The 72,089-nt window shown below is 40.2% G+C and overlaps 1 protein-coding gene across 3 annotated transcripts; it reads right to left on the reverse strand.

Moving 5' to 3' along the window:
• Positions 1–2,352: 2,352 nt before the first annotated feature.
• Positions 2,353–58,682, reverse strand: LOC119776440 (phosphatase and actin regulator 4A-like). Of its 3 annotated transcripts, XM_038274832.1 has the most exons (15): positions 58,368–58,682; positions 43,382–43,418; positions 30,232–30,399; positions 30,067–30,147; positions 28,602–29,969; positions 19,870–20,337; positions 14,785–14,907; positions 13,804–14,359; positions 11,934–12,161; positions 11,647–11,796; positions 11,391–11,446; positions 4,763–4,824; positions 4,535–4,672; positions 4,313–4,389; positions 2,353–3,240 (listed from the first exon to the last, which is right to left on the reverse strand). In XM_038274832.1, exons 2-15 carry the CDS (start codon positions 43,392–43,394, stop codon positions 3,225–3,227), a joined length of 3,504 nt encoding a protein of 1,167 aa, XP_038130760.1. In that variant the 5' UTR covers positions 43,395–43,418; positions 58,368–58,682; the 3' UTR covers positions 2,353–3,224. The 3 variants fall into 3 exon arrangements, with proteins under 3 accessions (XP_038130760.1, XP_038130759.1, XP_038130761.1); XM_038274831.1 differs by lacking the exons at positions 43,382–43,418; positions 58,368–58,682 and adding an exon at positions 36,987–37,265 and having other exon boundaries at positions 11,647–11,794; positions 11,935–12,161; XM_038274833.1 differs by lacking the exons at positions 14,785–14,907; positions 43,382–43,418; positions 58,368–58,682 and adding an exon at positions 36,987–37,264.
• Between the last annotated feature and the right edge of the window lie 13,407 nt (positions 58,683–72,089).

Here is a 72,089-nt window from a genome sequence, read left to right on the forward strand (position 1 = left end):
AGAATTTCTAAAAGTAGAATGGGAGGCAGATCTTTTAGTCATCAGGCTCCTCTCCTGTGGAACCAACTACCAGTTTTAGTCCCTGAGGCAGACACCCCGTCTACTTTTAAGGCTAGGCTTAAAACTTTCCTTTTTGATAAAGCTTCTAATTAGAGTGGCTCAGGTTATCCTGAGCTATCTCTATAGTTATGCTGCTATAGGCTTAGACTTTTGGAGGACATGGGGACCCCCATTTCATCATTCTGCTCCATTCTCTCTCTGTTCTCCTATTCTGCAGAATCTGTTCAATCTCTAACCTTCTGCTCTCTCTGCTTTTCCTCAGAGTAGCTTGGCCTCGTCTGTTCCTGTTTGGCTGTGACGTCATCCTGGAAAGAAACATCAGCTGTGCTGCTTCCATCAACACCCTTGTTTATAGATGTTGGAGATCGGCCTGTTTTCCAGTGTAGTCCTGTTTCTCTGACCGTGACTGAGTAGATGTGCTCTCTTCGTCCTCTGGAATGGGAGCTGGCTCGGAGCTCGTCTGCCTGGCTGTGTGTTTCCTGGACGGGGCCGCCTTTTACAGCTGCTTTTTGTGTCTCTGCTTCCGTCTCCTTGAACCCCAGTCGGCCTCGGCAGATAGCCGCTCACACTGAGCCTGGTTCTGCTGGAGGTTTCTTCCTGTTAAAAGGGAGTTTTTCCTCTCCACTGTCGCTACAAGCATGCTTAGTGTGAGGGATTGTATTTGAGTCAATGCAATCAACTGGTTTTCCTTAGACAGAAAACTTTGTATCAATTTGGCTGTATGATCTGGTTGAACTGTAAAGTGCCTTGAGATGACATGTGTTGTGAATTTGGCGCTATATAAATAAACTGAATAGAATTGAATGGTCAAGACAATCTCCTGCAGTTCAAACCGAGCATCAGTATGGGGAAGAAAGGTGATTTGAGTGACTTTGAACGTGGCATGATTGTTGGTGCCAGGAGGGCTGGTCTGAGTATTTCAGAAACTGCTGATCTAACAGGATTTTCACGCACAACCATCTCTAGGGTTTACAGAGAATGGACCGAAAAAGAAAAAACATCCAGTGAGCGGCAGTTCTGTGGGCGGAAATGCCTTGTTGATGCCAGAGGTCAGAGGAGAATGGCCAGACTGGTTCGAGCTGATAGAGCGTTCTGACCAGCTGTCTCTCTCTGTGGTGTGGAGGCTGCAGAGCTTCTGACTGGAAGAATGTGAGGAGGGTGGTGAGGACAGCGGAAGGAATCATTGGGGCTCCTCTTCCCTCCATTAAGGACATTTCATCACAGCGCTGTGTGTCCCGAGCCCGTAATATCATCAAAGACCCCTCACACCCCCACCATGGACTGTTCTCCCTGCTGCCCTCTGGAAAGAGGTTCCGCAGCATCCGCTGCAGATCCACCAGGTTGTGCAACAGCTTCTTCCCCACTGCCATCAGACTGTTGAACCTTTGATCCACAATCCGAACTCTGCACCTATTGCACATTATCGGGCATCAAATGCTGCTGAACTTTTAACTTTTAGCCCTTTAAATTGTTCATCTCATTGTATTTTTCAATAACGCATTTTTTGCACAAATGCCATTTTGCACTGAACCACTGCAACTTGCACACTGTCTCTTATCCTCTGCACTGTTCACACTTTGACCACTGCTGCACTTTTTGTATTTTTCTATAACTCGTGCCATTTGAAATATCAATGCAACGTTCATAAGCTGTATGTAACGCAATTTCGTTCTGTATGCACCCTGTGCATACAAAATGACAAATAAAGAAGTCTAAGTCTAAGTCTAAGTCTAAGTCTAGAAGGGCAACAGTGACTCAAATAACCACCGGTTACAACCAAGGTGGGCAGAAGAGCATCTCTGAACGCACAGTACGTCGAACTTTGAGGCAGATGGGCTACAGCAGCAGTAGACCACACCGGGTGCCACTCCTTTCACTTAAGAACAGGAAACTGAGGCTGCAATTTGCACAAGCTCATCGAAATTGCACAATAGAAGATTGGAAAAACATTGCCTGGTCTGATGAGTCTCGATTTCTGCTGCAACATTCGGATGGTAGGGTCAGAATTTGGCATCTACAACATGAAAGCATATGAAACATGAAATTCTTCCTTTTGGTACCTCTTTTTGACTATTAGACCCGATGTAACGGGTACATTTTTCTGCACTGTGAGATCAATAAAGTCAATTAATGAGGGTTTCGTCTGACAGAGAGAGATTTTGGTTGATAATCATCATAGACAACACCCCCCTTATCCGGTGGCTTTGATCCTCTGGATTTTCAAAATAAATAAAAGTGCAAAAGAGAATTTACTGATTAACTATAGGAAAAAAAGACAACCAGGAAGCAATCAGAAGTCATTACTTTTTTTTATTTTTTCATTAGGTTGTTCAGTTATTCAGTGTGTTTGCAAAAAGGACACAGCTTACAGGTTCTGTATCAAAAAAGAAAAAAGGATCTGAACCGTTTGTGCTCGGAAGTTACATCAGAAAAATATTTAATTAAAACGTCAGAATTTCAAGTCAGTAGTTTACAATATAAAGTCCAACAAATCTACATTATTATTCTATACAACTGCATCCAGCTATGGACCAGCATTATATAAAGTACCTTAAAACGGGCAGGAAAATAAAAATATGTACATTCTCCTGCTTTCAAAATCTCAATATAAACACAGGATTAAAGGCTGTAATTATTTCATGAACCCCATTCAAAAACACAAGGTGCCTCATCAAAAATAATCTAGTAATATGGGTTTAAGGAGAGTAATCAGAGGGATTAACAAAAACAGTAAAACGCACACCTTTGCCGTTGGAATCAGCCTGCAGTCTGATTGTATTAGGTCTATTTCACATTTTGCCTGAGCCTGACATCAGTGGGTAAGTTTGAGGAGTAAGGCAGAACAGCATCATGGTACCATCAGAAGCTTGAACATCAGCTGCAGTTTTCTTTCAGTGATCAGGGGTCTGAACACATGAAGGTCCCTCTGGTCCAGCTGAACCCCAGCAGCGTGTGGGGGGGGGGTCATTTATGTGTTTAGTGTTTGCATTGGGGGGTTCCAATACTGACTGGAGCGACTGTCTGCTGCTGGGAGCACTGGCTGAGCCCCACGCCTGCGTCCCAATCATCGGTGCCGTCGTCCAGCTGAGGCCGGTTAAAGGAAGAAGACAACGGAGCTGCTGCTTCCCAGTTTATTGAAGTGCTTTCCGTGGTGACGTGAGCAGTTAGGGTCGATGGTATCTGGGGGGGAGAAAAGATGTCAGGAACTCCTAAATTTTTTGACATACAGTAAAAGCTTCCAAACAATATTCTGGTATTGCATTCCAGAACTGCAAAAAAAATCAGTGTATTTAAGTGGAGTTTTTTTTTTAAACCCAAGGAGCAAACATGACCTAAAAGAGTAGCAGCTGAATTGAAGTGCATCAGATTTTGATCTGTTTTCATTTTATCGTATTAAATCAAAACGTTAAAGGTGCAGCTATCAATTATCTTAACATCTGATTAATCTAAAAAGAGGTGGTTTATTAATTCTTCCTTCCAATAAAGTTAAAAAAGAATCCACTGGAGGTGGTTCCAAGTTTGAAGAAATTTTGCCTCCCATCAAGGAAGCTTTTTCAATTCAAAATGTCAGAAAAAAACGTTGAGTTCGAGGCTTTATACAAAGCTAAACCTCCCCCATTCCAAAGGGGTGGACCCATTTGTCTGTTCCATTTTCTTTTTTAGGCTACTGTATAAAGCCTCGAACTCAACAATATTTCTGACATTTTGAATTGAAAAAGCTTCCTGGATGGGAAGCGAAACGTCTTCCAAGTCCAGTGGAATGACTATGACCTGGATGACTGAGAATCTTCACCAGTACCTTGTTAATTAACATATCTTGGTGAACAAAAATTTTAACTAAAAGCATTGTGTTTTGCTCATTATAAATATATTTTAAGTTGTAAAAACAACAACAAAAGAAAAGAAATGAGTTCAAATGTCAGAAATGCCAATTGAGGACTTTTTGATACAATATGTTAATTTCCAGAGCAAAAAGTCTATTTAATGTAAATTCTCTGGGTGGGATTGAAGGTGTACATGTGATGTTTAAGCAACGAGAAAAAGGCAAAGTTTATATACTAGTTGATAAATTTAGTTGATAATTATTTCAATAATTGATTGCCCTAAAATAAAAGAAGTTTGCATTTCTAATGTGACAAAACATGGAAGTTCAAGGAAGCATTAATATTGTTGTAAGGCCCTGATACTACAGTGAAAGAGAACCAAAGCAGAGCAACAGTGATTTAAACATGGAGGACGTTAGCCTCCTCACCGGGTGTAAATCCTGCTGTCTTCATGAACCTCCATCTCTGTGCTCTTAAATTCGTTGAGCTCTTTGCGGATGGCAGCCTGGAAGTGAAGAAAAAATAAATAATTAAATCAGGCAAATAGGATCAAAAGGAAACATGTATTATGAAATTGGAAGTGCAGCATGTTCGCCATACTGTAAAGAAAACCCAGCAGGGACTCTGGGTGCTCTGAGGATGTGTCTCACCTTGTCAGCAGGAGTGAGCTTGGTCCACGGTTTGTCTGCGCGCCTGTCGTAGTCTTCAGCATGGGTGGATTCTACGTACTCATGGAACCGCAGGATCTTCCTGGCCTGCAGCTCAGCCACGGTGGGTCTCTGAGAAAGCTGAAGTGGAGAGAAGAGGGAGGGTCATTACCTGCCATCAGCTAAACTACTCTTAAATGTACAAACCATATTGCACTACTGCTTCCACACCTTTCTTGTGAGTCTTCGTTTGATCTCAGATCTTTCTAGCCGTCGATCCGCTTCGTTCTTGGCTGTAGAAAGAGAGAGATTTTTAATCCCAAAGCTAAAAGTAGAGCAGCGAATCAGGTACGTTTCACCTGAGCTGCCATCTGCATGCTGCCATAATGGGACTCTTTAATAATTGTCAAGATCTGCACAAGGAGCCATGTTGTCCTGATTACAGCTATGCAGGCAGATGAGATCCAGCAGAGAGGTTTAAAACCTGGATCAGAACTGAAAAATACCTTTTTTTATTGATCCAGCACACTGATCACTACACACAGCCCGCGCTGTTTTACACCAAATCATAGACACTAAAGTCTGCTTGTTTTTTTGTTTGTTTTTTTAGCAAACATGTGGCAAGAGAAAGCAGATCTCCATTGCAGGGCTTCCTAAAAAAGTTTTTGTTTTGTTTTTTGTGTTTTTTTTTTGTTTTTCTTTTTTTATGAGGCCATCAGAAAAAGTTACAAAGGCTGTTTTATGTGTTTGGGTCGGTGTCAAGAAAAGAATCCAGCTGTAAACATGGCACAGGTCTGCTGGAGGGAAAGCGTCACAGTTGAAAGGGGTTCTCCTTAATGCTGCATTCACAATTAACGTGCTTTGAGCAGCCAGCTTACATGCAAAATCTATGGTTGACACGCATTAAGGCACGTCTAAATGACCCCGTTGGTGGTTGAAAATGTCCATCAGAGCATTTCCTGCAGCTGGAGCACCATGAAACGAGCAATGAAGCATTCAAGGCAGTTAACAACCAGCTGACTCTTGGGTTGGAGAATCTGAACTTGCTCTACACGCCACAACAACTAATCAGAGGCTCCGGTAGGTGTTGGTGTCTTGGTGTGATATGAAGGCACTGATGCAGCTCAGGAGGACATCAAACTGGGCTTGGATGAGAGGAAAATAGCAGGAATTGTCAGCGTGCAGCTCTGGGAGTGGGTGGTAAAACTCTCTTCTCTGGCCTCCGATGACAGCGTTCTCTAGCTTTATTTAGTAAATACAGCCAAGCCACTCTTTCAATGTCATCTGCTATTAAAGAATAGCCCAGCAAAGAGAGCTTCTTTGGTGCTAAAAGTTTGAAGGCAAAATCTGGTCGGCTAAATAACCTTATTTATCTGGACTAAAATGCTGCTTTCAGGGTATTTCCGTTGTTAAAACACTCACTTCAAAATCATTTTCCTCTGAAGCAAAAAGGTGCAACCAGGGGCACTTGACCTGTAACTTCCAGTTATAGCACCCCGACAAGCAACTGGCGGCTTTCAACTGTCGTAAAATCACACTTGCCATTTCTCAATGTGTGTACTTGTGCGTTCTCATGTGCTCGTGAAACATGATCAGCATCAGGCCTAGTCCTGTTCCAATTCACAAGAACCAGAAGACAGAGAACAGACAAACTCTCCGGATGTTGTTCTCGCCCCTCCCTATTTACCCAGCATGCATCAGAGCAGATTTGTCCATTCTTGATATTGACAGCTGTCCCAGCATGCACTGCGGCACCAGCTGCTTCCAGGTTAGCGCTCACAAAGCACAGATTACTAAGTTAAAAGCTCACTTTTCTGTTGCTGTTGTTCTATAAAACTACATTTTAAAGATCATTTGAGGCAAGAATTATATTTTTAAGCATCGATATGTCGACATTTACTGATTTAGTGCATAATTTCAAAAAAACGTTCTGATGTTGAGAGGACCATCTCAACCAGCGGACCTCCGAGGCTGCCGCTAGGGCGAATTTAAGCCCGTCTGCAGCAGCCTTCTCTCTGCATAGCTGTGTGTGAAGTACAGCTGGCTCTGACAGAGAGTTTTTTGTTTTATTTGGCAAAATGCTCATTTGATTTGTGTTTATCTGACTGTGTTAATTATCAGTCCCCCACTGACACAATTCACGAGAATTTCTCCATTCTTGTGACCTGAAAAACGGCTACAGTCTCCTTCTGTGTTTTGGAATCTAATAGCAGAGCACTATGGATCATAATCATGGAGCTCCTTGTAAAGACCAGGAAACATTTACCACTCTGGATCAAATCCTACATCAGAGAACCAAAAATATGTCTGATCAGTGAAGTCTCATGTTTTGTTGCCTAATGACAACTGCCATAAAGCTAAATGACTCAGTCGGCAACAGATCCGACCCTCTCAAGTTACACAGACAAGTTTGCAAGCAAAGCAGCCAGCATTGATACGCACCAAGTGTTGCACTGATCTGAGAAAAAAAAATATTGAATAGATTTCAAATGAAGCTAGTACTTGGATCAACTTCACATCGTGATGCTTTAAACAAGTTCACTTTAAGAACCGTTATGTTGAAAACGTCTTCCTGGATCCCTGCTAAGCAATATATAGATTCATCAGTCATTCTTAAAATCTATGTTTGTCCTCTATTTATTTAGTGTTTGATCTGATTAGATTGCTTTATTTCTTCAAAAATAATCACAAAAGAACCCATTGATCACACCATATATGGTCTGGGCCAGACTAACTGGTTCTCCTCACTCACTCCTGTGCGACTAAATGATGCCAATCGGTTCAATAATTCATAAAGGGTGCAGCTTAGATCAAAGTTTTAATAATCTAAAAAACTAAATCAGGTTGAAATATATATATATATATATATATATATATATATATATATATATATATATATATATATATATATATATATATATATATATTTTAGGGATGGGATGATTTATGAAAACCGTCCGAACCGTTCGGTTCGACTGTCTCGGTTCGGTTCGCGTGTGTTTCGTTTGGTTCATGCGCTGCTCCTTTTTCTCATAGGCAAAGCGTTTACACTCCAGAACAGAAGGTGACGGTACTGCGACCAGAGCCAACCACCAGTAGTAAACAAGAAGAAGAAGCGAAGCAGCTAAGCCGGGTGTAGCAGGGAAAAAAATCAGTTGTTGTGGAGAATTGTGTTGGAATGGCGAGTGGGAAAGAACAGGAGTTGGAAGACGCGCCAGCAGCACTTTATAGGTCTGCTGTATGGGAGCGCTTTGCATTTAGAGTGACCTACGATGACGGCGGAAAGAAAGTTGTGGATAAAATTGCAACAGTGTGCAAGCATTGTGCAACACGTTTTGTTTATGCTAACAGCAACATGACCAACATGTCATGCTAACCCCGAAATCCCTCATACTCTGTCAGCAAGCCCCGCTGCGCTCCAGATCGGCTGCTCAAAGCAAAGCCTACAGCCTCCTCTGTGGCTCCCTCCGTCCGCTCCCCTCTGAGTTCCTTGGAGATCGTAGAGAGGATGCGCGAGATGATTAAATTCAAAGCAGCAAAACATACGGAAATGATCCAGGGTTTCGGCGGATCATTTAAAATAATTACAATCCATTATTTTTTGGGGAATTTTTTCATTAATTTCATAAATTTTTATGGGATTTCGGTGTAACAATTAACATATTAACATATATATATATATATATATATATATATATATATATATATATATATATATATATATATATATATATATATTTCAACCTGATCACTGATTTTACTGATTTTACAGGGAAGTTGTCCTTTAAACATTCTCATAAAGATGAACAGAGTCAAGCTTTTCAAACACTGTTGGTTCGACACCCGCTTCATTTTAGCGTGATTTTTATAGAGCCTGTCTGCGCCTGTATACATTCCTGCCACTTCCCAAATATCTAAAGGTTGAGTAGCTAAAACTGATCTACTGTTGCAAACAGATTTTCAACTTACATGTGGATTCCTGATCCACAGATTGGATCACAGCAATGAGAAATTTTATAAATCGTATATCTTGTGGAAATTTTATTATGAAGCATTATGAAACTGCAGAAATAACACAGACCACAGAACCGAAGTATGAAGTCTGACAAACATTTCTGCTTTAGGGTTTTTATCGCGGTATACAGGAATGGAGATGAAGAGTTTCCTTCAGACTGACTTTGGTAACTCACAGATTAAAAATTGATCATAGCCTGAAGCTGACTCTACTAGCGTAAATAGGCGAGGCCGGCTCTAATGTTCTCATGGAGTTATGGTCTTGCATTTGTTCTTAGAAGCCATAATGAAACACACAGCAACAAACTAATATTGCTCAAAAATCAGCCAACTGCACAGATTGTTATTATTATGCACCGATCTCCTAAGGGGGAGTGTGGCCTAGTGGTCAGGACATTACTCTTGGAGTTCTGATAAAATAAAAAGAGAGATCATATCTCTCCTATCCTGGCTTCTCTTCATTCCTTCCTGTTAAATCCAGAATAGAATTTAAAATCCTCCTTCTCACATATAAAGCCTTAAATGGCCAAGCTCCATCTGATATCAGAGATCTGATTGTTCCTTATGTTCCTAATAGAGCACTTCGCTCTCAATCTGCAGGTTTACTAGTGGTTCCTAGAATCTCTAAAAGTAGAATGGGAGGCAGATCTTTTAGTTATCAGGCTCCTCTCCTGTGGAACCAACTACCAGTTTTAGTCTGTGAGGCAGACACCCTGTCTACTTTTAAGGCTAGGCTTAAAACTTTCCTTTTTGATAAAGCTTCTAGTTAGAGTGGCTCAGTTTATCCTGAGCCATCACAATACAGGAATAAGGAACTTTAATGTTTTTTAATGCTCTTAGAAATAACAAATCAACAAGGACCCATGACTCTCATTCATATATATCATGAAAAGAAACATCCTGGAAAGAAACATCAGCTGTGCTGCTTCTATCAACACCCTTGTTTATAGATGTTGGAGATCGGCCTGTTTTCCAGTGTGGTCCTGTTACTCTGACCGTGACTGAGTGGATGTGCTCTCTTCGTCCTCTGGCATGGGAGCTGCCTTGGAGCTCGTCTGCCTGGCTGTGTGTTTCCTGGACGGGGCCGCCTTTTACAGTTGCTTTTTGTATCTCTGCTTCTGTCTCCTTGAACCCCAGTCGGCCTCGGCAGATGGCCGCTCACACTGAGCCTGGTTCTGCTGGAGGTTTCTTCCTGTTAAAAGGAAGTTTTTCCTCTCCACTGTCGCTACAAGCATGCTTAGTGTGGGGGATTGTATTTGAGTCAATGAGTCAATGCAATCAACTGGTTTTCCTTAGATAGAAAACTTTGTATCAATTTGACTGTATGATCTGGTTGAACTGTAAAGTGCCTTGAGATGACATGTGTTGTGAATTTGGCGCTATATAAATAAACTGAATTGAAATTGAATTGAATATATATAAAAACAAGGGTTTTTATAAACTTTTTTTTTTATTAAAGCATTTTAAATGCCACAATAATCAAATTTAATGCATTTTAATGCCAATTAAGGATTTTTATTTAAAAAAAAATAATAATTTAATAATTTATTGAATAATAATTTAATGACTTTTAATTATTTCAAATGACCCATGGAAATCTTGTCTGTAGTTGTGCTGCTATAGGCTTAGACTGCTGGAGGACATGGGGACCCTTTTTCATCATTCTGCTTCATTCTATCTCTATTCTCCCACTATGCAGAATCTGTTAGTTCAATCTCTAACGTTCTGCTCTCTCTGATTTTTCCTCATAGTAGCTTCATCTGGTCTCTTCCTGTTTGGCTGTGACTCCACCCTGAAGAGAAATATCAGCTCTGTTGCTGCCATCAACACCTTTGTTTATAGATGTCCAAGATCGGCCCGTTTTTCAGTGTAGTTCTGTTTCTCTGACTGTGGCTGGCTAGATGTGCTCTCTCCATCCTCTGAAACAGGAGCTGACTCGGAGCTCGTCTGCCTGGCTGTGTTTCCTGGACCCTTGCTCCCCAAGGGGATGGGTTAAATGCATTGCTCTGTACATGTGACAGTGTAATGACAAAAAAAAGAAGTCCAAACCTTCTGACTTCTGGTCTTTTCTTAGGGTACAGAACCTGACACCTTCAGCAGGTCGATTAGCTTGTTTTTACTTGCTGTCCAACCATGCACTACGCCAACCTTACACTATAACTGAATGTACCAACCAATGGGGAAAAAAACTAATCAGATCATAGCTAGAAACAGACCATCTTCCTTAGAGGTGGTGTTCAGGTGTAGTTTCCTGTGTGCCAAACTTAACGGGAATGTTTTCCTTTGGTGTTCAGATTTGTTCCAGCTTGCATCTAGCCTCTGAGGCATAACAATTCCTGAGCACAGCTTAAATTATATCAGCCCAGAGATCCGTCCCAGTCAGACCTCAATGATCCCCAGGTCAATAATGATAGTTTGCCATTAACCCAGCAGCCCTCAGAGACTGGAAACCTGTTTACTGCACTGCCTGTAGCTGACTGACTGGAACAACTGTGCAGTGTCCCTAGTTTCACATTACTTCCACATTCAGAGGTGCTGCAGCAGCGCTCTGCACACAGGGCCTTCAGCCAAGCATGATGAAGTGAGGCTGATATACTAAAACAGGCCTCAGCCACCAAGACTGGGCACTCCACAACAAAAAGTATTCATTAATGAACATATGTTGCTTTATTTATTTAATGTAAGAAAATCCATGGAATTAAGACATTTAAAAACAGATTAAATTGGGGGTGAACCTATAGTCAGTCAGCTGAGGACCAATTAAATAAATGTTTCCTTTGACCTTTTTATGCAGATGACTGGTAGATTAAAATGAACTGTGAAGGAGGAACAAAGCAAGGCTCACCTTGAAGAATGTTTCTCTGCTCCAGCTCTTCAGCTGTTGGTCTTTGACTCAGCCGCCTAAAAATAAGCAACGAATTGACATGTTAGTTCTGAAAGAAGTTTATGTTTGAGATATCAGGTTTCATATAAAGCAGATCCTATCTTTGCTGGATCTCTGAGTTGGATGAACTACAGCATAAGAACACTTGAAATCAAAGAAGAAGCTAAACATTTCCACTGTTCTGTGCAGTGGGCTGTGGATGATGTGTGGGGATTACCGTGTGAGCGTAGAACCGATCTTCTTCCTCACAGCCTCCCACTGTTCCCTGTTGCTCCAACTAACTGAGTCTTCAATCTCCTGCTTCTGTTTTTCAAGCTTCCGGGCCAATGTGTCCTTTCTTTCCACACATCTCCCCAGCCTACCTGCTGAACATTTATACACGGCACCATGTTAACCCAGCAGACTAATGACATACCTTTAGTGGCTTTTGTGTGTCCAAGTACATTTTGAAGAAAGCTTCAAAGTGATGTTGAACGACTCTAGCTGCAACAAAAGTACGGCGTACCTCCTTCTTCATCGCTCTCTTCGTCTCTGTATGGGATGGGGCCCTCAGAGTCAGAGTCCGAGTCCTCCCGCCTGTCCCCGTGGTCGTTACTTTCAGGTATCATGGTGACTCTAGGGTCTCCAATCAAGGCCCTCCTGCTGCGGGGCTCCAGCCCCGGCTGCTTGGGGGCCTGCTGAGCCTTAATCTTCTGCAATTCTTCTTCCATGTCGAAGTCGTCATCCTCTGGCCTGGAAAGAAATCAAGATATCAGGTGCTGAATTTCAATCCATGATAAGTTATACATACAACGCTGGACAACTGTTTTTTTGTTGTTGTTTTTTTTATGTAGAACTTCTATTTTAAAACTCAGCCTATTCTGCATTAAATACTAAATCCAGCCTTTCTATGGTGAAGAAGTCCACACAGTTCAGGCCCATTTTACAAAGCAGGTTCAACAAACTCGGACTTAAATCCTACACTCTGAATTGATCTGGCCTAATGTTGGAAACTGAGTTTTTCGGTTTTAAAACAGCTGCTGTGAGTTAGTTTAATCAAGTCTGAATAGGTTCACTTGGAGCCGGGCAACAACTACGAAAACCATGATCCCAAGTCCACGAGTCACCATGACAACAGGCAAGAGGAGGTGCCTATTTCACTCAACTAGAACTCCTGATTTTAATGAAGAAATTAAGAAACAAATGTTGGAGAAAATTTTTAAAACAAAGAGCTACAAAAGAAAGAGATGGTATAGGAGAAGTGTTTTGCTGGAGTTGATGCGTAAGTATATATGTAGTCCTGTATGGCAAGCCGTAGTGACGTTTATTAAAGGCACACTCCTCTCTGATGTTTCATTTGTAGATCACCTACATAAGATTCTTCCTGGTCACAATCCCATTCCCAGTCCAAACTGTAATAACAGATTTTCTAAATTACATTTTTTTTGCATCAGAAATTGAATTTCAGAATGTAAAAAAATAAAATTAGATTTTTAAGAATTAACTCTCATATACCTACAAATGATTGCACATTTTGATTGGCCGTCTTGACATTTATAAGCTTAATACATATATTCATGAATATATATATTAATATATATATTCATGAGTAACAGAACAAATGTTTTGTAACCATGACAACATTAAAAAACTTTATCAATCAATTTATTTAGATTAAATCACCTGTAAGCCATTAAAGACAAAGTATAAAAATGTTAAAATAGAGCAAATCTGATTAAGTCAAATTTTTAACTCTTCTTGTTTTCTTTCTTTTGAACAATATTCTGACAATAGAATAAAATTTAAAAATTTTTTGGGAGTTTTTACAGCACTAGTGGCTCGTTTTCTGACAGTTGGCTGACAGGAAAGAGGGTATGAGAGAGGGGGGAGAGACATGCGGCACTAAGGCCTCCGTACATTGGTCGTGCGCGCTAACCACTGCTCCACCTGCACACCCATCATGAGAAATACTAAATCCTGTACGCAGGCCATCCTGAAAACAATATATCTGTAAAGATTCAAACTGACAGTGTAATTAAATTAAGGGCAGAGGCCTATAAAAGGGTAAACTCTTCTATTGTTTCAGGAGATTTTTAGCCTAAAAATAGAAAGAATAAAACTGGGCATACGCTATGATTTTTTGCCCTTTCGGGCCGATTCTCTAGTCGTGCAAGAATTTTTTGCTTGGTCTGATTTTTTGAAGCCACTGTTGCATTTTCCTGCCTGTGTTTGCATGATTAAAATGATACAGTGATGAAAATTGTTAAACAAGCCTCAGTTTAAAGGAAATAAACATTTATTACCTAATCAGACTAACGACAATGGATTTGAAATGGGGAGAATGTCAGGTATTGATTGGATTAATGAATCAACCAATTAACATTATGTTACTTACAGCCGCAGAGGTTCGATGAAAACAGGAAGTGAGTGGCGCGTGTTCACTGCTGGTTCCTCTGGGAGCTCTGGTGGCAGATCAAAGAGCAGCGAGTGGGCCCTTTGGTTGCCTTCAGGGTTGGGTTGACCCTGACCGGGACTCGCCAGTGCTCTCTTAATAAGGATGTGTAATGGGATGGCTGGAGGCTGGCTGGGAGGCTCAGTGGTAGGGCTGGGGGGGTCAGTCTGTAAGGCTGGCACACCACCAGAGGAGGAGTTGGGCAGAGGGAGCACCTTAACCCTGGGAGGAGATGGAGGTATGTGGGAGGGCAGCGGGGGCCCAGGCTCTGTTGAAGTCTCTGGGATCGCTGTCTGCACCTTGTCTTCACTGCCTCCTCCTTTAGGAACAGGGGGGGGGGCAAGAACAGGGGCTGGAGGGTCCGCGATCTGATCAGGAGGGGAGGGATCTACAGCATGGCGCTTGGTGACGGGCGTCATCCTTTTCGGTGGGGTGGGCGGAGAGCGTTTAGCAGGTGCTGGGATTACGATCACACCGCTGGTGGGCTGAGAAAACTCAGCTGTAGAATAAAACAAACAAACAGCATTAATGTCTGAAACACTGATGTTATAGATGAAAACCACGTAACAACGTGGAGAGATGAGACACCATCAGTCACAGGAGGGAGGTTAGTTTCACAACTAATCAGCCAGTTTTGGTCAGTAGGAAACCGTCTCAGAGCTAAACTCTTTCCAGGCAGGTGGTAGGTTAGGATGTCAGCTCAATTAAAGATGATGTTCAGTCCATTCTAACATTTTCATGCAATGCCATTTTGGGTTCATTCAGACAAATTAGTAGCACTTCCAAAAAACAAAAAAGCTGAATTATCAGCAGAAAATGTATGGAGTTAGCATTGATATTTAGCTATATGACGTGAAATGATCAAATCAATGCATCATTCAGCATGCAGGCTTCATTAAGCCGGTCGGTCTTCTGGCAGGGTACCTGAGCAGGTCCTGTGGCGCAGGTACCCTGGCAGGGAGAGGTAGAGGCTGAGCTCGCCCTGCCCCCTGAAGCCGCTCCAATAACACAGCTGCCTGACATGAGAAGCCCTGTTCAGGGAGGAAGCTGGCAAAAATGAGTGGAGATGTCAGGGACGTGGCTGGGTTTACATTCCAGGCTGGGAGATAAACATGAGACAGGGGTGGGAGGGAGGCATCCCCCGTTTTGATAAACACTATCTGTGAAAGATTAACTGAACAGAAGATAAAAAACAGAGGCAAGAGCAGCGCATGGATTTATGGTGATTTTTCTAACAACTCTCCAACAGGGTGATCCAACAGCTCACAGTAGGTGAACTTTACTGATTTATTGGCTAAGGCCAAATTACATGAGCACATATCTTTTATTCAGGGGCGGATTTAGGAAATTTGGGACCCTAGGCAAAGACAGGCAGGGGGCCCTCTGAATTGAGAAGACAAAACATAAAACAGAACCATTATAAAGATACAGAAATTTTAATAGAACAGGCATACATTATCTGTTCTAGGTTTTGTCCCTCTCTTCTCGTTTTCCTCAGCTGACTTTTCATGCTGTCTCAAAAGGAATGAGAGATTTTTTCCAAGCACTAAGCTCACTTAGCTGATTGCTCCTTCCTGTGTTTCCAAAAAGGCCAAAGTAAATAACCCAGTCCTTCTTTTCACTGTAGACAAGCCATGATCTGCTTATCTTTTCTCCATTTTTCATTTGGATGAAATAATAGCTGCATGAATCATGACAGCAGACAACATAGAGGAGAGCAGGAGGCTCTGGAGAGCAGCGTTAGCTGCTTTAATAGGTTCTGAACATGTGCTGCAAATGGAATGATCCAATGTGGTGGGGGGCATTTTAGCGAAAGGATTTTTATCAAAAACATAATGTGCACAAAAAAGGAATAAAACAGAGTTTTATGGGGCCCCCAGGAACTTAGGGCCCTAGGTGACTGTCTAGTGCCTAATGGTAACCCCCCTGCTTTTCTAAACAACTTGATGTAACATAAAAGGCTTGAGTTTTCTCATCCGGGCTCAGAACTGAACAGAACTGACCGCCAAGAAATACATCTTAATAATAAAAAACAACAACAAAGGGCTTCAGGAAGAACTCTGTGCTTCGGTGTGTTTCTGAAAAGGTATCGACAGCCTACAGACCGCATGGTGTACTTCGCCATTTGTAACCGAGAAATGTCATCTCATCTACCAAATGGAAGAGGAATGTGATTCTCCACCAACAATACTGGGATGGGCTGCAAAACATGAGCAACTGTGGCATGCTGGGGCAGAGGATATTAAAAATAAAGAGACAGTGAGTTTTATTTTGCCCTCCAGAAAAACTTGACAGGCGTTGCAGAAAGTCAAAGCAAGTTGAAGCACATCTCAGACAGTTGGAAAGTTTGCCTACAGCAGCCAATAGTAATCCAGTCAGAGAGCTCATGATAAAAAACCAACAGATGTTTTATACTAAACAGGAGTATCAATACTCAGACGCTGTATCCACAAATAATTACTAATAAGAGTTGTTTGCATATTTTTGCCATTGTTAATTTTAGATTTCTCGGTCACTTGTACGTCGTACGATTTTCTCAATCGTCGCACACAGCTACAGCTCACAATGTATGCTCTCACACTGTGCGATCCGAAGCTCTGATGTGATCTATCTGTTCACACCGTACATCCAAAAACCACGTCGGACTGAGCTCCGCAGTGAGATGGCGCTACTAGGACTCGTCTATCCAGAAGCCAAACGAGTAGAAGATGAAAAAAAATGGAAGTATCGATGCCTCCTGTTAAATATGAAGCTCACTAGAGAGAAACGCACTGCCTTGGCGATTTGTGCAATTTTGTGCTGAAAGCCCTAAAAAGAAAAGGTGACGATGTATTTGGACAAAGACATGGCTGAGCAAATGTGGCTACTACGGTCTGTCAATTTTACAGAAAGAACTCCATTTCACTTTCACCCCCGCCATACTTCTATGTTTTTGTCAGAGAGGAAGAAGAAGAATCCTTGTTGGCGCACTGAGTGATTTGCCCACGACAACCTTATGACAGCCGATTGTATTTCCAACATGTTTGATTTTCTCTAAACCTTATGTCTGATTGGGAGTTAGTTGTGGGAGGCCGTTCACCCCTCGTCACCCACTGTACACTACATGACGCATGATCAGGCTGAAAGTCGGCCCGTTGAAACAAATAAAATTCTCGCACAACTGGAGAATCGGACCGAAAAGGGCAAAAAAAATCGTACAGTGTATGCCCGGATTTATTTTGCACATTTACTGTATTGAAATGTGCAAAATAGAGTTCGGTGGGGGGGGTGGGGTGACAGATTTATTTAGATGCGGTTGTATTGGAAGAAATAGGGTTGTGTATTGAAGTGAATATTTTCCAAGCTTACTGGTCCAGATAGCTAACAAGCTAGCTGTTAACAGAAGCACGGCTGCTAATAGAGCGGTGCGGTAGTGATGTGCCCCCCCGCATAGCCAAAGACATGGTGACCCGTTTGTACATATTGCTTTCCTTAATAATTAAGGTGAATCCGAAATTTTATTTTTTAGCCACTAGGCCCAGCCCTACCCCAACTTATGTTGATTGCAACCAGAGGAAGGCTGCGTAATTACCATAATCTTCTCATAATTGTCTTGCTGTCTAGTGTGTCAAGCAGCAAACAAATGTTTTACTTGAAGCCCATCCTACTTGTATTGACGAGAACACGATTTATGACAAAGTCTGTAACGTTTTACTTTTTTATGGAATATTGTCCCCACCAGCGGCAGTTTCAGTCATACCAAAACAAACCTTGACTAATTTCTAAAACAATACAGAAAACAAAAAAAAAACACAAAGATTGATCATTTGAAGCACTGTTTGAACTCTGTGTTGATACAGCTCAGTATGACTCAGATCTCCAGCCTCCGTATCAAGAGTAATTTTAATACAGAGCATTTTGTTATTTCTCTTATAATACTGGTTAACAGATAAGGACTCACTGGTACCGTATCTGTGCTGAAGCAGTTTTAAATAATTGCTGAGAACTCTTAGTAAATCCTGGGAATCCAAACAAACAATGATGAGGTTTCACTTCACTGAGCTTCCTATCACAGTGGTCTCTTCAGTATTTATATTCTGGAAGAGAGCACACCCTTCAGCAAGAACATGCAGCAGACAGGGTGGGAGCGCTGGGTTCCCAGGAAAGTCCTGTGGTTCGCTCACTTGGTCCAAAAGTGGACGTCATCTTTTCTGTAAGGTTCAGTTCATGTTTAAATTTTACTTCCTGCAACCTGAAAGATATCCAACACACGCTGAAAGTAGTGTTACTAGGCAACAGATCAAATCAGGTACGATTTTGATACTAATGTAAAATCATTGCTACAGTGGCTAAGTCCATAGAGATGTATGCTTTTGCATGCTTTGTCAGATCAAAGCCAATTTTTAGTCAGACCTAAAGCACCACAGTTTATCTGAAAGAGGAGCAAGAGTCACTACCCGGTTCCGTCCCGGAAGCACGATCCGTCCTGCGCATGCGTGAACAAAGTAATAAGACACGGATCACCAAAAAACTACATAATAATGATACAAAAAATACTTATTTATATACTTAAAACATGAAAGACTGATAAACTACATTGCATAGAAAATATTGAAGACTCTTCTAGAGAAAATGGATACGTTTTACATTCTCGACATTGTTTTGGGGTGACGTCATCTTCGGACATGTTCAGAGCAGTCACAGTAACGTTCGAAAGGCTATTTAAGTGTATTTCTTTTTTTCATTTTTAGAATATGCAATATTTATGCAAATACAAATATATTCAAAAGGAACCCTCCGCCGGAAAAAGACAAAAGAATAAAAAGTAAGAAAAACTAATTATTTCCTAAGAGAAATTAATTCTGTTCCCGCATTCGCAGGACGGATCATGCTACCAGGACGAATCAGGTAGTGACACCTAGAACACCTCAAAAGATGGCTCTCGGAACCAGGGTGCGGGTGTATACATCTGCACAAAATGTACGAACCAAGGGGGGAAATGAACTGATCCATGAGGCCAGTGGGAAGTCCAGACCTTTAGTGGTTGGGATTAGTATTAGTAATTACTATAACAAAACTGACTAGTTTTTAACTGGTGGATAAATCACGACACTGAGATATTTAGGCCCCGTCCACACGCTGTCAAACCCTGGCATAAACGCACAAATTTTTCACCAAACCAGCCTCTCATCCATACGAAGCCGGCGTTTCGGGGTCTGTAAACGATGTTTTTTTTATTAAGCCTTCAGAGTGGGAAGATTTTGAAACGCCGTTTTCGCGTTTCCATCTTTAAGCTCTAACCGCATTTTTTTTTTTACACGCATGCGTCATAGCGTCGCCTCTAAACACGCATGCGCGACACAGTATCACAACAACAATGGCGCCGTACTGTGTTGAATGGTTGCTGCTCATGCTACTCACCCTGCTGTCGGGCTTACAACAGAATCTTCTTCTTCTGGAATATCTCCAGGAAGAACAGAGCAATATCGACGACATAGTTCAGCACCTGAATTTGACTGAACCACGAAAATGGACCAGCAGGGCAACCATCTATAAATATTAGTGCGCATGCCCAACATTTCGTTGCCTGTTTTCGCCTATTTTTGCTTTGGCACCACAGCGCCACTTACAGGCCTGGGATACATTTTGCAGCGTTTTCATGCATTCGTGTGGACGATCACATTTATTTTACGTCTCCATCTTTACGACAAACGTTCTGGAAAATATTAGCGTTTCGTGTTCGTTTTGATTTCCTGTGGACGGGGCCTTAGTTTAATACTGAATTAAAAATTAATTTTTTAATATGATTTTTTTTTTTCAATGTACTAAATTCTGAAGTCAATAATTTTCAAATTCAGATATATTTCCCCATCACCTATAAAAACATAAAAATGGAGCTGGATTAGAAGAGGAAAAAGGCAGTCCATAGTGGGTGGTGGTCCCATTTGGACTCTTTGACCAACTTCAGAAGAGGAAACAATCACACAGACCAAAGCCACTCATTAGACAGATGACAAGACAGGAACTCACCAAGAGCTGCAGGATTGCTGTTGCGGTTGGTGGGTTTAGGTGGAGGTACAGGAGGCTGCTTAGCATTGGAAATAGGGCGCTGCTGGGTGGCCGGAGGCACCAGAGGCTTTAGGGCATGGGGAGGGACAGGAGGCTGCTGGGCGTGAGGAGGGACAGGGGGCTGCTGGGCGTGGGGAGGGACAGGGGGAGGCGGTTCAGGGTCAGCTGAGGCAGGAACAGCAGGAGGTAGCTGAGGTAGGTCGTCTACTACGAGGGAGACCGTCCTTGGTGGCTTGGCAATAGGAGCTTCAACAGAGGAACCAGAGGAGGAAGAAGATGAGGAAGAGGAGGAGAAGGAGGGGTGCTTGAAATCAGAAAGGTGACCAGTGAGGAATTTGGGTGGAACTAAAGCTCGCTTGGAGGCAGGTTGTTGCTGTTGGGGATCTTCTTCCAGAGAGTGGGGAAGAGGCAAGCGAACGCCAAGAGACTCTGCAGAGGCGTAAACAGACACAAAAACACAGACAGGTTGGCGAAGCTTCAACACTTGGGCAAATACAGGTGCTGGTCATAAAATTAGAATATCATGAAAAAGTAGATTGATTTCAGTAATTCCATTTAAAAAGTGAAACTTGTATATTATATTCATACATTACATACAAACTCATATATTTCAGATGTTTATTTTGTTTAATTTTGATGATTACAAATGACAACAAATGAAAATCTCAAATTCATCATATCAGAAAATTAGAATATTACTGAAGACCAATAAAAACAAAGGATTTATAGAAATGTTGGCCAACTGAAAAGTATGAACATGAAAAGTATGAGCATGTACAGCACTCAGTATTTAGTTGGGCCTCCTTTGGCCTGTATTACTGCAGCAATGCGGCGTGGCATGGAGTCGATCAGTCTGTGGCACTGCTCAGGTGTTATGATAGCCCAGGTTGCTCTAATAGTGGCTTTTAGCTCTTCTGAATTGTTGGGTCTGGTGTATTGCATCTTCTTCTTCACAATACCCCATAGATTTTCTATGGGGTTAAGGTCAGGAGAGTTTGCTGGCCAATTAAGAACAGGGATACCATGGTCCTTCAACCAGGTACTGGTAGCTTTGGCACTGTGTGCAGGTGCCAAGTCCTGTTGGAAAATGAAATCTGCATCTCCAAAAAGTTGGTCAGCTGCAGGAAGCATGAAGTGCTCTAAAACTTCCTGGTATGTGGCTGCGTTGACCCTGGACCTCAGAAAACACAATGGACCAACACCAGCAGATGACATGGCACCCCAAACCATCACTGACTGTGGAAACTTTACACTGGACTTCAAGCAACGTGGATGAAGTGCCTCTCTTCTTTTCCTCCAGACTCTGGGACCTTGATTTCCAAAGGAAATGCAAAATTTACTTTCATCAGAGAACATGACTTTGGACCACTCACCAGCAGTCCAGTCCTGTTTCTCTTTAGACGCTTCTGACGCTGTCTGTGGTTCAAGAGTGGCTTGACACAAGGAATGCGACAGCAGAAACCCATGTCTTTCATACGTCTGTGTGTGGTGGTTCTTGAAGCACTCACTCCAGCTGCAGTCCACTCTTTGTGAATCTCCCCCACATTTTTGAAGGGGTTTTGTTTCACAATCCTCTCCAGGGTGCGGTTATCTCTCTTGCTTGTACACTTTTTTCGACCACATCTTTTCCTTCCCTTCGCCTCTCTATTAATGTGCTTGGACACTGAGCTCTGTGAACAGCCAGCCTCTTTAGCGATGACCTTTTGTGTCTTGCCCTCCTTGTGCAAGGTGTCGATGGTCGTCTTTTGGACAACTGTCAAGTCAGCAGTCTTCCCCATGATTGTGTAGCCTATAGAACTAGACTGAAAGACCATTTAAAGGCTTTTGCAGGTGGTTTGAGTTAATTAGCTGATTAGAGTGTGGCACCAGGGGCCATCAATTTTGAACCTTTTCACAATATTCTAATTTTCTGATATGATGAATTTGAGATTTTCATTTGTTGTCATTTGTAATCATCAAAATTAAACAAAATAAACATCTGAAATATATGAGTTTGTATGTAATGTATGAATATAATATACAAGTTTCACTTTTTAAATGGAATTACTGAAATCAATCTACTTTTTCATGATATTCTAATTTTATGACCAGCACCTGTATGACACAGGAAGCACCTTAAGGGTTAACAAACAAAACAAGAAACTGAGGTTCATTACACATGCAGAGAGATTAAATCATCGAAGGAGGATCTCCTCCATCAGATCTGATTTGAAAAGAGCCTTCAAACTATAACGACCTTAGTTTCATTACTTTTTTTGGTTAGAGGGGGGCTTGTTTATTTAAGACTTAAAACAAATGCAGCTCAAACAAAGTGCTTCACAAACCTGTAAAAGGTGTATTGTTGTGGCAAAGGTGGCGCCATCTTTATCTCTGAGAAACTGAATGATCAGCATACACTCTCTTGATAGTAAATAACAGAAAAGGCTGAACTGAAGGGGGGGGGGGGGGGGGGGGGACTTTTTCACACAAAGCCTACTTATGCACATCTGACAGTAAGAAGCTTTTATGAAGTAAATTTAATAGACAGATCCATTTAAAACAATTTGTCAATACTTTGTAACTTTTATTTTCGGGAAATTGCTAAAGCTGCTCTTGCTGTTATGCAGTTGGTATAGAGAGGATCAGAGTAGGAAGGTTTTTAAGTTCAAACTATAGTTGCGGTTCTCATTCATGCCCTTGGTTTCGATGTCTGATTAGGGGATTGCTCCCTGCGCTCTTCTGCACACACATTTCTATCATTACCCTAACGCTGATTGGCTAGCGATTGTTACTGCAGCTTCATCTACCTAATGTGAAGCTTGTCCAATTAAAGAGCCTCATTTCAAAACATCTTCTTGCTTAAGGTCATTCCAAAAAAGTTAAAAAAAAACAACACACTAGACTTCGCTTCCTATCCATAGGGATGGGGATCGTTAATATTTATTGATATCGATACCTTTATCGATACTCCTTATCGATCTGAGTCTTTATCGATACCACTATCGATACTTTTCTGTTATTTGGTGGAACAATATGTTTTAACAGAACTTTTATTGCTTTTATTGCTTAACAAGTGAACATAAAAAAAACGTTTCTAGTCTTCAATAAACATGGCTAATGTAATAGTCCACTTTGAAATTACATAAAACTAACTAGAATATATTTTCACAATTGTTGGTTAATGTATTGTCTACTGTCACTTTTCATCATATTTTAGTGATTAGGAAAATATTTAGCAAATAAATAATTGTATTTTAAATTAAATGTAATTTTTAATATATTTTGGCATCAGTAGTTTAATTATATATTCTAAAATAGTTAGAGCAATATACAAGTGTATTACTCGTTTCTCGCCAAAAACTCATTTTTCCCTTTTCTTTACGTTACACTTGAATGCATCATGATAACCTAATTGTCGTTTTCCTGAGACAATCTGAACACATCATCAAACAGCAGGTCTGAAACTTTTATTTACTTTTCAAGCTAACTAGCTTGTATGCTGCCGATTACAACACGGATTTCACAATTACTATTTTTAACTGACCGGACAAGCTACAAAGTCTGTGTGCGCGCTTACCAGTGGTACTCTGAGTGGATCATGAAGACGGGCCTGACTGTAATGCGGCGGCAGCAGCAGGAGGAGGAGGAGTCTTTTCTGTTCAGTAATCCTCAAGTCGCGAGCGAAGTTAACTGCCAGACTTCACTTGTTTTACTTTTAATATCTGTTTGCTTACAATTTCCTTCCAAAACATTGGTGGACATTCTGCAGTGATTGGATTGATTAGATTTAAATGCTGTGACGCGACTCGAGTGACACACAATTATGTGACAGGACCTCCGGGAGAAAAAAAAAAATGACCAGACTCGATAGTGGTATCGATAAGCCCAAACGTTATTGATTTTCGGGTTTTGAAAAAAGTGGAACCGGGTCCTTGATAGAACCGGGTTTTGATCCCCATCCCTACCTATCCAGGAAGCTTTTTTGAATCAAATGTCAGAAATAGGATTGTTACCCATTACAGTAGCCCAACAAAGCCGTGTTTTTTGCTTAGAAAACATGCAAATTGAATGGATGAACGGGTCCACCCCTTGGAATGGGGGTCGTTTTGCTTCTTATGTTGGCCTGCAATGCCCCATACCTGTCTATGTCTCTGAAAGGGGGGTTGTTAAAGGGAAATGTTGGCCAGGCTAAATAGGTGGGTTCTTGCTTAAGGTCATATCGCTCATATGAGACTAGCTTAAGTTTAAACCCAACTCTCTGTCATCAGACACTAGCTGCTTCCACTCCAGCATTCACCATAACCTATAACCACTACCGTCTGCAGCGCAACTAATATCATCTCTTCTGAGCTGTCACACAAGTCAACTAGCAAACCAGCTACAGAAATGGATCCCGATTACCCTCACATCACAGGAGACAGCAGCTTGGAGGCTCGCTCCGTGGGATCCATATCTTGAGCTATGAAGCACGGTGCTTGACATGTCTTGGGCTGGAAAATGCTCATCTGGGCAATGTCCGCCCTAACTCCTAAATCCCTAAATTACAATATAGTGGACTTCATATTAAACTCAGTTAATGAACGTTTGGACAGATGACCACTGCTTTCGCTCCCCGCTGGTCACCTAACTCCGTTTACCCACGCAGTGCCTGTGCTATCTTTGTTATTTGTCGCCAATACAACAAATACCATAATGCTTTGCAAAGAGAGCTCTCCGGAGCAATCTGGAATATATCTGCTCATCCAATGACCATCGATGATCACTACTTTTCAGGATGCATTGTGGGAAATTTCAAGTCCACTAATTTTCATCCACGAGTCGTTTGGACACTCATCTAAAATATCCCTATATAGGGCGCTATACATTGATTAGGGCGGACGTTTGTACCCAGCCATGGTCTTGGCCACAGCGCTCTGGGAGGAGGTCTAAGATGTAACCTATGAGGAAGAATATATCTTCTCAAACCCTGTATTTCAGAAGATGATGAAGAGGAAGAATTTTTCATCCTTGGTCCATAGGCTGCAATGCTGATTCCTTGGGATGGCGGGAAGAGGGTGACAACCTCCCCACTATGGACATGGATTTGCAGACAGAGTGCACACATGCTGCATCCATCAGAATTTCCTGGCCTAAAATAATACCAGACACCATAAGATCCTGCTACAAAGGCAAGAAATTGCCCCAGACTACCAGGGTGACACGAAACAAATGCTACCTGCTTTCCCAGAGCCTTTGGACGAGCAAGCAGTTTTCTGAAAGGTCCGACCGTTCAGTGAGAAGACTCAGATCCAATCTCCTTTGTCAGCTTCGGACTTTGAGGGCATGCCGAAGCTGGGCATTGACCATATGCACCCAATGGAGCCACTGGTGGCAGTATATTTGAACCCACAGCGTTTCCAGTTGGCACTAACGGAAGCGCTTATAGCGTTTGCTGTTACAGCTCTAAACATCTCCATACTCTCCTCATATCACGTGTATTTTTGCAAGATCATGGCCCTGAAATGTGGGATGAGATCACCCACATGGCAGACATCTGACTCCGGATGCAGCTCTGCGTAGTCCAGGCCACAGAAAAAAAAACAATAGGGGTGAAGGTTTTGAAGGGAAAGAGGGAGGTGGCTAAATCTGACCAACCTGTCACACCATCACAGGAATGAGATTTTGGACATGTGTCGCTTCTGCTTTAGCCTCCATGCAACAGCAGTGTGAGGCTCAGAAAACAAAGGACTGTTTCTATCTACCGAGGAAGACGGTGCCTTGTCATCAGGTGACATCATGGCAGTCCCATGCCCAAGCGACTTTCTAAAGTCTTCAGGACTATTAGCAGCTTCTCCTGCAGGAGAGTCAGCACAGACCAGAAAAAAGAAGAGGGGGACCTGGAGTTGAACTTCCCTTGTAGAGCAGCTCTGCCCACCCAGCAGAAGACTGTTGGGCTGGTTATACTCCCACAGCCATGTGTTGCAGTTAGTTTGTCTCAGGTATGACGCAGATATTTTGGATTCATGCCATATTTTAAAGCGTGGTCTGTGCTATGTTATTCCACGCCACAAAGCAAGGACAATCATGAACAATCACTAGGATTGTGGGTTTCTGTGTGTCGGTTTGAGGAGCTTGTTCGCCGTATACAACCCCTCATCCGGCGCCGGACTACACACAGCTCACCCGTAAGACTGGCCGTGGCGCTGCCTGTTTTGGCTTTGGGTACAAACCAACAGACCGTCGCACAGAGCTACAGACTTGCGTCCTGCACGGTGACTGGGATAGTGTCCGAGTCGTGCCAGGCATTGTGGGTGGCACTACAGCCAGTGTGTCTGCCATTAGGTACCAATCTGTTAACGCATATCTGCGTAAACTGCGACACAAACATACACTACCTGGTTTCTGAGCCTAAACCAGGCTTGTGTCCCCCTGATTCTCAGCTGCAAGACCCTTAGCTGAAGAAAAATGAGGCTTGATTACTGGTTCTATCCTAACTATGAGTCACACCAGAACATTTAAAGGTTAAAGGATAAAAGCATGATTCCTAGTCACATACAAACCCACCACGTAGACTTCCACTGGTTACCAGTTTCCTGGCATCCCATGGGACCTGAGAGTGGTGTTGGGAGCCTTGCTATCTCCCTATTTAAACCTTTGGAGGAGGAAGACCTTAAAGGAATAGTACACCCAAAACATGATTAGCCTTCATTTTCTACTCACCCCCATGCTGAACAACACTCTGGAGTACTTTTTTGATATCTCAAATGCATCTGGAGATCTGGGAGGCTTCTTGCTGTCTGCTGACATTCAAATAATGGAGGTCTATGGTGACCGAGACAGAAAGGTCCATAAAAGTCCACAAAAAACGTGTCAATATTCCTCCATACTGCTCGTCCAATGTATTCCTGAGTGGGTATCATCCAGAATTTACTCGAAACGAAGTCATTTAGAATGTTTTTAGAGCATAAACAGTAGTGTATAGGATTTCCTGAAAGCGCGCACATGCGCGATCACGACGCTACGGAAGCCGGCAGACCAAACCAGCGCATTCAGCTCGGCAAAGAACTCATGCTCTTCCTCAACACTGAAGTCCTCAGACATTTTTCTTTCGTTGTTTCTTTCTTTGCACAGGTAAACAGCACATTTCTTCTTCTACGCTTGCATTATTGGCAGAGCAGACGCTGAATGCGCACTTTCATCTGGCTTGGTCTGCCGGCTTCCGTAGCGTCGTGAGCGTGCATGTGCGCGCTTTTAGGAAATCCTATACACTACTGTTTATGCTCTAAAAACATTCTAAATGACTTCGTTTCGAGTAAATTCTGGATGCTACCCACTCAGGAAACTTGGAATACATTGGAAGAGCAGTATGGAGGAATATTGACACGTTTTTTTGTGGACTTTTATGGACCTTTCTGCCTCGGTCCCCATAGACCTCCATTATTTGAATGTCAGCAGACAGCAAGAAGCCTCCCAGATCTCCAGATGCATTTGAGATATCAAAAAAGTACTCCAGAGTGTTGTTCAGCATGGGGGTGAGTAGAAAATGAAGGCTAATCATGTTTTGGGTGTACTATTCCTTTAAGCAGCTATCCTGTAAGACACTGCTATTATTTTTCTTTGACATTTATTAAACGTGTAGGTTTATTAACTGCTCTCTCAGCAAGTCCCTCCTGTAAAAAAGTTTGTTTCTGTAGATGTCAAGGTTAAACTGTAGCAACTTCTGAATGACCCCTTAGGGGAAACCACATCAAAAAGCAGCATCTCTAACCCTGGATTGAGGGAGTATTTGAACTATCCTATACAAGCCAGAGCTTAAACCCCATGGTGGGCCTACCTGCTCATTCCACCCATGGAATGGCTGCATCCTGAGCCCTCTTAGGGAGTCTTTCTACATGGATAAGTGCAGCAGCGACTGATTTTCTCAGCTTTCCTTTGCTTAATTTTATGTTCTACCTCTCAGTTTCAAGCGTCGCTTCGAGTGTTTCAAACCCTGTGACCTCACTGGAACAGAACGGTCTCAGCTAGCCACTGAAGGTTGCTAAAGATGAGCTTTCAGGCAATACAGGACTGTCCATAACCCAAGGTGAGACATCAAAACGCTTGCGTAATACTGGTTTTAGAGTAGCATAGAGAGATGTCTCACCAAACAACCATTTCTGCTGTGAAAAGTGAAAAGAGGTGCTTATTTTGAGTGCCTCTGAGGAATGTTTTAAATCAGGCATCCCCAAAGTCGGTCCTCGATGGCTGCGGTGCTGCAGGTTTTAGAGGTTTCTCTGCTTCAGCACATCTGATTTTAATTGATAGTTCATTAACAGGCTTTTGCTGTACTGCATCATCAGAATCAGCTGTGCTAAAGCAGAGAAACCTCTAAAACCTGCAGGACAGCAGCACTCAAGGATTGACTTTGGGGATGCCTGCGTTAAATGAACAAGAACTGTCTGAAAGACTGAGGTTTTTAAAGGCCTTAATAGTCGTACGTTGCAGCTACACTTTTGGGAGTCCTCAACATATCGTCCCGGAAGCACGAACATATGGGCACTATGCCATCTGTTCATCATCCCCAGCGCATTTCAGCACAAATGCTGTTTATGCTTTAATGTTTAGATTTAGGATGGAGATATTCTAAAACCCTGACTTTCAAAGAATGTAAAAACCTGGTGGGAACCCAGAAAAACATAGAAAGGTTGCAATGTCTTGGAATATTATAGCATTCCACTCTGGAACAAGTTCCTTACCTGAGCGTTCTCTGTATTCGACCGGCGGTTTGTATCTGGGTAATGTAGTTCTTCTGTCAACTTCTAATGCTGCATAATCTCTCTTGCTGTCATCTGAGGAGCTCCTCTGCATGGGAGGACGCAGGTCCAGGTCAGAGATTGAACGTATGACATCAGGTAAGATTCTGTCCATTTTTTCAGGTTGATCTTCACGTTTCTTTATCCAGTCTTCCTGTTTGTCCCTGATATCCTCTTTCTCAAATTTAGCATATTTCTTCTCCCTATCCTCTCTTCCTCTGTCCTCTTTTCTGTTATCTCTATTCTCTTTTCTTTCCCTGCTTTCAAGATCTCTTCTTTCCTTGTCGTACCGCTCCCTATCTTCTCGATCCCTCCGTTCTCTCTCATCACGATCTCTCTTTTCTCTCTCATCCCTATTCCGTTCTCTTTTCTCCCTTTCCCTCTCTTCCAAATCCTTTTTCTCCCTCTCCTCCACATCCCTCCTTTCCCTCTCGTCCCGATCCTTCCTTTCCCTCTCGTCCCGATCCTTCCTTTCCCTCCCGTCCCGATCCCTCCTTTCCCTCTCGTCCCGATCCCTCCTTTCCCTCTCGTCTCGAGCCCTCCTTTCTCTTTCGTCACGATCCCTCCTCTCCTTCCCATCACGATTTCTTGTCTCCCTCTCATCTGGATCCCGATCCCTTTTCTCTTCCCGGTCCCTCCTCTCTCTGCCATCCCGACCTCTTCTCTCCCTCTCATCTAGATCTCGATCTCTTTTCTCATCCCGATCCCTCCTTTCCCTCTCGTCCCGATCTCTCCTCTCCCTCTCCTCCCGATCCCTCCTCTCTCTTTCGTCCTGATCTCTCCTCTCCCTCTCGTCCCGATTTCTCCTTTCCCTTTCATCTGGATCCTGATCTCTCCTCTCATCCCGATCTCTTCGCTCTCTGATGTCTCTGTCAGCCTTTTCATCTCTTCTTTCTCTCCTTTCCTCTCTAGAGTCAACTCCACCATCCTTTTCCTTTTCTTCTTTCCAGTCTCTTCTTTCTATGGCTTCTCTATCTAGCCGTCCTCTCTCCTCTCTTTTATCTTGGCCATCCCTCCTCTTGTCTCTATGGTATTTGTCATCTTGTTGGGGGAAAGATCCTCTCCTATCATTATCTGAGGGAATGCGGCTTCGTTTGTCTACATCCAGAGGCAATTTTGCATAACTGTCCACGTCCAGGGGTGCCCTGTTACTTCGAGAAGCGTCCGATGCCACCCTGCCTCGACGCTCATCTGCTGGAGGATACCGAATGGGATTCCCCTTGATGTCAGAATCTCGAGACACTCGACTTCCCACCTCTGACAATCTATCTGGATCCAATGGTAAGGGGTGCCCATTTTTAACTGGGAGTTCTTTTGAGTGGACAGATGAGAAAAAAACCCACATCAGATATTCACTATTTTCTAATGAGCTTGAACTTTACTTTGAAACACTTGGAAGTAGACCTACCATTTTCCGGGATCTCTTTTAAAACTCCTCTAGCAATCAGTTCCTGGCGAGATTTTCTGACCGAAATCCTCCTTTCCAATTCTGAGGAGTGAATACCGCACATAAACATTGAATAAATAAACACAATACAAACGGCGCTTGCAGTCAACTCTTTAGTGAACATACCCTTCGATGTTTCGGTGAACTTCTCGCTTGGCTTTTTCTTCTTAAACCTAAAGTGTTTGAGAAACTTCCCCATTTTGGAAATTTTATCTTTGCGCTTTGCTGGGGGTGCTTCTCCAGAGTTTCCTTCTTCATTCCCCGGCGTGCTCTGATGCAAGTCAACCTCATCACCTGTATGACAACAAAAACATTGGAAGCATATAAATAATACAATTCAAAAAGCATACTTTTCTTTTGTAGTGTAAGAGGCCCGTGTGATATGGCTGAAAAATATATCACAATATAAGCCTGTTATACCAGTCATTTAGGAGTGGGAGGGGAGGATGAAACTTAATTGTAACCCTGACTCTATTTAATCAGCCCCATCACCAGCATCGCTTATCTTAGGTGTGAGGAGATGAGAAGATAAATCCTTTCCTGTTTCGGCACACCGCAGAATGCTTCAAGTTCTGAATCGGATTTGAACAAAATACAGACGATTCCACTGGCTGTATTTTCTTATTATTTTGATCAGGTGTCAATCATGATGCCAATTGCCCAGCCCCATTATTAGAGGACAATCTAACAGACGATTGTAAATTAATTGGTTTGACAAACCTTTGTAATTTTTGAGATTGACTGTTTAATATCCAAGGTTAAAATAAATCTGCATTTAACCCTTTAAAACATTGAGTAGAGGTGTCATTGCATGTCAATAGGCCATATTTGGAAACAAGATTTAAATGTTGAGTCATTTTAAAACCTTGTCTCCAACCATGCTGCTCTGGATGCATCTTTGATGTTAGAGAAGAGAAATACAGTGTGGAAGAGTTTTGTCAGGTGATGAAAGAAGGGCAGGTAGGACAGTCTTGCACATGCTCAGTTATTTAAAAAAGTGACTTGGTGGTGTTTGCCAACATTTATAAAACATAATTCACTGTTCCTTTAACCCCACAAATGGACCCAACAGCAACTTCTGCTACTGTGCATTATAAGAGATCTAAAGGTGTTGAAGAACTAGCAAACTGGCTGATTCTGAAATGTTTTAAGCATTTGATTTGTTTCTTTTTTTTTATTCAACTGAAAATCTGACAGATTACTAATAACTAATTAAATTACAGATTACTAATAAGAAATTAGCCAAAGCAGAAAAAGATTTTTTTTTTGTCTCCTTTCTTTAATCCAAACAGCTTGAAGCTACTGTCCTACCCCATGCAATTGACAAAATTGACATAATTATCAGTTTTATGATTTAAAACAGGCAGATCTGCTGTAGTGTAGCTTGCAGGCGAAGAGGTTGGTTTTCCAATTGAAGGCTTTTGCACAGCAGTGCTTACCAATACAAACATCTTAAAATTACTACACAGCTCACGGTAATGTGCTTTGATTTTTGTACATCAAATATTTTATCTCTTATCCAACCAAATGGAAACTGATTGTTTCATCTATGCCTCATTTTAATAATTTCTGCAAAAACTTCTACATTAAAAAAAATCTGAACATAAGGTCTAAATATCTGGATTCAGGTAACAGTGTGGTTTATCTCTTTCTCAATAGATTTTGGGAAAACAGATTGGTTCGGTTTTCACTGTTAGAGAAATGTTACTTTATTTTGTCAGTGTACGTGTATTTATTCAAGAAAATATCTATTTAACACAAACCTGGACAACATAGTGTGCTAACATGATTGTGACTTCATTGTAATTCATTGTTCTTCATTTTAATGCTGTAGGACTCAGGTTGGTGGAGAACTGAAGGTCTATGTGTTAAAGTGAACCTGTTCCTTCCAGCTATAGCAGCTGTGCTGATCCTTGGCCTAAACTGATTTCAGATAATAAAGTAAAAAATATTGGTGTTGTTTTGACAGGACTTGTCATTTAAATCCCATATAAAAGAGGTTTCTAGAATTTCCTTGTTTCATCTGCGGAATATCGCAAAAATTAGAAATATCCTGTCCAGGGATGATGCAGAGAAACTAGTGCATGCATTTGTTACTTCAAGGCTGGACTATTGTAATTCTTTGCTATCAGGAAGTCCACAAACTGTAGTTAAAAGCCTTCAGCTGATCCAAAATGCTGCAGCCAGAGTTCTGATGAAAATGAAAAAGAGAGATCATATCTCTCCTATCCTGGCTTCTCTTCATTAGCTTCCTGTTAACCCATTTAGGCCGGGAAAGCATTACCGCATTTCTACCATTCAAGCCGGGGGCGCTGTTGCGTAATTCTACCATTGACGCCGGGAGAGCATATAAGTCAAGCAAGAAGAAAGAAGTTTTTTTCAAGCAAACATGGAGGAGTTTGACAGAGAAGAGTTGTCGGAAGGCAGTGATTTTGAGGAGTGTGTCGGCTTTGATGACGGTATAGATGAAAATGATGACTTTGAACGCGCTGAACCAATCGAACTACCACCGCAATGCACGGAGTGTTTTCAACCGCACACCTGGAGTGAAAGTTGATTTGCCTGCAGACGCCACACCGCTGCAGGCATTTGAGCATATTTTTAATGAAGAACTTTGGATGCATCTTGTTACCGAGACGAATAGGTACAGTGACCAAACAAACCAAACTCCAACAAGAGCAAAGATGGCAAAGTGGTCACCCGTGACTGTGACGGAGATGAAGACATTTATTGGGCTGTGTATGGGCATGGGACTTCTTGTGTTGCCAGTACGAAGAGATTATTGGCGACAGAGTAAACCTCTCTTCAGGACGCAGTTCCCCCAAAATATGTCCCGGGACAGATTTGTGGCCATCTGGAGGTAAGTTGTATGCAATTTATAACACAGACATATGCATTATTATGCATAATAATACTGTTAATAAGTAATCATCAGATAGTTATTTATGTAATGTTTGTTCTTTATTTTAAAAACGTTTTATATTGCACATTCTCAATGAAGGCATGATCACATATGGAAAAAATAAAAGGTTGAATTTTTTTTTTTTTTTGATTACTGCTTTTCACTTTTTTTTTGGAAGAATTTCAAAGATAAAATATATTTTTCTATCTGCTACAGAAGCTGAGATATCAATAATTTACTAGGCGTTGACACAGTTGCTGAATTTACAGAAAAACTTCAGGTTTTAGGGGTATTTTTTAAAATCGGCCATAGGTTTTTAAGGTGTTTTTTCCAGGCGTTTTAGGCCTAAATGGGTTAAATCCAGAATAGAATTAAAAATCCTCCTTCTCACATATAAAGCCTTAAATGGCCAAGCTCCATCTGATATCAGAGATCTGATTGTTCCTTATGTTCCTAACAGAGCACTTCACTCTCAATCTGCAGGTTTACTAGTGGTTCCTAGAATTTCTAAAAGTAGAATGGGAGGCAGATCTTTTAGTTATCAGGCTCCTCTCCTGTGGAACCAACTACCAGTTTTAGTCCGTGAGGCAGACACCCTGTCTACTTTTAAGGCTAGGCTTAAAACTTTCCTTTTTGATAAAGCTTACAGTTAGAGTGACTCAGGTTATCCTGTGCTATCTCTATAGTAATGCTGCTATAGGCTTAGACTGCTGGAGGACATAGGGACCCCTTTTTCATCATTCTATCTCTATTCTTCCACTCTGCAGAATCTGTTAGTTCAATCTCTAACGTTATGCTCTCTCTGCTTTGTCTCATAGTAGCTTTGCCTTGTCTATTCCTGTGAGACCATCTTGGAGAGGAAATATCAACTGTGATGCTGCCACCAACACCCTTGTTTATAGATGTTCGAGATCAGCCTGTTTTTCCAGTGTAGCCCTGTTTCTCTGACTGTGACTGGCTGGATGTGCTCTCTTCATCCTCTGACATGGGAGTTGGCTAGTATATCGTCTGCCTGGCTATGTGTTTCCTGGACGGGGCCGCCTTTTACAGCTGCTTTTTGTATCTCTGCTTCTGTCTCCTTAAACCCCAGTCAGCCTCAGCAGATGGCCTGGTTCTGCTGGAGGTTTCTTCTTGTTAAAATTGAGTTTTTCCTCTCCACTGTCGCTACAAGCATGCTTAGTGTGAGGGATTGTATTTGAGTCAATGAGTCGATGCAATCAACTGGTTTTCCTTAGATAGAAAACTTTGAATCAATTTGATTGTATGATCTGATTGAACTGTAAAGTGCCTTGAGATGACATGTGTTGTGAATTGGCGCTATATAAACTGAACTGAATTGAAACTGTTAGGTGTAGGAATATTTGGTCCTAATCTTCAACTAGAAGAAATATGCTTAATACGCAGATCAGGAGACATACAAGCCACTGTTTTATCAGCAGTAGATTGTTATCTTTTTGTTTTTTCTTTTCCTTTATCAATTAAAATCAGTATCTAATTTAGACTTGGAAATTAGCTAAAAAAAAAAGTAATGAATTAAATATTTTGGGGGTCAGAGTTTCTATAACCTCCATTAGAAAATACCAAACAGTTTTTTTAGGGAATAGTGCCTGTTCAGCTCTTCTATCAACACAAATAGAGCACAGACTTTGCCAAACAAAGTGGAGACTTCAGGTTTAACTATAAACCTTGGTTAGGTAATGGAAAAAACAGAGAGTTGTAACAAGAACTCAAGGCAGGTTTGATGTAAAACTATTGATGAAAAGCAACAACGGCTACTATTGACGGTGAATCTATGAAGGTTCCTCATCAGAAATCACGGGAAACTAAAGAGAGCATGGTAAATGAACTTTAAAATACCACAAACTGAGGGACTCTAAGATAAAACAAAAAATGACTGATTCCTTACAGGTATAGTAGACGATATTTTATTTCCGGGTGGATTATCTAAATAAGTGGTCCTCCTAATTGTTAATCATTCTGGTGATATGTTTAAGTAAGGCCGTCCTATGTGCTCGCCCCGTTAGCTATCTTTTTCTGCTCATGCTCACTTTCAGACGCACATGTGTGGTGAGGTACAGTTTCAGACAGTCATTGAAGGTCACCTTTCTCACCATGGTTCTTAGAAAATGGCCGAATGTCGTAAGAGAAAAAGTGTCCACAGAGTGTATGAAAGAGGCAGATTTATGCCTTTGTGCAGAGAGCTCTCCTCGCAAAGCATTATAGGATTTGCTATCACAGCGGCCCTGTCGCTACCCGACGGCGGCGACTAATAACAAGAATGGCGCCGGCACTGCACAGTGGAGGAGTTATGTTACCAACGACGAGCAAAAAAAGGTGATCATCTGTCCAAACGGTAAGTTAACTGAGTTCGCTATAAAGTCCACTATATAGTCCGCGCTGTGTATAGTGATTGAGGGATTTAGGGGTTAGGGCGTACGTTCAGACACAGGAAGCTTGTATGAGCGATGAGAACAGCAACTTTTAAACAGGGCGTGCACAAGGAGAAATGGGCTCATACATGCTCATCATCAGAGCGGTTCCACGCGTTTAATAGGCGTTCCCTCTTAGGGTTGTGCATGTGTATTTTTTAAACTGGAGAGGGCGGGTCTTCTTGACAATCCTGCACAATATCTTTTATCCCCTAATAGGAGAGAGATTGTTACAATACCCAAATAAAACTGTCCTCAGAAAACTTAGACAGAAAATGTAGGCTGAGGTGATAAAGGACGAAGGCTGCAGTAAAGAGAATATGCAGTAAGTGATGGTCAAAGATCCCTCTCTCTTTAGGTTCAAACCCTGTGAAATATTACAGGACAGTAAAAGTAAGTGAATGCCAACTCGTTCCAACATGGGGGGAAAAATTTTTGACCTTGATAAAACAAAGGAAAAAATAATCGTTTCTCAAAACTCAAGTCATTTTTGGCCTGCTTTTATCAAAATCTTTCAAATAGTAACTAATAGTAAAATGATATTTTCTACTTTCTTCAACATTTCTGTATTTATTTTCACTACTTTATTTTAACACTCTGCAAAGATAAAACCTCCTGTGGACAGGCTGAGCTCACTGAACTGAAATCATTGCCTTCCAAAGCCTTTTCTTGCACCAGTGCGATGAGATCAGAGTTTGACAACAGCATAACTGAAAGAAGTCTTTAGCTACAGATAGTTTCTGGAATTCAGGTCATTTTCAGAGAGAAAACTAATTATTGACCAATGAGTTATCTTAAAGTATTTGCTTGTAAAACAATCTGGAAGCAGAAATAGTTTGTAGCATCAGGAACAAAACAAAAAAACTAAAACTCATTCTTCTGTCATCACTCAGCCATTTAAACACAGTGTGCTGATAAAAGCGTGAACACAGCACCGACCAGCTGGTACTTATTTACCTCCCTGTATTCCTATGGTCAAGCCCCATCTGACTCATGCCAATCACATGACGTTTTCAAACCAAATATGCAGAAAAGAAAAACCAAAGTCTAAAATACACCAGAGTTGGTGAGTCAATATGTAACTAGGGCTATATCGTCAAGTAACAGTGAAGTTTCACACTACTCCTCCACTTGCAGTCAGCAAACATACAACTGGAATATTACAAATAAATCACCTTAGAGATTGGATATGTTTTACAGACAAAGACTAATGAGAAATATTTGACATAGACGAAAATGGATTAAAAAAAAAGATGATTAGGTAGAAAAGTGAGGACTGCTGACTGCTGTTGATCCTCCAATGTGATTTAACATCTGCTGCTATAAGCACACAGAGAGTTGTGTGCAAACAGAGGTTTCACAATCACTACATTCCATCTGCATACATTCTTCTCCACCTGTCTGTACCTGCCACCCTCCCGTTTCTCAAGCCTTTTAGAAACACCTGCTCGTCTTTAAGCTCTTGATGGCGCTTAGCTGGGTAAAACTGAAGAAACGCATGACAGGTCATTCTGTTACGTGTTTATCCTGACAGGGTTCAAGAGTCTTACCAGGTTTGTGTCTGTCCGGTTGCTGGGCCACATTCTCGCTGCTAGCATTGTGTCCCATGCTACGGCGCCCGTCCCTGTCGGCCTGCCAGGCACTGCCTCTCTAGAGGCCCACGGCAGGAGCCCAAAACCTTACTCCAACTCTCTCTTCTCCAAACAGACCAAACTACTGTAACTACTGTCTTGACTGCTCACTGGAGGTGTTCAGTCTCTCTTGGCTCTAAAGCCCTGCCCTCCCCCCTTCTCTCAGCTTGTGTTACTCAGTTGGTTTCTCCCTCCCTCTTCCTACCCTCCTTCCTTCGTCTTCTCACTTTAAAACACAAACACACTCCCTCCCTCTCCAAGCTTTTAGGTCCCTCCCTCATGTAGTTCTGACTTTCTGAATAGGGTACACAGGAAAGGTAGTCCGGCAGAGGCATTGAGGTTTGACCGGGCCAGCCAGCAACACCAAGCCTTAAGGGATTTGCACCCCCCAGCAGCCTGCACGTCCTTTGATGTTGCACTATTTCTCCAGTGAGAACAAAAACCTGGTCCCTGAAGGAACAGGATTGGCTCTGCAGGCTGCTGTAACCTGAGAAAGCAGAAGGTGATCCAGACCGAGGTGGAACGCAGTGACCGAGAACAGGAAGTGTCGCAATGCAGGTGTACTGTAACTAGGACGATTGTCCTTTGAAACTATGTCCTATGTGTAGAATGATGACTGTAGCTGAATATTAGCAACTTGGCTTCTGCTTGGTATCATTCCAAGACCATGTCTCATACTGGAATGCACTAATAAGAGGTTGAAAGAAGACATGAGCTGGTAAGAGCTTCTTACACTGAAATGATTGGGAATAAAAACACCATCCATGATACCTTCATAAAATTTACCACATTTAAAAGGTTATCTTTATTTTCATGACTATGAAAATTGAAGATTCACACTGAAAGCATCAAAACGGTGAATTAACACATGTGGAAGCTCATCAAGAGATGTGTGAAGCAGTAATCAAAGCAAACAAAACTTTGAAGAACCTATAACATAACACTAGAATATAAAACGATGAATTAACACGTACTTAACAAAAAGTGTGAAACAACTGAAAATATTCTGGTGAAGGTGCTCTGTCATCCAGGTCATAGTCATTAAAAACAATCCACTGGACTTTGTTTCCAAGCTTGACGACGTTTCGCTTCCCATCCAGGAAGCTTTTTCAATTCAAAATGTCCGAGATATTCCTGACATTTTGAATGTCTTGGTTTTTAATTTTTTTGGAACTGAAATATGCCTTATATTCTAGGTTCTTTAAAGTAGCCGCATTTTTGGTTTGATCATACATCTATTGATGAGCTTTCACATGTGTTCATTCATAGTTTTGATGCTTTCAGTGTGAATCTTCAATTTTCATAGTCATGAAAATAAAGAAAACTTTTTGATTGAGAAAGTGTGTCCAAACTTTTGGTCTGTACTATACATGTTAATCTTTCTATGTCAAACATTTCTTTCACTTTGTGCCACTGTCTTGTTATAGTTTTCCTGCTGGCTGCTTGTAGGGCTTTTATTATTCATCTATACCAGCTCTTTTCTTCTGTCATATTAGCCAAATATAAGAGCAGGTCTCAGGTACTTCATATTCTAAGGCCTCCTTTAACACTTCCCCTACACCTTTCAAATATTTATTCATCTTCAGCCCCCTGCTGTCCATTTAAATGATTTCTTCAACAGAAACTGATGGAGGTGAGTCAAACCGAAAGCAATGCTTAATCATTCATCATGCTTGTATTACTCATAAGACATCAAGTTGTACTGTAGTTCTCCAGCTCCCTCTACAGGCCATTTAAAGTGCTGCAACTTGGTAACCTTCATTACTCTCCCATGTCAGGAATGCAAGATCACAAGGCAGCTTTTGGTACAAGTTAGTAGTTCAGACAACGGTCCAGGAATACTGAGGTTTTGTTTGTCTAATTCCATGATATTGATACCTACAGCACTAAGTCCTTGACCCACTGCTGAGGGTCACTAAGGTCACTTGGCACCCTGAACATCACATGATCAGCCATCCGCCTTTTGGAAATAGGTTCAGGCTCATGAACTGTAAACAGACTGAGGAACAGTTTTTCTTTGTGGGCCTTTACACTCCATAAATATCTTCAAGCGATCTCTATCATCTTAACAAGTCCAAAATCTTTGTTATAGATTCAACATCCTAATTTCCTTTTGCTGCAGCAAACGAGTACAATATTGTTGAAACATACTGCTATTCATCCATCTATACAGTCACAGAAAAAGATATTACACCGTCCTAGTTTTCTTAAATATTTAATTTTCAATCTATATTTTTACCTGAAGAACAGAACGAGCACAAAAAAACAAGTAAACAAACAAAAAACATTGCTGGTCTAAAAATCTAACAAAAAGACCAATAGATCTGAGCAAAGCTACACATGTATTCATTTTTGATTATTTAGTTTTTCAACCCATATTAACTGTGTGCCTTTTTTACAATCCTTATTTACTTTCCTAAACAGGATAGTGGAAGCTGAATCAGTTTCATTATACAGCGATAATGACAAATGAGAGCCTTCCTTTGTATTTTATTCTAAGGACGAGCACAAAGCAAACAGGCTCTTCCAAAAAAAGCCTATGACAATATAGCTGTGTGACAGCAAAACCAAACATGCTCTCAGTCACTGCTGCTGTCTAACAACTGTATGCTGAGATCACAAAATCCGTTCTAACACAGAGCTGATGAGGAAATGGAGTTTATTTTTACTGAGCAACCACACGTCATGGTAGAGAGGAGTGCATCAAGCTTCCTTAAGCTGTCCTCATCGTGGCCTTCTTATTACTAAAGCACTAATGGCACCCTGCCCTGCTTAATCACGTAACCTCAAGATATCAGATACCAGCCGCACTGAGATAAAAGCAAAGTCAATAAGTTTATACATCATATACAAAAAACAGGTTTACTTACAAATACATAAAGACTTCACAGCCATCTTGGATGTTTCACCACAACAATGTCAACTGCACTGCACCAACTGAGCCAAGAGAAGAAGAGCCCTGCTGCAACCTAAGTGTGCAGCGATACGTAGAGCTTGTTAAATGATTGAGGTCAATGGTGAAATAGATTCAAGGCCGTGTGGGGCTGTAAGAAAAAACCAGCAGGTGTGTGTGGCGACCTATCAGCAGGTTTCAGTGATAAAAACGTGCCATACAGTAAAACCTGAACGCCCACACCTTCTTTTTATCTCCAATTCACCGATTGATAAATAAAAAGAAGCTAACTTTAGTTTTTACACTGGATTTAAAGTTTTTTTCCCTTAAAAGCACAATGTCAATATTTTTGGAATGTTTTTCGCTTTATTAGCTGCTCTAACTGTAGAACAAAATTAATGTGTAAATAAAGAAATGTTGAAATAAATGAATGTTAAAATAAATAAATTACTACAGAAATGTATAAAAAAGGAGAAAATACATGAATAAATTAATAAATAAATAAAAAAATAAAAGTAAAAAATATAGAGTCAGCTTTTTTTAACGACCAAAACATATTAATTTATTTATTCAATGATTTATTTATGCATTTATACATTCATTGGTGTCTCTATTTCTATATTCATTCATGTATTTATTTATCTATACATTTATGCAAGGAAATCTTTTTGTAAGTTAATGTACCTTATAAAGCCAACTTTCAACATTTCTCTGTGAGCAACCAGAATCACATGTTTTAGAGCTTGGCTAATACACAAAGGCTTTCCAACCAATCAATACTGGATTACATTAAAAACAGAGAACTGAATCACAGTTAGCGCCCACTTCAAATCCAACTGCATGTTGGAGAGACATGTCCCATCTTAAAATTATCATTTTATACAGTTAGATTGTAAAGTACAAGTATTTTGCATATTCTAGTTATCTTTTCGTTATTACAAAAATATAACAATACAAAGGTCAATCAACTGTAGATAAATTCATCAATTGATAACTTCCTCTCTGTTCCATTCTTAATCCTGAAAATGAATGCTGGAAAATGTCTGCCTTTATGTCATTTCAAGTAGAAGTCTGGTCATATTCAGAATACAAACTTCTGAAAGTACTTTAAACATGAAATCGTTACATACTGTTCAAAAAAATATAAGTGTATTTAATTAAGAGTAATTTTCATTTGAATGTGCTTTACTGGAGGCATCCATGTTTGTCAAAGAACACTACTGCCACCTACTGGTTAGTGACGTCACGGTGCGGTATCGGCTGTTGATCAACTCCCAGTGCTTTATCTGGTGTTTGTCACGAGCTATTATTATCAGTGTTGGGCACGTTACTTTGAAAAAGTAATTAGTTATAGTTACTAGTTCCTTCTCCCAAAAAGTAACTGAGTTACTCCACAATAAAAGTAACTAGTTACTAGTAAAAGTAACTATTGCGTTACTTTTGCGTTTCTCACCTCACCACCCAGCCCCCACCTTCTCACTGTGTGTTTCCAAAGCCAGCTGAATAGAGTGGACGACAAAGACAAGAACCTGCAGAGTTTTGCATTTACTGCAACTCAACGTAAATGACATCAGGGGGGAACGCCATGATTTTCAACAGGGCATTCAAATCTGGTGAGTATATGAAATTAATAACTGGGGATGTCCAATTCTGAAATCCTGTGTGTTTGGGTTGTTATTGATACTGCAACATCTATCTATCCATCTATCTATCTAGATGTATACTCTGTGTGTGACATAAAATATGGATCTCCATCCCTGCCACAAAGGCCATCAAATAATGTTTAAAATAAAAAATACAGTAGGTTGAAAAGGCAGAGTATCCATCCATCCATCCATCCATCCATCCTTCTCCTTTTCTCCATATAGGCTGTCATTTGAATGTTCACGCTCTCCATAGTTCTGTGGCGCGAGCACAGGGCGATTGTTGCGCGCCTTTAGCGTGCATGCGCATTTCCTGTCGCTTGCACGGTGAATCGTGCCGCCTGCGCTGTGCGGAGATGCAGGGGAAACCGTATGTGATGGGGAAACGCAGCTCGATGTAACACCAGTATTTCCATGTGGAAAACGCTGTTTTGCTGCTGGAGTCATCCTCACTCTCCATCTCTCTGTGTGTGCTGTACGTTAACACCCACCAGCAGAAACACCCACCTACCCAAGTGACAGACGGAATCTCACTATACATCAGCCAGTCTCATCCTCCCCTCTCTCATGACAAGGAGCGCACGAGTCCTATCATGAAAAGAGGTTCATTGTGCGACCTGTGTAACGCGCAGTAACGGGGTGTCTGCAATGATAACAATGGTATAGTTACAGTCAAAGTAATTAGTTAGATTACTCGTTACTAGGGCTGCAACTAACGATTATTTTAAAAATCGATGAATCGGCCGATTATTTTTTCAATTAATCGATGAATCGGACAAAAAAAAATTTTATATTAAGAACAAACAAGCACACAAGTACATGTTGCTCATTAAGTGTACTGGTGCAACATGAAAAATAAATGACAAATGTTGGCTACATATTACGTGTTTTTTCTCTGGCCAGAAATTTGATGGCAAATCCTCCCTCTTCAAGTTGGCAATCCAACGACGAAGCCGTCCGTGGAGGATTAAGAATCGGAAAGGTGAAATAACTCTTTTTTTCTTTTGACTTTTACCCGATGTATTCCAAAACCAACTGCCATGCACGTGGGCATTGTCAGTTTCACTATAGCTCTGCTGAATTTCAATGGTGAAGTCCGTGACGTCAATGCCAGAAGATGTCAGGAGTGAGGTGTTTCTATATTTGAGCAAAAATTGCCGCTCCCGGATTCACTGATCAAAGCGAAAATTATTCTTTTTATTTTTTTAGTGAATAATGCTAAATTCATTAAATGACCGTGAACATATTAGTTTTAGATATAAATAATGATCCATTGATCATCCCTTGAAGCCTGGACTTTTTCTTTAAATTTATAGTTTTATATGGTGATACTGGAAAGTACAAGTATTTTGCATATTCTATTTATCTTTTCTTTTTTAAAATAAAAAAACAAAAACAATCAATTTTAGATGAATTCATAATTGATAACTTTATCTCTATTCTACACTTAATCCTGAATATTGACACTGGGAAATGTCTGCTTTGCTGTAAGTCCTTTCACTCCTTAAGAGCGTTTCCTATTGGAAAGATTTGCCATAGAATTTTAAAATTTTAAAACCCAAAATGTAGCTTTCAGCGTCTGAAGTATCTCACTTCTTAAAACAAACTGTTACTCCAGCAGACGGATGAAAAAAAAAAAAAAGACTGATGTAATTCAGCTTAATCTTTTAAGCGCTTATCTACAGGTTTCTTATGTACAAAGAATAAATGTGTGTGAAGAAGTTTGAACACTGAACATTTGCCTTTATAGAGTGGTAATATTTTAGAGGTTTTCTTACCAGGATTTTCCATCACAGGAGACTCAGCAATCAGTACCTGAAACAGATGAACAAAGTTAACGCAGCTGTTCACAGGAAATGGTCATTTGACATTATTATACTGTACATCTGATGTAATCTCTTTCCGATTATAAACACAATATTATACATAGTGATGCAGATTAGTTCTCTATGCTGAAACTTCCAAGGTAGTGGTAATATTATAGCTGGGGTCTGTTTTTCTGTATCTAATCCTGTGCTGGATATCATTGTTGATACATTTTTTTTTTTTTTTTTTTTACTTATAACAGAAAAAAAGTGAAAGAAACAAATATTTTAAAAGCCAGATGCAAAGTTTAGACTTTCATTAAACAGAATCCACTAAAGACACAATGAGAAATTTTTTTTGAAAAAAACAGACATTAACATGAAAGCTTCAGTGCGACACTAATCCAGAAATCTTTTTGATGGGATTATGACCTGAACTTTACATTGGTATTTAAGAATTTATCAAAAGACTCCAGCAAATCTAGTTCTTCTTATCAGGGAAATTACTTCATATAGTTACAGAGTTGTGCAACACATAAGCTACTTTCAGTCGGACATAAGTGACTGGCTGTTAGATACATTGTTATCCGTCTAAATAGGGAGGTTTATGTTGACAATCAATCTGCATGCAGGTAAACGCTTGAAAGGATCCAGTTATTCATATTAAGGTAAAATGACTTTTAACAACACTTTATTTACACAATTCAAAACATATAAACAATTATTGACTTAAAACAAGCCCTATAAAAAGAGCGTTTGTAAAAACCATCCCAAAAAGACTAAAAGCACTAATAAAAAGGCTAAAAATAGTCTTTGGTCTTGTGCATTCCATAAAAATGTGGAACGCATTTTCAAACAGACTGCAAAAAGGTCACTTGTTTGAAACACCCCAATTAATAAGCAATAAAAATTTGTTTGTGGCGATGGCACCGTGTGAAATCCTCCATTGGAGATCACCAGGTTGGAGGCTTGAATAAAGTCCTCCACTGGGATGCTTTTTTTCTGAAGCTTTTCTGTCCAGATGCAGAGCAGCCGGTTCTGAAGGTGTCTTTGGTTTATTGCTTTTGTGCAGCCGTTGTAAAGGGCTTTCTGGTCCATATTAGATAAAACCATTCTCTGTGTGTCCAGGCTGGACAGCAGAGGCCTGGATCCAGGATCAGACCAGGAAAGGAGCCCGTCGGAGTTGCTCAGCAGCACCAAATTCCTGGGTGTGCAGATTACAGACACCCTCACCTGAACTGTTAACACCGCCTCACTGGACAAAAGGACACAGAAGCGCATGTACTTCCTGCAGAGGATAAGGAGAGATCACCTGCCCCCACCCATCCTGCAACAGCTTTTACCCCACTGCTATCAGACAACTGAACTGTCGAAAAAACTCCAAATCAAGTCACAGACTCTGCATTTCACAGATAAGATGAAACCAAAATACTGTATATTTTTACCGTACATATCTGTGTTGAAATTAGGGGTGGGTATTGCCAAAGAAGTCACGATTCGATTCAAATCACGATTCACAGGCCACGATGCGATTCTATCACGATGCATCACGATACTTGAATTATTGCGATGCATTGCAATATTTTCTCCTCCATGTTTTGTTTTTGAATGACTCGGCACAGTATCCCACAGCCGGAAATGCTTGTGACACAAGGCAGTGTGTCAACACATTTGCAGCGACATCTACTGGACTGGAAGTGGTATTGCACTTGTTTTTGGCTGATGTTCGCCAAACCATTCATGCAATTGTATTTATTCATTTTTTAAAATTAATAATCGATTCTTGGCATCAAGAATCGATGCAGTAGATCACGAAAATTAGAATCACGATGCATCATCATCACGATTATTTTGCACACCCCTAGTTGAAATGCTCTAAACTTCCATATCAATGCGTTTTTTGTACCATGTTTTTTTTCTCCCACACTGTTTACATTTGATCACTCCTGCATTTTATGGAATTAAAATATTAATTTCACTGCTAAGCTGCTGCTCAGTCACTGTCCGAAAGCCCCCAAAAAAATGTTATAAAAAATTTACCATAAAAGTTGTCTAAGTGTAAGGTTTTTTTTTTTCATCCGAACACATTTAAAGCAGATCATGACATTTTTCTTTCTTGTAAACATAGCCATCGACGTCTGGATCAGACTTCTTCTACACTTGAATTGGAGAAGTCCTGATTAATCAGTTATTGAATTAATCGGCAGCTAAATTTGTAATTGAGCCGAGGTGTTCGGAGCGGCATCAGTTTATCAACTGTTACTCTTAAAAACATGCTCATTGTGAAATATCACTAGCTTCAAAACATTTTGTCCGTTATTTTGTTATTGCTTTAAAACACGATTATTTGGCAAGCATGACTTGTAAATATGCAGATATCTATATATGAATTAAACATAACAATAGTGATATAAGCTGCTCTATTGAACACGTGTGCAGTGTCGTGCTGACACAACAGAAACAAGCGCTCAGGAAGGAACTTCTAAAAACTGTTATGTTGCAAAGACATGACTCTGAGCAGGAGGATAGAAAATGAAGAGAGGAAGGGGACAGGAGAGGACAAAGAGGAACTGAAAGGATTCATGACTCCTCCATGGGAGTTAGAAAAGAGGCAACATTATACAGCAAAACAAAATAGTTGAGATACAGTTCTCTCTGATGCCAGCTCAGCAAAACGTGAGGTCATGTGACTTAGTTAAATATCTGGGAATATAATTTCAACAAGGCTGTTACAACAAAGACAGAGGCAGCAGAGGAGGCCAAGAGTGGAGAAACAAATTAAGTGAATAACTTGTTGAAAATGTGTTGCCTTCATTAAAGATAGGAAAATAGGTCATAAGTCAGACTATAGGTAAAACATTATGTATTAAAGATATATTCATGTTTTGTTTTTTTATGAGTCCTTTTTTTCAGTGTTTCCAACAGACTAAATATATTATTAGCAATGAATTGGTAAGCAAAACCAGAAATTAATCAGGGCATCACCGCTTGGAGTACTGCAACATGACAAAAAATGTATTTTAGTTTGTAAGAATTGATTATAGCTAGACGCAATCTCCGAAATTAAGTTAGTTTGGTTAACATTCATTTCCACTTTAATAAATAGAGCAAAAACACCAGTAGTTGTGGGCTTAAGGGCTGGTTATCCTCCTGCAGCAGTGTGTTGCGGTGAGCTTGTCGCAGATATTTTTGATTTATGCCAGATATTGGTCTGCGCTGTTATTCCACGCCACAACGCAAGAGGGACAATCTGGAAATGTGACCTCGCCTTTAGTTCATTCCTAAAGAAAGAACTTCTCTATCTACAGTCCACTTTAGGTATGACAGCCTCTCAAATCACTGCTGTTTACTGAAGTGCCTTCTGAGAATGTTTGTTATGAGAAAGTTAAGTCAGGCTTTAACTGGGACTAATCCAGGATTTTCCTTATCTCTCATAATTTCTAACAAACTTTCTTATTTCTGCTGCAGTGGCAGTGGTCAGAGCAGTACGATCTGCTCTTAGAAGGTTGCAAGTACCTGGTTCAATCCCCACAGCCTCTACTCTGAGTTCCTGAGCAAGATCCTTAACCCCCGATTGCTCCCCAGGTGCTGCCCAGTGGCAGCCAACTGCTCCAAGGGGACAGGTTAAAATGCAGAAGTGAATTTCATCATTGTGAGATCATGACGTTCAATTATTACCATTAAGAAGAAGCAAAACCAAATAATGATGCTGCCACTACCACGAATCCCAGAAGCTATAGTGATGTGCACAGATTCTTTTTTACCTCTTTAAAACATTTTTGTACAGTTCAGAAAATTCTATTTTTGTAATACTTGACCAGAAAAGCTGGTTCTCTCCTGTATGACCTGCTGCTCTATTACAGTACTGACCTTTGTTTATAGAAAAAGACCTTGAACTATTCAACACCCCAATTATTTGCTTTTGTGTATTTTTAATCTAACATTTTCAGAATTTATCACACAGTAAAAAGATGATAACATTGAATAGAAATATTGAAAATACTGACAAAAACTCTGCATCAAAATATACATAAAACAGCTGGTTAAATCACGTGTCCTACAGCTTTAAGAGCCATTATTAGCTTGTGGCTGTTTGGGTTGGATAAAGGGATCACAGTGACAAGGGCAAAAAGAGCAGCTGATGGCAACAAAGTGAAATTTTTTTATGTCAGTAAAGGCAGCATGACAACAGTTTAAATGCTGCTCCCGTTTACAATTGGTCATAACCAGTAGGCGTGCTAAGGTTGGTCCTTTGAGCAGTATCGACCTGCCCTTTGGCAAGGCACCAATGTTTAAGACCCAGCCCAGATGACTCACACATAGCATGAACCTCTTACGAGGAAATCTGCCTTAGTTATGTCAGGGAGTCAGTCTAAAACAACTTCGGATCACTGATCATTACTACTCAACTCATCCAGTTAGTTTAGGATTATGCTTGTTCTTACGTAGTCTAGATACACGTTTTAAATGTGAAAAGTATTTCTTTCTTTGCACCAGACTCTGTAACAGGACGACCAGCATTCTTTATGTAAATACAGAAGAACCAAACGGATGAGGAGACAAATATAAAATCATTATGACTCTGGCCGTTGATTATCAGTAAAGAATTTCCGTCTGACTTCTCTTCACAATGGGAAGCTAGTTTGTTATGATCTAGTCAGTGTTCTGTTGGGCCCGCTAACATCTATCCCAGGACAACTTTGGTTTAGTCAAGCTGGTTTGACAAGTTCTTTAAAATGTTCACACAGGAAGCAGTAGGAGCCCACTGTTCATATCTGAACCGTACATCACATCAATCTGAACTACTAACACAAAACTAAATCTGAGAGTTTTATTAAGTTTAACACCCGTTTCTGTAACCTATCTAAAAAGTGCTTCTATATTATTCAGATAAAGAAAAGAGAAGTTGATACTAATTTAAACTCACAAATAATTCACTGGTTAAGTCGAGTCATATGAGAAGCCAACTCTGCTTCTCAAAAGTGTTCGCTGCGATGTTGCAGCACAGCAAACAGTGAGGCGAGTTAATGTGCACCAGCTTGTTTGCGTACAGACAGCAACGTCAGGAAAAGTAGAGCAGCTGAGCCGGTCTGCTCCGTGTGAAAGGAGCTAAACACACAAGCTGACATCCAGTCAGTACAACGTTTACACTGTATCGAAGGCTGAGAAGGTGATAAGCTGTAGTCTGATTTTCACAGGCTTCAAAGCTCGGCCTCCATGTTTTAGAAACAAAATCAAGGGCATAATGTTTGTCCCTGCAGTAAAAAAAGAAAAAGCTGAGCACAAAGGTTGAAATGGCAGCCAGATTTTCAGGTTTGGTAATAGGATCCGTCAGCAGTATCCAGACACGTTCACATGTGAGAGGGACAACTTCTTCACATTTATCAGGGATACTGAGAAAAAACAGAACAGCTGATGGAATGAAAACAGTGGACTGGGACCAAAATACAACAATCAGTGTAAGGTCTGAGCCTTCTGCAATTGTACACAAGCATCCTAAAACGCTGGCATATGCTGAACTTTCTATGTATTTTTTCAATTTTGGGGGTATACGTAGTGTATTTATAACTAGTCTAGAGAGTATGGCCAACGACAGCCTAACATATGCATAACGCACAGCGGCATTACGAAGCATCAGTTAAAGCTGCCCCCCTCAGGCGCAGTGCGCCCAGAGGAGTGCGGTCATCATAAAGAGATTTCTTTGATTCTGGTATTAACCTAGCTGCTTTCTACCGCCCGCCATATAAAGAAGAATAAACAAAAGAAAAAAGAAAGAAAGAAGGTTTGCAGTTGCAGCAGATTCAGCATCATGTCTTTTAGGAAGTTTGTTTATTGTAGTCGTGAACGCAGGGAGGATCCATCACCCTCACCTTCACGCTCACCCTATGATGGAGATGAAGTCTGGAGGAGAACTGACGGTTTCTATGAACCCTCTTTATACCAAAACGCTGCCAATACACGTCAAATATGTGGATATGCGTTGGAGATCATTTCTTGATAAGTTGCGCGTATGTTATGCACACGTTACTCATAGGTTTTGGATAAGCTAGATGCTGCGACTTATGAGTAACTTCTTAACGTATGTTAAGGTTCAGATAACTTACCAATAACCAATGCCCCACGTGTGGCATACGCTGGCATACGTTGGGACGTACTCGCCGTATGTCGAGCCGTGCCAGCGTATTTCAGCGTGCTTCAGCGTACTTCAGTGTCCTCATAACTTACACAAAACGTAACCATAACTTATCCAACATATGACATCGTTTTTGCCAGATTTTTCGGACGTCAGGCATACACTGGTCTAAAACAAGGGGCTTTATGCTGTGTTCAAACCAAACGTGTTTAGAGCGTCAAGAGAAGCCAGTTTACATTCAAAGTCTATTGTGGACCTGTATTGATGGGTGCTGATAGGGAATGAAGCACGTCTTCACCATCTGGCACAGCACATCTGGGAGCATTATAAGCACTTGAACTTCTGCTGCACTATGGAAGCAAATTGTTACCATATTTCATTTCCAGAAATGCTTTTTCACTTTAAGAAACTGGCTGCATTGTTTGACTCATAAATTAAATTAGTAATCAATAATCCTGTTTGCATTTTAATTTTCTTCATCAACACCGCTCATCCTTTTACTTAAAATGAAAAAGAAAAAGACATTTGAGATTTATTTTTCAAAATGCACCCCAGCAAATACATACCAAAATTTAATTTGAAATGTAAAATTTGAAAATTTTACGAATGTGGCTGCATTGTTTGACTCATAAATTAAATTAGTAATCAATCATCCTGTGTGCATTTTCATTTAGTCGCAGTTAACGCAGATATGCCGCCATCCCTTCCGCAGACACTCTGGTGCACCTAAATTGAAGGTGGTCTCCGACTGCTCATATCATCCGCTCTACTCTATGCGTATTTCCTGTTTGGTACCTTACCAGCTTGTTTCGTTTGTAAGACCACCATTGCGGAAAACAGCTTGTGAGGATGAACCAGCTAGAAGAGTGACGTGCGCAAGGAACCCTTTTTCCACCTGGATACCCGGTCTTTTTCACCCTCCTGTTCCTCTGTTGTCACTAGCCCCTTGCTTTTTTCCACTTCCTCACTGCCTGGGCCGTATCTGGACCCACAGCTAGTTCCTGATTGTCCCCATGCGTTGCGGCGTGGAATAACATAGCACAGACCCCGCTCCAAAATTGGGCATAATTAAAAAAATATCTGCATCAAAACTGTGAAAAGCTCACTGCGACACATGGCTGCGGGAGTATAACTGACTGAGTCAACCAATCAGAGAAAGTGATCTGGGAGTAACTGCATTGAGGTTGTGATCTCTGCTCCAGCGGAGCTGTCAGGTTAAAACCATCAAAAGTAAACGTTGAAATGTTGTTCCTTACAATCAGAAGCATGAATTTATTCATGTATAAAGAAAAGAGAGAGTGATCTGGTAACTTGTATGTTACATTTTATATATAATTATACAATATATATATATATATAAATGTAACATTATATATAATATGCATATTCTAATAAGAGTTTTATGTCTTGTTGCAGGATACAATGATAATATATAACGGTGGCAGTCTTAAGCTGGGCTTACACTCTACGTTTTTTTGCCCTTTTCGGGCCGATTCTCCAGTTGTGTGAGAATTTTTCGATTGCCGGTGTCCAAGCATCCTCGCTCCTCGTGCGTCTTGTAGTATAAAGGGAGGTAACGAGGGGCAATTGGCCTCCAACGACCACCTCCCGATCAGAAATCGTAAGGTCTGGAGAAACGTTTAAAATACAGTCGGCCGTCGTAAGGTGGTTGTGGGCAAATTGCTCAGTGGGCAAACAAGGATTCTTCTACTTCTTCTTCCTCTCAGACAAAAACACACAAGCATGGCAGGGGTGCGGGTGAAATGGTGTTCTTTCTGTAAAATTGACAGACCGTAATAGCCACGTTTGCTCAGCCATGTCTTTGTCCAAATACGTTGTCGCCTTTTCTTTTAAGGGCTTTCAGCCCAAAATTGCACAAATTGCCAAGGCAGCGCGTCTCACTCTTCTTCTTGTACTTGTTTGGCTTCCGGATAGACGAGTAGTGCCATCTCACTGCGGACCTAAGTCCGACGTGGTTTCTTAAACCCTGTACCCACACTGTAGCAGCGTGCAACGATTGAAAATGTCACAGTGTATCCCCCGCTTTACCTTAAAATTGGAACGACCCCCCCCCCACGCACGCACACACACACACACACGCTCTTATCTTGACTCTTTGTTTTTCCATTAACTAAATCAAATCTTTGAACTTAAGCACTTCAGTTACAGCAACACTCTCCATGCTCTACTAAATGAAGGCACATAGAGTCCCTTCAGGAATGGTATTTTAATAAAAGCTAAACATGTAAGAAACCTGGGATGTTTGAACAGTTCTTTGTAGTTGCAGTAGTGTACAATAACAATTTAACAAGAATTCCCATTTCACATATTGTGCAATTCTACTTGCTTATCACAAACCAGTAGAAAATGCTTAGGGGGTGTAGAGGCATTACATAAATGGACTGTGAGCCTTTAGAGACAAAGTACATGGAATTTAAGATAAAAAAAAAAATAAATTGCCTCAGGTTGGCCTCTTAAAAAAAATAAGTTAATATAAACTAGGGCTGCAACTAACGATTATTTTGCTAACCGATTAATCTGTTGATTGATACTTTCAATGAGTTGATTAATGACCATATAGCAAAAGGTTCCTTGAAGAAGATTTTTTTAAAGTATTAAATCAGCTGAAACAAACACTTCCACTTAAAAATTCTGGATAAAGCATAATAACAGAAGGAAAATTATATTTTATCTTATATACAAAATGTTATACATATATATTAGGGGTGGAACAGATCACAAAATCCACGGTTTGGTTCGGTTCACGGTTTCCTGGTCACGGTTTTTGGTTCGGTTCTGTATATGTTTATTGTTACACCGAAAAAAAAGAAATAATAAAAATTTATGAAAAATAAAAAATTATGAAATTAATGAAAAATAATCCAAAAAAATTTATGAATTGTAATTATTTTTAATGATCCGCGGAAACCCTGGATCATTTCCACATGTTTTGCTGCTTTGAATTTAATCATCTGGCGCATGCCCTCTACCATCTCCAAGGAACTCAGAGCGGAGCAGACGGGAGCCACAGCGGAGGCTGTAGGCTTTTGCTTTGTGGTGCGCAGCGGGACGAAGCGGAGTGGAGCGCTGACGGGCTATGTGGGATTTCGGGGTTAGCATGACATGTTGGTCATGTTGCTGTTAGCATAAACAAAACGTGTCCACAACTTTCTTTCCGCCGTCATCGTAGGTCACTCTTAATGCAAAGTGGTCCCACACAGCAGACCTATAAAGTGCTGCTGGCGCATCTTCCAACTCCTGTTCTTTCCCACTCGCCATACCCATATAATTCTGCACAACTACTAATTTTTTCTGCTACACCTGGCTAAGCTGCTTCGCTTCTTCTTCTTCTTCTTGTTTACTACTGGTGGTTGGCTTTGGTCGCAGTACCGCCACCTTCTGCTCTGGAGTGTAATCGCTTCCCCTATGAGAAAAAGGAGCAGCGCATGAACCGAACGAAACACACGCGAACCAAACCGAGACAGTCGAACCGAACGGTTCGGACCGTTTTCAAAAACCTTTCCATCCCTAATATATATATATATATATATATATATATATATATATATATATATATATATATATATACACTATATTGCCAAAAGTATTTGCTCACCCATCCAAATTATTGGAATCAGGTGTTCCAATCACTTCCATGGCCACAGGTGTATAAATTCAAGCACCTAGGCATGCAGACTGTTTTTACAAACATTTGTGAAAGAATGGGTCGCTCTCAGGAGCTCAGTGAATTCCAGCGTGGAACTGTGATAGGATGCCACCTGTGCAACAAATCCAGTCGTGAAATTTCCTCGCTCCTAAATATTCCACAGTCAACTGTCAGCTGTATTATAAGAAAATGGAAGTGTTTGGGAACGACAGCAACTCAGCCACGAAGTGGTAGGCCACGTAAACTGACGGAGCGGGGTCAGCGGATGCTGACGCGCATAGTGCGAAGAGGTCGCCAACTTTCTGCAGAGTCAATCACTACAGACCTCCAAACTTCATGTGGCCTTCAGATTAGCTCAAGAACAGTGCGCAGAGAGCTTCATGGAATGGGTTTCCATGGTCGAGCAGCTGCATCCAAGCCATACATCACCAAGTGCAATGCAAAGCGTCGGATGCGGTGGTGTAAAGCACGCCGCCACTGGACTCTAGAGCAGTGGAGACGCGTTCTCTGGAGTGACGAATCGCGCTTCTCCATCTGGCAATCTGATGGACGGGTCTGGGTTTGGCGGTTGCCAGGAGAACGGTACTTGTCTGACTGCATTGTGCCAAGTGTAAAGTTTGGTGGAGGGGGGATTATGGTGTGAGGTTGTTTTTCAGGAGCTGGGCTTGGCCCCTTAGTTCCAGTGAAAGGAACTCTGAATGCTTCAGCATACCAAGACATTTTGGACAATTCCATGCTCCCAACTTTGTGGGAACAGTTTGGAGCTGGCCCCTTCCTCTTCCAACATGACTGTGCACCAGTGCACAAAGCAAGGTCCATAAAGACATGGATGACAGAGTCTGGTGTGGATGAACTTGACTGGCCTGCACAGAGTCCTGACCTCAACCCGATAGAACACCTTTGGGATGAATTAGAGCGGAGACTGAGAGCCAGGCCTTCTCGTCCAACATCAGTGTGCGACCTCACAAATGCGCTTCTGGAAGAATGGTCAAAAATTCCCATAAACACACTCCTAAACCTTGTGGACAGCCTTCCCAGAAGAATTGAAGCTGTTCTAGCTGCAAAGGGTGGACCGACGTCATATTGAACCCTATGGATTAGGAACGGGATGTCACTTAAGCTCATATGTGAGTCAAGGCAGGTGAGCAAATACTTTTGGCAATATAGTGTATATATCAATAACAGATTAATCACGATTAATTGTCTCAGCTCTAATATAAATCCTGTCTTTTAAATAGTTCTTACAAAGGAAACAAATCGACCAGATCCAGTTCCCTACTTGGAGTTTTATATCCCATCTCCATCGCAATGACAAAAGATAAAAATCAATAGAAGCACAAAATCTGAACTGTCTACCTGCTGAAACATGTCTACAGATCCTTCAGGTAAAAGTAGGACTTTTAAAACAGATCACAGGAAGGCACTAATGATGTGTTCAGACTGCAAGCGCTAGAAGCAGCAAAAATAGCAGCAAAAAAAGCTCCTGTTGCTTCATTTTTGATGCTTGTCCGCATTAAGGTCTTTGCTATGTTTGCTGTGATCAGTGGATAAAAAGTTTTAATGTTTTTCAGTGAGAAATCCACCTGAAAACTTAATCTCTGCAGTCAATTAATCCTGCTTTAAAATATTATTTTGCTGTGGAAGCTGCTCAGACCCTCGCTGAGAGGCGCTGCACTGTCCCTGGAAATCCTGTTCAACAGCTGTCACTGGCCTGGGCGCCTGTTCTGGGTTCCGCTAATGTTTGCGCCCACGAAGATAAGCGGAAGGCATTTTTCATGTATTTAATCTAAACTGCAGGCACCCGAATGATAACAGCGAACATATTTTGCTGTTGTTCTGTCTGATAAGAATACCCGATCAGACCAGCATACCAATAGTCAATACCCGTCTATCCCTTTGATTTATCCGTATGGTTTTGTATAAAAAATAAACTTTAAACTACCTCAATGGGTGTGTAGTCAACAAAAAAGCAGTTTAATGACTTATTTTTCAGGGTTTTTTGAAGCATAAAAAAAACACAAAAAAGTGTTTTGATGTTTTTTGATCTGACCCCCAATCGTGTTTTTCTGTACATGACTAAAGGGATACACGCCTGTTGAGGTAGTTTAAAGTCTATTTTAGCACAAAACTAAAGGGATAAACTCATATCTGACATCTTGCCCATGCGTATTGACTATAGGTATGCTCGTCTGATGGGGTATGCTGGTTTGACAGAACACCTGTAGGTTTTGACATTCTTTTCTACAATGAAATAAGTTAGGAGTCTGTCAAAAAGTGGTCCCTACAAATCTTCCACAATATTCTGATCAGTTTGGTTTTTTCTACAAAATTCTGCCAGAGGAGAAGCAGCCTCTCATTTATTCCAAACACAGACAAAATCCACTTCACTTCTGTGTCATGAGCCACCCATGCTCCATTTTTTCCGCATGGATGGCTCAGGGGTTTGATGAACTCTCGAGGATTCCTAGTTTGATCATCTGACCCGACCCCCCCCGCCGATGCACTTCACAATTGTAGGAAACACAATCATCCATTGTGCTGAGCTCATTCTGCAGAGCTGGCAATGAGGTGCTGAGCAGCAATTTGCATGACAGAGTACTGCATGGACTTCAATGAGCTGCTGTCAACAAATTACTGATGAAGGCACCCAGATCTGAATATTACTCCCACATTTAAAACAACACTAAAGTACTAACTGGACAACTACTTTGCCAAATAAAAAAAAAACAGTTTATTAATTATGTTATTCTCTATTACCGAAAACTACTTAGCAGATCTAGGTCTTTTTAATTGTTGATCTGTGGCAACATTTGCAAGCAAGCGAATAATAATAAGCATACATAACGGCATGCTGGTGAAGATTCTCAGTCATCCAGGTCATAGTCATTCCAAAAAAGGAAGAAAAAAAAACCACTGAACTTTATTTTTGAAGTCAGAATTAGCGCAGAGTTTCAAAGTCGTTTATAGTCGCCCAAAAACTTTTTTTTTTTTTTTTTCTGGTTAAATTTGCATGTTTTCTAAGCTAAAACAATGTTTTGGGCTACTATATAAAGCTTATAACTGAATGCTAATTCTGACATTTTGAATTGAAAAAGCTGCATGGATGATAAGCGAAACGTCTTCAAACTTGGAAACAAAGTCCAGTGGAATGTTTTTTTACTTTTTTGGAAGCATACATAGCCTAGTAAATGGCATGATATGGTTGTTACATGTCAGGTCCCTGGATTGGCATGGCTATCACTCCCCCTGCATAGTTAGGGACAAATGCAGAAGACAAATGTCCCACTGGGATCATCTTCATAGTCATGGTAGGGCTCTTAGACCATATTTTGCTCAGGCTACTCATAAGAGCCAGAGCCCAGCAAATGTTAAAAGGGCAATATTATTGCCATTACTGATAACATAAAGTAGAAATGTTACACATTCAGTAATAAAATTACATCGGGGATGGTATGGGGGGAATTCAATCAAATTCAATTTATTTATATAGCGCCAATTCACAACACATGTCATCTCAAGGCACTTTACTAGGGCCCTATAATTTCCGTGATCACGGAATCGCGGATGGAATCGCGGAATTCTGTTTTTGTGTGGGAGAAGAACGTTCATCGGGGGGAGATGCACACCGGGGCATGCAAATCTGGGTGACACAACCCCTCTTGCTCTGTCATTTCCCCTCCCCCATCAAAACATTGAAAAAAATGGCGAAGCGGCTTTTCACAAAAAATGACATTTGGGAAAAAATTTAACGGAATTTGGGAAAAAATAAAACTGATTTTATAGGGCACTACTTTCCAGTTCACCAGATCATCCAGTCAGATAGATTCAAAGTTTTCTATCTAAGGAAAACCAGTTGATCGCATTGATTCATTGACTCAAATACAATCCCTCACACTAAGCATGCTTGTAGCGACAGTGAAGAGGAAAAACTCCCTTTTAACAGGAAGAAACCTCTAGCAGAACCAGCCTCAGTGTGAGCGGCCATCTGCTGAGGCCCACTGGGGTTCAAGGAGACAGAAGCAGAGATAGAAAAAGCAGCTGTAAAAGGCGGCCCGTCCAGGAAACACACAGCCAGGCTGATCTCCAACATCTATAAAGAAAGGTGTTGGTGGCAGCAGCACGGCTGATATTTCTAAACGGTCCTTTAAGAAGGGGAAGGATTTTTAAAAAATTTTAAAGAAGGGGCATAGAAATAAAACTGTTGCATCAAAGCTTTTGCTCTTGTGATGAAAATAAGAAATGTCTTAGTATATCCTACTGAAAAACAACACAGCTTTAGCAGCACCATATTCCAACAATCCTCCCTCTCAACTGATCCTTTCTGCAGTCCGACTAGCAATCTCTGTCAAATGTAAAACCTGTGAGCGAACAAAACAAAACAAAACATGACTGACCTGATTACTGTGCTGTGAATTAGAAACAAACACAATAACAGGCAGCTCCTTTTATCTTTCTGCAGTCCCACCGGGTGTGTTGCTGTTTTTTTTAGAAGGTAAAACAGTGCTTGTCAGAACAAGACGTTGTCAAAGGAATGTGCAGGAATGGCTGGAAAAATGCAGGTATTCCTTTTTCCTCCTTATAATTAAACCTCAGTCATTTTTACAGCCATATCAGCCTTTATCAATACAATCTGGAAATCCCCACAGTTAGTAGATTTCATATTCTTATGTAGCAATTAATTGCTAAATGAGCTTTATTTTCAATAGTCCTTATTAAGGAGCTGCAAATTGGAGACACTTTAACAGTGTATAATGTTGAAATAAGTGGGTTTGATCATCCTGGGCTTAGATTGTGAAAATAAATCGACCTCAGAGGCTCAGTTCAGTTTAAACTGATTTAAACATGAGAAACAGGTTAGATAACTGGAACAACTACGCAGCTTCGCTCTTACAAACACCAGACATTTTGGAATAACAATCGAGGAAATAGTTTGGAGTACACTTTTAAACTTCACAATTCTGTCTGTTTTAATATGATACAGCTTGACTTAATAGAAGAATAAAGATATGAAGATAATCCCATGAGCGCTGGCAGCTAAAGCTAAATAAATCAGCAACAGGTGGCTGCTGCTCCACTGCTGCTACTTTGTCAGCTAAAGTACACATCACCCTGCTTCTCACCCCTGCTCACTATGAAGTGTGTGAACAACATCCACTCACCGTCTCTAGCTTCACCAGTGTGGGTATGGACCCTACCGAAAGGAGACGCCTTTTGTCCCCTCGGTGTCCTGGTTAGTCCTCTAACTGCTGTCCATTAGCACAAGGCGGAACTAGCTCCACAAAAAAAATATCCGCGAGCCAAATTAAGTCAAAAAGTTAACTTTGAAGCGAGTAAGGAAGACGTCCAGCGTAAGGAAATTCATAAACTAGTCCGTCAATTTGTCCAAGGAGGACAAGGAAAGTTGTTTGTCGACAATGCGCTGTCAAAAGGTACTGAACGTTAACCTTCGGGGAAAGATTAGACTGTTTGCGCATGCGCACTTCTCCGGGGTAGAGCTCCTTCACCTGAGCTTCGAGTACGCGCCGCGGGCACGAGCAGGGTAAACCACAATAACCACGTGACAAGACCTACGGAGGAAATGACCTTTGTCGGGTGAAGTTGCGTTCATAAAAGTGGTTAAAATGGTTTAGGGCTGGTTAAAATTTAGCCACTGAAACTTTTTTTGTTTTTGTTTTTTTTTTTCAACTTAAGTAAAAAATAAATAAAGTTAAACCCGTCATTCCATTCCTAACAAAGTATACAATACAGAAATATAACCTGAAGTATGAGAAAATAAAATGTTTTTTCCAAATATTTTTTAATAATTTTAATCATTTATTTCTATAGCCGCACTTCATAACACATCATCTCAAGGCACTTTCCAGTTCACCAGATCATTCAGTCGATTTATTCAAAGTTTTCTATCTAAGGAAAACCAGTTGATTGCATCGACTCAAAGGCAATCCCTCACAATCAGCACGCTTGTAGCCACAGTGGAGAGGAAAAACTCCCTTAAAGGGTTCAAGGAGACAGAAGCAGACACAGAAAAAGAAGCAGAGATACAAAAGTCAACTGTAAAAGGAAACACACAGCCAGGCAGACAAGCTCAGTATGGGAGAATTATCCTGCCATAATCTAAGAGCACATAATTTCAATTTGAGAAAAGAATTTAATCTTCTTGCACTCAAAACTTATAATGCTCACACTCAAAACACGCGCTCTCTCTCAAATATTTTCTCTTCTCTCTCAAATCTTTGTTTCTTCTCTCAGATTTAATGCTTCTTGCACAGATATTTTCTGCTCTCGCTTGCCTCCTTCTCTATATACGTTGTATATACGTTTTTATTTTCACCGTGGCTTCCCCCCACAGTCCAAAAAAATGACTGTCAGGTTAATTGGCTTCTCTAAATTCTCCTTAGGTGTGAGTGTGTGCGTGAATGGTTGTTTGTCTCTGGGTTGCCCTGTGATGGACTGGCGAACCCGCCTCTTGCCCGTAGACAGCTGGAGATAGGCATCAGCAACCCTCGCGACCACACTTGGGGTTAAATGTGTCAGAAAATTTATGGATGCATTGATATCTGAAATCAGTTTAATCCCATCCAAATGAATGCCATTTCTTTCAGCAAGTCATTTACATGTGGTGCTTGGATTTTTTTCCAAAACAAAGCTATAAGATGCTTGTAACAAACAGGTGTCAAGCAAAATGTATTCCCTTCTTCTCAAAGGCATTTCAGGAGGGTATAAGTGCAAAACAAATCATTTTTGCTGATAATGGTATATGAATACTTTCATTTTATTGATTATTTCCCTCACCCCTTTCCAGAAAGACATTATATGTTTACACTCTCATATGCAATGATAAAAAAAAAATACCTGTTTGTTGCATTGTATGCAGGTGTCAGGAATATTTTCATTATACTTGTGTAGAATAGCTGGAGTCCACATCAACCATTATATTGCAATCATTTCAATCTTACACTTATTGTTTGTGTCTGAGCTTCCTTACGTGCCTCTGTCCAATCACTTTTAGATACAATATGTTTTATTATTATACAAAAACATAATAGAAAAGCTTTATGCGAAATAGCCAGAGTACATTGGTCTTTTTAACATATCAATTTACAACCATTGTATTCAATTTGTGTTTTACAAAATATTATAGAGCATTTTTAAGATGAACAAAGCATAAAAATCTGAAATGTGGATTGTAAAATTGACTTGTCTTTATTTGTAGAGGCACCTTTGACCGCAAATAAACTACAAAGGGTTATAAGTACAAATGTTTTTATTAAATCTATCCTGGAATTTAGCATAGTGTTCTAAGACATGAAATTCCACCATCTTCCATGTCTAAAGCAACTGTCATGCTGCTTGGTCCTAGTTTTAGATCTTAGGTCATCCTAACATTGTCTTGTAATTAACGCCATCTATCACAACAGTTTATGAAGAGAAAGACACAAATGTGGAATAAGGGTCAGAGCAGATTTTACTTTGTGTGGATGCTATAAGTACAACAAGATGCAGCTTATCTTTCAATCTGTCTGTTGTGAAGAGAGAGAGTTCTATTGTAAAACTCTATTGGGGTAGAAGAACACCTTTGTAAACATCTCCAAAATCTCCTGTAATTGTTTAACAAATAAGTTTTTTTTAATAAAATGAAGCACATCATAGAAAATCCTGAGCATCCAGTTGACCAGACAGTAGAACAACAACAGTGTATTCTGGCAGATATTCTCAGATTTAAAAAATCCTGTTGACAGAGTAGTTTATTAGCATATAGTTAACATACAGTGTATAACACCAACACTAGTTGATTTAGATTTAACATTTAGATTACAGATTCAAGATTTGGAATAAACATTTAGATGTTAACTCCAAAAAGTAAAAAAAAAAAAAAAAAAAAAACTTTATTTCCAAGTTTAAAGACATTCAAAGACTGTATAAAGCCTCAACTCTATTTCTGACATTTTGGATTGAAAAAGCTTCCTGAATGGGAAATTCAGGAAGCTTTTTCAATCCAAAATGTCAGAAATAGAGTTGAGGCTTTATACAGTAGCCCAACAAAGCCTTGTTTGGGCTGGACAGGTATGGGGTAAGAAGCCAAACAGCCCCCCATCCCAAAGGGGTGGATACGTTCACCCATTTCATTTGCATGTTTAACAGATGAGTTCCAATTAAAGGAAAACTGAATCCTTCAGCATACCTAGACAGTTCGGACAATTCCATGCTCCCTGCTTTTGTGTTAACAGTTTGGAGCTGGATCCTTCCTGTTCATAGCTCTGCACCAGAGCACAAAGCAAGGTCTATAAAGACATGGATGGCAGAGTCTGGTGTGGACGAACTTGACTGGCCTGCACAGAGCCCTGAACCTAATTGATAGAACACCTTCAGGATTAATTTGAGAGGAGACTGAAGTCTCTTTCCCTCTGAAAATACCAGGTTAATCTAGGTTTTTCAAAGATGGGTTGACCCACTAACAATCAACATTTGGCTCCCTTCCTATTGGCATAAAATGTAATGTAAACAGAGTTGTTTCTGCTTGTTAGATCAGAAGCTTCTGTCGTGGTGTGTTGATGTCTTTACATTGAGCGCAATGGTATCCGTAAATTGGCAGGTCAACCTGAGTCTGGTTTTCCCACAGGATGCCGATCAGAGCTGAGGCCATTTTAACACCGATTGCTTGCTGAGTCTTTTGACCCGTGTAGACATGCATCAGTGAGCTGTTCCCACTGCTACTAAAAGCCGATTGTTACTGGTTTAAACTGCTTTTTCAACCAGTGGGAAAGGATTATAGGAGCCAGGTCTTCTCATCGTAATAACCTCACAAATGAGCTTATGGAAAAATGATAAAAATTCCCATAAACACACTCCTAACCTTATGCACTGCCTTTGCAAAAGAATCCAGCTGGACAGGGTGGACTGATGTTATATTGAACCTCTGTGGATTGGAAATGGGATGCACTTTGACATGAAAATAGGCTTGTCTGCCTAACTGTTTCTTTCATACCTTTATCTTTGTAAAGTATCTATGGATCTGTGCTTCTATGTGCTTCTTCTATGTCTGCTTCTGTCTCCTTGAAAATCTAGTCAGCTTTGGCAGAAAGCCGCTCACACTGAGTCTGGTTCTGCTGTAGGTTTATTCCTGTTAAAAATTAGTTTTTCCTCTCCACTGTTGCTGCATGCATGCTCGTGTGATTGATTGCTGTAGAGTCAACAACACAATGCAAGCGAATATCTACTGTCGCTGCATGCTCATCTAGGAATATCTATCAATATGTCCTGCAAGTAAATGGGAACAGTTTGGAACAGATGCAATCAGCTGTTTTCTTTAGTAAACTTTGAATGGTCTCTGTAAAGAGCCTTGAGATAACATGTGTTGCGAACTGGCACTATATCAATGAACTGAACTTTATTTTACAATTGATTTGTATATATAAGACAGAAATTTAGTAACTTACACGTAGGTCTCTTTTTAAATGTTAAACTTAAAATCGTTGCTATTTTAGCTAAAACCGAGTCAATCGCTGTATCGACAGGTGAGTCCTCCAGCGTATCCATGTCTGTCTGCCGTTATTCCTACATGTCCCTCCCCAAAAAACACTGCTGTGATGTCATCGGGCCGACTCGCTGGTTATTACGAGACGTACGTATTAGCGGTAGTCTTTCAAAACGGATTTGTTGTAAGACTGAAAACTCTGATCTGGGGACAATCCAGCTTGCAGCTCAAGGATAGAACCATTTAGCCAAAAATAAAAATTTTGATTTTTTTTTTTTTCTTAACCAAAATTCCAATTTTCCTTTGCACTCACCACAAGCATGTAGATGTTTCACTACAGTTTTTATTGTTTCCATAACTTTGAAAGCTTGCTTTTTCCCAATCCATTGTAGGACTTACTGTCACTGTGGTTTGGAAAAGTGCTTACAGTACATCTGTTCACATGCATGTATCTGCTTGCTAGCGGTAACTCCCTCCCCCTCTGCGGGACAGCAAACCAAATTTTAGCTTATTACTGCAACTTAAATAGTTGAAATGAAGGAGGCTGAAAGTCAGGGTCTTACTCTTGTTAATTGCAATATGACAATGGTTGAGTACCTTTGCTATTTGAAAACCGATTTTCGTTTAATTGTTTTTATATTGTTAGTGCAAATCATCACTCGGCCCTAGCATTTACTAACTGCTATGAATTTGTTATTGTCTTTGATGCCATTTCCTTAGACTTCCTTATAATCATAAGTATAACACTTTTGCTAAGATTTGTTTTTCGTCTACTTCAGGAAAATGTTTTCAGTTTTTCAACAGCAAATCACTTCTTATCTCAGTGCTATAGTTTTTTTGGTTCAGGGTGCTTCTTAGTTTGCGCCACTGACCAAGAACGCAGTCCTACAGTTCCTGACCATCACACCTCCTCCTCTGTGTTTTACAGTTAATGTCACACACTGTGGAAACACGTTTTTACATCCTTGATGGTGTACAAAGGTCATGCATGATGAAAAAAAGATTTCACATTTTAATTATTTCCTCTGATCTTTAGTTGCCCAGTTGTGTTGTTTCAAAGCACAAGCAAGCCTCTTTGTCTAATGCTGGCAGCATGGCAGTGTCTATCTAACCTAAGGCTCAGCCTTCTCTTCACAACCGAAACAGAGACTTCACTCTTGCAAAAAACTGCTAAGCTGTATTTAATGCTATAGTTCTGTGTCAGATTACATAATACCCCTTACACTGATACTTCAGCGGTGTTACTTTATTGTATCTCCTATACTATATCCGTTGGTTGAGCTGTTCTTCTTTTTTCCCCTTTTTTTAAAACTTTTTTTTGGCATTAGTGGTTCGTTTTTTTCGACAGCATGCTGACAGAAAAGGGGGTATGAGAGTGAGGGAAAGACATGCGGGAAAGGACCACAAGTCAGATTCAAACCCGGGTCGCCCACGTCGAGGAATAAGGCCCTGTACATGGGTCTTTGTGCTGTTTCTTTTTATATCTTTTTGTAGGTGATGAAGCAGACTGAAGATTTTTTTTATCATTGTCCCCCTTTTATCTCCTCTGTCTTTCATATTTTCTCCCTTTTTTTCTGTTTTTCCTTTCCTGTTCTACTTACATTGCAGTGTCCATATAATCTGTAAAACTCCCTGCATGAATTATAATAAAGCTATTTATATGCATAAATCAAGCAGAACATTATGGCCAGACCCGGCCCTAAACAATTTGGTGCCCTAGGCAAGATTTTAGGTGGCGCCCCCTTGCATCACTGTGCAGTACTTGAATGTCTGCTAGTGTAAATATACTCACAAGAAACTAAAAAGCTTTGTCTTGGAGATTTTTTTATTTACATAAAACAATTTTCACATAAAAAAAAGCTTAAAAATAATTAAAGAAACAAAAAATGAACATATGAAATACAATATAAAAAACTTATATAAAGTATTACATTTAAATACTCCCAAAAAAAGTGTAAACAAGTGACATTAAATACAATATAAATATGGCACTGTGCAAAATAAGAAATCAAATAAATGAGTAGGCACAAAAAATACAATTATAAAAATAAAGAAAAAAAAATAACAGGATAGTTCTAGTGGTGTTTTTAGTCTCCCTTAACTTGAATTACTATATACTCTCACATGACTACAGCTTTACTCTCCTGGATTTTTTTCAAGCAAAGTTATCTACAACATCATCAAATGACAGCTGATTTGAGACCACATGATTAATGGTTATGATGGAAAGTCCACTGAGACATTCTTGCATCATAGTAAATCTCAGGTAAGTTTTAATCAGTTTAATTAAATAATATAAACAAAAAAGAGATGCATGCATGATGTACACTATATTACACATTATAATTTTTGGATTTGTAATAATTCTTATTACTGTAACTTATTGTTACTAGAGTGAACTGCAAACTGCAGTATAATATATTATAGCATGTGGGAATGCTAAGTTTACTGTTGTCATACTCTGTGGTCTAGGTGCAGGTCTGTGTTTTCTTTCTCCCTCTCCTCTGCAGGGCTGGACGGGCAGGTGCTGTCCATCAGAGCTAATTACCAGTCTTCATAAGGAGCTGAAAGCAGGAGGAGGGCGTCAGTTAATTTACGCTTCTGCGCGATACAGACCAACTCTTTGTTTGCCTCGTTTTCTGTGAGACCTAACCTAACCTCGTCCCTGTGATTTCCTTCCAGAAAGCCATCCAGTTTAAGGCCTGGAAACCCAAGCCTGGAATCAGAGTCAGAGAGAAACCTGGAACGTTCTCTTTCCAGAGAGGAACCCCGGATCCATCTGTCAGCCCTCCTGCCTGCGCTCGCCTGCCTGTCCACCCTCCAACCAACAAACCAACACCGAGAGAGAATCTGGACCTGCACCAACAACCTGGACCACCGAACAGCACTTCTTTCCCCAGACCAAGCCCTACCCGCCACCTCCGTGAGTTCACCATCAAAACCCAAATTCTCACAAATCCCAAAGCTCGGTTTATTCACCATCCTCCCTATCTTTTCCAGCAGAGCTCACCAGACCTCCGAACAGCCGAAATCCTATCTTGTCGATTTCCATTTTCTCAATAAACCTTTTCTCATTATCCAACTGTCTCAGTTTTTGCGCCTCTTCAGAGTCACACTTTCTAATCATGACAACTGTAACATTAATGATGTACACTTTAACACTAACATAGTTTAATATGATGAACACAATAATAATAATATGAGCTATAACACAGCTAATAGCTAGGCTCATCACTATGGAAAATTAATTGTATTTTGAATGACTAATACCACCTGGGAAAAGCTAAAATAACCATGTCAATGGTAACATTATAATATCTTCTGAATAAATCTAATATATACACATTTTCGAGGATGGCAAGATAGGGGTGTCGTGCCAAGGTAGTTATCCCTGCGAAAATTTGTATCCCCTCGTCAGGAGCGAGCACGGAGTAGGAAGAACAACCCGAGTTAACTCCGCCTCAATTCCAACGTGCAGAACTTGAAATTTGAAAGGTTTTACGTGTATGAAAGTTGAGCTTTACTGTTTTATTCTTTACTTCACATGTTATAGCAGAATATCGCCAGTGATATTGATTTAAAACTAATAATAAAACACAAATGTTTGCTTGAAAGCTGGTCGCTGACAGCAGTGTCTACTCCTTCCTCTGAAAGCAAACAGATCCTTGTTCTTTTCCATACGTTCCTTAAAAAAAATCTCTCATTGTTTCACAGTGTCCAAATGTTCTCATCCCATTGAAAACTGTTGTAAACCATGTACTTGTAATAAAAATGAAATAGAAAATGGAGTGCACGTGTAATCATTAAAGACTACTGTACATGCAAAAGGAAAATCATTTTTTCTGGTTGAAATTTAGTACTTAAATCTATATTTGTGTTTATAGTAACTTACAATTTATCTATGTTGTACTATCCTTAATAAACAGTTCGTGTTCTAACATTAGCCATTTTATTTAATCTCAAATTGCCAAAATTGGCAATATGGGATGAAATAAAACCTGCTGTATTCTGTTCCCCCTGTCTAAATCAGACAAAAAATGGCCCAGCTTTTTCATTTTTGGCTTATAAGCATCTTTTATGATGACAACTAACCCCTGAAATTTTGGATGTGATTGACCTTTGTTTCTTAAAGTTACAAGGGGGGAACAAATTATAGCAGGCCACCTGCTATAATCTGTTCCCCCTGTCTAAATCAGGCAAAAAAGGTCCCAGCTTTTTCATTTTTGGCTTATGAGCATCTTTTATGATGACAACTAACCCCTGAAACTTTGGATGTGATTGACCTTTGTTTCTTAAAGTTACAAGGGGGGAAAAAATTATAGCAGGCCACCTACTATAATCTGTTCCCCCTGTCTAAATCAGACAAAAAAAGGTCCCAGCTGTTATAATCAAGTTACTAGGCTGTTACATTATTCATTTTGGATAAAACCTATGGAATATGGTGTAATTCTGGGAATTGTCAACAAGCATCATCAATGGATGTTAGTGGTAATTAACCCTTCCATGTTCATTATTCCTTTACGAAAATGTCAATAAGAGTAATTTTGCTAATGTGAAGAGGACACTGATCAAAAGTAAGTGATTCCAGGTATTTTTGTTATTGAATACAATTAATCATAGGTAATCTACCCACAAGACAAGCGGTCGGTGTTTCTGGATCCTCTAGGAGAGAGTAAACAGGACATACAGACATGTCGGGCTACTACAAGGCAAGGAATAATCAAGAAATGTCAAAATATCTTTTCTTACAAAGCCTGATTTGAAAAATGTTATTGTGAATAATGTTGTCCAATTTTGTTGATGTCACAATTTACATTACAGAGATTATATAGTAATGCAGGCTTATTTTTTCAATGTGTTTCTTACACTTATGTATGAACCTTTCTCTAAACGCAGTAAGGTACATCAAAAAAGCTGTGCTTTATGTTCTTGTACAAGGTTGATCCAAAAGTCCAGTACAATAGGACTATTATGACCCCATAACATTTTTTTTATGTTTATTTCAAACTGAAATGTATCATGAAAACACAAACAAAGAAAACCTGGACCACTGAAAGGATGGATATTGAAATAATTATTTTTCAAAGCTGCATAACACAAACGCAAAGTCATGCATTATTAAAATTTTAAATGCGTTTACAGGGCATTTATGCGAAAAATGGGATGTAACATCTCCAGGTGGACTTGTGACACAGTGATGCATCCAAAAAAGACAGATGCCACGTCATGTGGACTCTTCACCTTGAAGGCAGGCATCCAAATATGCAAAAGACATAGTATGTACAAAAAGACATATCTGTGTAATTGAAAAGATTCATATATTTAACTTATAATATCTAGATTAGTTTCAAGCTGCTTCGCCTATTAGAAATGTACAATATAATGTCCGTAAAGACATTTAAATTTTATTTTTCTAAAAAAAAAAAAAATCTAATGTCTTTTTACAGTTTGCTGAGAAAATCCTGAGAAAAGAAAAGATTTGTTTTCTTACTACTAAAAAGGAAATAAACAAGCACAGAATGAAAATTGCGCCCACTCTCCTTCTCAACACAGGTATGTATCCAATTACCTTTGGATTGTCTTACATGATCAGTATCTTGCTTTTAACTATTGGAAATATTAACATTGTATTATTTGATGTGATATTGTCAAAAAACATTAAGGCTCATTGCATATTTTGGTATGTCCTACAGATGACCTGAGCAACCTTTGTCACTTTTGTGGTGAGAAAAACACGGACACTGAAGACATCTGGGTATTTCAAAATATTGCCAGGTGCTTGTAAGAATTCTCTACTTTCTATGCTGATTTTTTTCTCTATTTCTAACAGATTTAGTGTGACGACTGCTTCAGATGGTTCCACCTTCCATGTGTTGGAAACCCAGATCCCCAAGAGGATTACATGTGTTTTGCATGTAGACAGTTTTGTTAAGTTGTTTCTATTATTCTGTTTCTATCTTGTAATAAAATTTGTTATTTTTTTATTGAAAAGTTATAAGCCAAACCTTGAATTAAATTTTTTTGCAACTATTTGTTATAACCCTAAAGGGTTACGTTACAGACTCCACACTTTACAATTACTTAAGAGTGCAGTGAGTAGGTGCTGTCAGCTTAATTTTACTTCAGTAACTACCATTAAGACACTTTTACATCTAAAAATCTCAGCTGGTAAAGCCTGTTCCCCCTTGTAAATTAAGAAACATAGGTCCATCACCTCCAAAATTTCAGGGGTGAATTGTCATCTTAAAAGATGCTTATAAGCCAAAAATGAAAAAGCTGGGACCTTTTTTGTCTGATTTAGACAGGGGGAACAGATTATAGCAGGTGGCCTGCTATAATTTGTTCCCACCTTATAACTTTAAGAAATAAAGGTTAATCACATCCAAAGTTTCAGGAATTAATTGTCATCATAAAAGATGCTTATAAGCCAAAAATTAAAAAGCTGGGACCTTTTTTGTCTGATTTAGACAGGGGGAACCGATTATAGCAGGTGGCCTGCTATAATTTGTTCCCCCCTTGTAACTTTAAGAAATAAAGGTCAATCAACTCCAAAGTTAAAGGGGCTAGTTCTCATCATAAAAGATGCTTATTGGCCAAAAATGAAAAAGCTGGGGCCTTTTTTGTCTGATTTAGAAAGGGGGAACAGATTATAGCAGGTGGCCTGCTATAATTTGTTCCCCCCTTGTAACTTTAAGAAATAAAGGTCAATCAACTCCAAAGTTTCAGGGGTTAGTTGTCATCATAAAAGATTCTTATTGGCCAAAATTGAAAAAGCTGGGGCCTTTTTTGTCTGATTTAAACGGGGGGAACAGATTATAGCAGGTGGCCTGCTATAATTTGTTCCCCCTTTATAACTTTAAGAAATAAAGGTCAATCACATCCAAAGTTTCAGGAATTAATTGTCATCATAAAAGATGCTTATGAGCCAAAAATGAAAAAGCTGGGACCTTTTTTGTCTGATTTAAACAGGGGGAATAGATTATAGCAGGTGGCATGCTATAATTTGTTCCTCCTTTGTAACTTTAAGAAATAAAGGTCAATCAACTCCAAAGTTTCAGGGCTTAGTTGTCATCATAAAAGATGCTTATAAGCCAAAAATGAAAAAGCTGGGGCCTTTTTTGTCTGATTTAGACAGGGGGAACAGATTATAGCAGGTTTTATTTCATCCCATATTAAGGATAGTACAACATAGATAAATTGTAAGTTACTATAAGCACAAATATAGATTTAAGTACTAAATTTCAACCAGGAAAAAATTATTTCCTTCTGCATATAGTCTTTAATGATTACACGTGCACTCCATTTTCTATTTCATTTTTATTACAAGTGCATGGTTTACAACAGTTTTCAATGGGATGAGAACATTTGGACACTGAAACAATGAGAGATTTTTTTAAGGAACGTATGGAAAAGAACAAGGATCTGTTTGCTTTCAGAGGAAGGAGTAGACACTGCTGTCAGCGACCAGCACTCATATCACTATTTTCCAACAACTGGGCCTTTCCATAACATGAACTGACTTTAAAACTAACAGATATCGCTCGCTATTTATTGATTAGCAAACTATGTCTTGCTAACGGCTAATGCTATTATCGATTATTGTTCTGCAACAGCAAAATAATATTATTATCATCATCTTTACTGTAACATTACCTCTGTCTTTGTCACGTTTTTCCTCCTCTTCTTTTCTTTTTTTCCTCCCTTGGGCACCAGACAGTTTAGTACGGAAGAGGATTAGGGCCACTGAAAAAAAAAAAAAAAGTTAACTGATTTTTTTATATTATTTCAGTATAGTATGGGGAAAAAAAGTCAGAATTCTGACTTTAATCTCAGAATTCTTTTTAAATTAAGGTATAGGTACTGGCAGGGCGCCCCCTGGTGGTTTGCGCCCTTAGCATTTGCCTATACTGCCTAAGCCACAGGCCGGCCCTGATTACGGCAATAGCTGTACTGCTCCACTTGTGAGAGCAAAATCTGTTGGGCATCAAGTCATTTATTCTTATTGCTATATCGCCAGACGGGACTGTGAAAAAAAAAAAAAGAAAGAAAAAAAGAAGCTATTCTGTAAGCTGCTGATCACACACATTGTTAACTCTTAGAGACACATCTATTCAATCAGATGTGGCTTTGGGTCTGTCAGATCTCTTTCATTCTGTTTCCTCCTGTTGAGTAGCGCCTTTTTGGTGGTAAAGAAAACAGTACTCCCTTACAACTAGACTTTCTTACTGTCTCTATTGTAGGTATTTCTAGGAAATACGGAAATACACAAGTACAATGATGGTCTGTCTCCCTTCATATTTTAGCTAACTTTTTCTTGCTGTTTTTTGTAGCAACAATCTATTTTTTTGCAGAATAATGCTGTTTTTTTTTTCCTATAGAGAATGTGAGCAAAATGTGCTCAATTAGTCAGTGACTCATTTCATCACGCTGCACCAGAGAGCGCCATAGAAAAGCATTCCAGTTGTTTAATTTCATTACTAATTATTTATCTATTTCATTACTTCACTATGCGCAGTGACACAGTCGTATGCATAATGGTAATTTGGTACTGAGCATCATCAGTTCAATCCCCACAGGCTGCATTCTGGGTCAGTGAGCAAGACCCTTAACCCCACCCTGCCTCCTGGGCACTGCACAGTGCAGCCCGCTGCTCCCTAAGGGAATGGGTAATATGCAGAGGTGAAGTTTTCCAGTGTGAAACTAATAAAGTTCAATTATTACTATCAACTGTATATAATGTGATCCTTATTTTCTTATATTTTACACTGTTTATATGGAAAGGGTGTACTTTGACTGTGTGGGTTGAATTTTACAGATTTTTTTTTTCTGTTGTTATACTATATTTTATTTTTCTCTTCTGTACTTACAATCATATTGTATTTATTATTATTTTTTTTTTTTTGTATTTTATATACTCTCATAATCCCAGACTGGCAGTCTGTGGGAGTTTGAACTCACAACCTCAGGATTCAAAGCCCTATCCCCTAACCACTAGGCCGCCACTCCCTATTCTCTAAATGATTGCACTGCAAGAAAATAATTTTCCGCAAGGGAATAATCAAGTAATTCTGATTCTGACAGTGCTTTTATGAAGTGCTTTTATGTAAGGTAGACAATCAAGAAAAGCGGAACACATGAAGGAATGAGCAGCATCATCTTTCAAGGCTTGATTACTGCAGAGCAGCTATTTTAAACCGGTTTTATATTAATCAATAAGCCGTTTTTATTGTGACAGTGGCTCAGAAAGTAGGCGCTAGCCCTGTAATAGCTGGGAAACAAATTGCAGCCCCTGCTCCGTCCATCTCTGTTGTGCCTTTAAACAAGACCTTTGACCCGCCTTTCCTCCCGTTGGTGGTCAATGGGCTACAGCCCCGTGTGTTTCCCCAAGAGCCCTGGTTCTCACTTC

The sequence above is a fragment of the Cyprinodon tularosa genome, unplaced genomic scaffold (genome assembly GCF_016077235.1).
Source record: "Cyprinodon tularosa strain WSP-4 unplaced genomic scaffold, ASM1607723v1 ctg932, whole genome shotgun sequence".
NCBI lineage: Eukaryota > Metazoa > Chordata > Actinopteri > Cyprinodontiformes > Cyprinodontidae > Cyprinodon > Cyprinodon tularosa.

Excerpts from the sequence above, each read along its gene's own strand:
- LOC119776440 (XM_038274831.1), bottom strand. The coding sequence starts at position 37,044 with ATGGGACACAATGCTAGCAGCGAGAATGTGGCCCAGCAACCGGACAGA. Across the intron at positions 4,825-11,390 it reads GCAGAGAAACATTCTTCAAG|CCAAGAACGAAGCGGATCGA; the intron begins GTGAGCCTTGCT and ends CTCTTTCTACAG. Across the intron at positions 4,673-4,762 it reads AACGAAGACTCACAAGAAAG|CTTTCTCAGAGACCCACCGT; the intron begins GTGTGGAAGCAG and ends TCTCCACTTCAG.